Source organism: Physcomitrium patens, chromosome 10 (genome assembly GCF_059467195.1).
Source record: "Physcomitrium patens ecotype Gransden chromosome 10, ASM5946719v1, whole genome shotgun sequence".
NCBI lineage: Eukaryota > Viridiplantae > Streptophyta > Bryopsida > Funariales > Funariaceae > Physcomitrium > Physcomitrium patens.
This window is the reverse complement of record NC_143419.1, coordinates 7,565,263-7,636,672: the sequence shown is the minus strand read 5'-3', so window position 1 is coordinate 7,636,672 and position 71,410 is coordinate 7,565,263. Positions and strand designations below refer to the sequence as shown.

Here is a 71,410-nt window from a genome sequence, read left to right as displayed (position 1 = left end):
GCTGGAGCATTGGTAAGACTAAAGGGCATGACATTATACTCAAAATGGCCATACCTTGTATGGAACGCTGTCTTCCACTCATCTCCTTCCTTGATTCGTACGAGGTTGTAAGCTCCCCTTAGATCAATTTTTGTAAAGATCCTTGCATGTCGAAGTTGTTCTAAGAGACCAAAAATCAAGAGTAACAGATAACGATTCTTCTTTGTTATCTTGTTGAGGCCTCGATAGTCCACGCACATCCGCAACGAGCCATCTTTCTTCTTCATAAATAAGATTAGTTCTCCAGCTGACGATTTTGAATAACGGATGAAGTTCTTGGCTAGATTCTCGTCGATGTACTTCCACAACTTCACCAACTCCGTGTGCGATAGATTGTAGATTAGGCCAAAAGGCGGTTGTGCTCCTTCCTGCAAGTCTATGGCGCAATCATATAGTCGGTGTTCCGGTAGCATGTCAGCATTCTTCTTTTAAAATCCTTATATTGCTCAGGTATAATTGTTGTCGAGATCTTCTCCACGATAGTTGGAGCCGCATAAATGACAAATGGTGTGCCTTCCTTGGACGATCTTATAAACGCTCTTGCTCCAATAAATAAGGATTTCTCAATTCGGGGTTTTCTACTAGGCTTGCTCTTGGGTGGTTTTGTGGGAAAGGTCATCTTCCCCAACCTCCAATCTATGGATGGATTATGCTTTTCCAACCAAGAAAGACCAAGAATAACAAGATTTGATGGGGTTCTAATAATATTGAAAATAATATGACTACTATGGCCCTTAAACGTCACTTCTATAGGTTTTGATTCATGGGTGACACTACCAGACAATAAAGGTCACCCATCTATGACTTCAACGCGAACAGGTTTGGATTTTTGTACTTAAGGGATCTTATAACACTTCGCAAATTCTTCGTCTAAGAAACAAGCAGATGCTTCAAAATTTAATAATGTTAAGGTTCTCAGTTTCTGAGGGCCAATAAGCAAAGAAATTGTAAAACAAAGGGCAGGTTGAGCGAAAAGAAAGGAACTTGGTTGTTGTTGCGATGTTTCACTGTCCAGCCGCACGGTTCCTATTGTGGCTGGGCATCCTCGTTTTTCTAAACAAACATACCCCTAGTCTTGACAATACGTCGATTTTGCTTTTTGGGGCAGTTTCCAACTTTGTGGCCTTCTTCACCGCAATACAAGCATAGACCTTCTTCTATATACCGCTTTTTTTCTTCTAGGGTAAGGGATTTGACACGTACCACATCAATTTGCATGTCTTCTACCTCTGAATGTGAATTCACGCTGCTTGCCGACATAATTGGGGCGTGGAAAACCGTATGTTGTCTTGAATGTTGATCTTGGTGGTGTTGGAATAGGTGATTATCGCACTTCACAGCTTGGCTAATAGCTTTGTTGAGCATTTGTAAATCAGGAAGAGTTAACAGCAAATCCTTCACATCATCCCTTAAACCCCAATAGAATTGACTCATCAACGCTTCTTCATCCCAATTGATGTTGCATGCTAATTGCCTAAAGTTCGATGCATAGACTGATGTAGAGCACATCCCTTATCGTAGTGACCCGATCTTTGTTGTAGCCCATCGAACCTTGTCATGTTCACCAAATGCTTCCGCAAACGCCTCCAAAAAGATTTCAAAGTTGTTTAGTATGGACGATCGTTTCTCAAACAAAGGAACAAACCATGATAGAGCTTGCCCTGTAAGTAAGGTTCTAACAAGCCCAATATGTGACTCCTCTGTTGGATAGCGTTTGGGCTGTAAAACTGTTATCAACCTAATTTGATTGACGAATCCTCAAAACTTGGAACGCGTACCATCGAACTTGTCCGGAAGGCTAACTCGGGGCTCCTTATGTTGTAGAACAAGCGGTGCTTGTCGAACTTGAGGCAAAGTTGCTTCTCCAAGTGCAGAAGTTTGAGGTTGGTACAACGTAGATTATGCCATCCCACATGCTCCATCATTATGATGCCTTGCCACGACTCCTTCAATCTCTGCAATTTTTTGCGATAACGTAGCAAGGACATTCATGATAGCATCCAACTTGGACTCCAAACTTTCTGTCATACTAATGTCTTGGCCTCCGGCCATTCTAAGAGAAGGACAGAAATGATTCTAGAAGAAGAGAATATTGGTTTAGAGGAGGGTACTCCGCAACCTCTAAAATGCCTTAAGAGCTTCAAGAAAAGGAGTAATCCACTCTCTCCAAGAAGAATAAGACTCCAATATTGTAACAAAAGAAGTATCAGTTTACAGGAGGGTAATCCGCAACCTCTAAAATACTAGTATACTTCTAAGCAGAGGGGTAATCTGCACTCTAACGAGGAAGAAACTAACTCTGATATCTGAGGTGAGTGAAGTCTCGACAAACTGTCACGGACACAGAAATACAGACTCGAGATCTAACAAGAAGTTCAAGAAGAACTGGCAAGAACTAGATTAATCAGATGAATACAAGAACAACACCAGAGACGTGAGCTAGAGCTCCAAGAGATGTGTTTTCGAGACTCAAGAACTCTTCAGCCTCGATTCCAATATATACTCCTATTTAGGAAGCTTCTCAAGCAACTTCTATCAACTAGGAAGCTTCTAGAAGGTTCCAGAGACTTCTTTCTAGAAGGTTCTAGAAACTTATCTCTAAAAGGTTCTAAGGACTATGTCCCTAACATCTTCTACCAACTAAGAAGCTTCTAGAAGGTTCCAGAGACTTGCTTCTAGAAGGTTCTAGAAACTTATCTCTAGAAGGTTCTAAGGACTATGTCCCTAACAGACCTCCAAAAACGTATTGACTTTGCACAACACGTATTTTAACTTGCAAGGCAAGTTTTCTATGTGGACACCACATAGTTAGCTTATTCCACAAGCTATTAACATGTATGGCACGTGGTTAACTTGTTGACCAAGTTTCTAACCTACCAATCAAGTATAAACACATGTTAAATGAAAGCAGCATCTATAAAGCTTCTATGAAGCTTATCTAGAAGATATTATGAAATTAATCTACTTTTATCTACTTCTTCCTATTCATATCACCTAGGTAACATTTACAGTAAATATATGTATGTGACAGTTAATCATGCCATTTAAAGTTTTGCATATACATACAAAATTTAGATTTTTATGTTATAAAAAATATTAAAGTTTTAAATATTTTAATCTATAATCTGATGTCTAAATCTATTAAAAAGTTTTACAAAATCTTTTATAATTATATTCTTATTACTTTGAAAAATTTCTTTGCAATCATCTAGTATTGTATTTTTTTTTAATTCTAAAAAATTCATGTAAATTATACAAATCTATTTTTTGTAAAAAATAAAAATAATAAAATTATTATTTTTTAATATAAAATTTATTATTTAAATATTTTCTTAGAAAGAATATTATATTTTTACAAAATAAATAAATTTTTACAAATATTTTTTAAAAAATTAAATAATACATAAATTTCCTTTTCAAGAATATATTTTATAGTCAAGGTAAGCAAAAAAAACACAAAGTTTCTTAGAACATAAAATTTTAAATTTTTTTCTCTAAATTATAAAAATAACTTGTAATGATAGCTTTATTTGTCTATTCTTCTTTGTACTATCCATCCTTACATATTCCTTTATTTTATGCAAATACTAATGTAGTATTATTGAAACAACCAAATTTTATCTTATCTATTTTATATTGTAAATTTTTTCTAAATAGAAGCACAAAAAAAAAGTTGTATAGAAAAAAACAAAAAAAAATAAAAAGTATATATATATATATATATATATATATATAATTAAAGAATAAAAAATTAAAATAAGAATAATTTTCTTTAAAATTACAATAGAATTATGATTTGATTTATGTAATGATTTTTTTTACTATTTACTATTTTTAAAATTAATGAATTTTTATAAAAAAAATTACTAAATAGATACTTTTACAAAACTAAAAGAATATGAGTTCCATTCTTGTATCTTCTTAATTTTGGAGTGTATGGCTTAAATTTCATGGATTCATATATCTTCAAGAATTAAGAAAGATGCAATGAGACTTTAGAGAACTTGTCTACATTGGCACAAAAGACAACCAAGAGCTAGTAGGATTATATATTGTATCTTTATATGATTCTAATTATTCAATCATATTAGGAGTAGAAAGTAGTTACTTTTATGTTTTTAGTTATAGATTGGTAGAGAGACTAAGAAATTGACATGGTAAAACTATTTAAACTAGGATTTTAGGCTATAAGGTCAGCCTTCCGAAGCCAATACATACTTTCCAACTACATGCACATGCTTTCAAGTCAACAAATTTTGTAATCAACTTATGAAGTAAGTGGCTATTTGACGAATTTCATAACTAATTATTGAGAAGGAGTATAGACTTTTTGCAACCTCTTGTCTCCTCTCTTCTTTTGTCATTGACCACTAGTTTCTTTTGAATTCTCTACAATTAAAGATCACCTTCTTTTTATTACAACTTGACCATGGTGGATTGAATCAAAGATACCTTAGAATGTGCAAGACAAGGCAAGGCAGTCATCAAAAGATAGTTAGAGGACTCTTAAGAATGGTAATTGGACCAATAAAGACCTTCAGCATACTCTTAATGATATCAACAATAAAATTTCAATCAAAGTCATAAGAAAGAAGAATAATATCTTGCCCTCTTATTTATATGATTTGTACTATAATTTACAAAAAACCAAGCTTGTGATATAAAGAATGTATTAATGGTTGAAGAAATAGAACAACTAATTGACTACTTTACAAAGATGTATAATGCAGGATATGATCTTTTATCCTTCACTCTAAAACTCTAAATTTATGACATTATTAAATCTTGATGGACCCCATTTTATGATAAAATTTTGGATGGTAGATGGATGCAATGGTTTTATATTTATCATTTGGAGTTTACTATGAATATATCTAGTGCCTTGAAATCTATCAAAGTTCATATCTATTATAAGTAAAATGATACAACATTATATGACAATTTAAGAACTTTGTTCAACTTGCACCACTACTTACTTTATTGCATCTTGAACTAAAATAAAATGGACATTCAATCAAATAATTTACCACCTCTCACTTTATTTTGGTTATCCTTCAAGTTTATTTTTATTCATTTTTAATTTCTTTATAGTGATTTTTTTTATTGAATTTTAACATCTTTCATTTATTCTCAATTTTTTTTTCTTTTGATTTTGATTCTTTTTCTTTTGAATTTCCAAAAAATATTTTTTTTTATTTTTTTGTTTATTCATTTAATTTTTTTTCTTTATTTATAAGTTTTTGTTTCAAATTTTTTTGGCTTAGTATCTAATTTAAATTTATAATTTTATAATTAATATAATTTTTTATTTTTCAATTCAATTTTTTATTTTTTATTTTTAATTTAATTTAGTCTCTCTTCATAACACTATAATAAGTGATGAAGGATAAGGTGAAAGAAATAAAGCTAAAGAAGAGAATGAAGAGTCCATAATGTGACTATTGAAATTGCCTTACATTGCTGAGTTCAATTAACAACAATGTGATCTAATGGTGGATTTTTCAAAACCCATCATATCCACTTCACATAAATATAAAGATGTGGCAAATTCAATGAAAATTAGATACAAAGCTGTGCAAGTGGAGAAAGACCGTCAATGAATAAAAAATAAAAAACAAAAAATAAAAAGATCCAAAAATAAAAATGAGCAAAGCAAGTAGAAATTAGAGCACAATATACAATGGAACGAATAAATTAGATCCAATAATAAGGGTTGTAAGCTATAGAAAAGGCCATTTTTTTAAGTAATCCAAACTATTGAAAAAAAAATATAAAGCATATAAAAGAATTATATGCACAAGATGTTGCTGTGGTTCAAATTATAAAAGTAATCAAGTAAATTAGAGTTGTAGCATAGAAGTGTAAAAGTTATACAAAGACAGTGATAGAAAGCACATATAGATGCCAAATGATGTTGTCAAGGAATACAATATCTAATCAAGCACATGGAGAACTAAGCTATAGCCAATCCCATTTTTTGATTCCAACATTGCCATTTGGATTTTACATCCCATCAATTAATGGCCACTTGTTCTTCCCTTCTCACTCCAATCTCCTTTAATTTCTACTATTCAATATTTTAGCACACTACAACTCTTCGCTACCATATAATATATTATAGAATCATAATCTCTTTAATAATATCATCCTTGGTCGTATTCTAATTGATGCAATTATTCATTCAAAAAAACACAATCTTCTCTTTCTTAAATCCTCACTAAACCATGACTACTTGCATCCAATGAAAATGGCCATTGAGAAGTATAGAGTTACAACGGATTAATATTCTTCTATTATATATTCTTATAAATTACTATTTATAATTAAAACCAATTGTGCCAATCTAATATTGATAGTATATGTTTGATGTTGTTTGGATAATTAAGTATGAATTAGAGCCACTACATTGCTAGATTTTGAAGTTGATTGCTATTTTCTTATTAGTACTATCTTTACCTCAGATGGTTTATAGAATTAGACCTATTCACTTAATTGCAATTTATGATGGTCTAAATGCATAAGATCTAACTATTTTTGATATTGTGCTTATATGAAAGCCTTCTATGTACCTCCTTCTTATTCTAATAATTCAAATTTATTACAAGGCTCTACATAAAATAAGAATAAGCTATTTGCAATTGCATATGTATGGATATTACTTGAAATTTTAAGAATCCTAGTCCTATATTTTGCACTACTTATAAATATCAAAAGTTAGTGCTTAAGATCTCTTCCTAAAAATTTGAATAAATATATTTAATTTCTATAATCATGTCTTTTTATGCCCTTATAATGTGATTCCTCATTATTATCCCTACTTTACTTTGGCAACAAAGGATGATAAAATACTCTAAATTAGGATATCATTTTCTTCTTTAATATGATTGAAAGTGACTAAAGCAAAATTTAAGCATCATATAAAGATTAGATTCTATAAATTCTAATGTCTTGATAATCGAATTAAATAATAAAGCCATTATTGCATCTTCTAAATGTATCAAATTTATCCTTTGAGCTTCTTTATATTAACAACATTGAATCCAATTCACCTTCATATAGACTCTTTGAAAAGATCATGCTATAAGGTTGTTTCCTAAGATTACTTTGACTCTCATAATCTCTTATTTAGTACCTCTCTATATAAAAAAGAAGTAGAATATTGATGATAATAATACACTATTAATTATTGTACTTCTATCAATTGGATTGATTTTAGTAATACACTAATAGGTTAGTTTTTTATATATATATTTATGCAGGTAAGTATCAATATTTGTTGATTTTAAAGAAAGACCAAAAGAAGCACCCAACAACTTACTTATCTCTTCTTCATTAATCCATACTACCCTCAATTGTTTTGTCTATGATGGCCAAATAGGATCTTATTTATATTTCCAATGGCTACTTGATTTCTATTAATTTAAACTAGCTCAAATGCCAAGCAAAAAGTTTTAAGTGTATAAATTAAAGACCTTATTGAATCTTTTTCTTTTAATAATATAAGAGAAGTATCATCTATATATTATGCTAATACTTGCTGATGTTCCTCTATGGAAGTTGAAAACTTCAAATATTTTCATTAATGACCTCCTTTGCTATCATGATATATATATTGTTTTTGCTACAATTAAGAATAAATAGAGAGCTAGTAGATACTCTTGTCTTATCCCTCTTATAATTAGAAAATGATCTAAAAAGGCCCCATTTACTTTGATACAAGTTGAAGCATTTTTAAGTAGGAGTTTGACCATATCCAAAAACAAATTTGACAAATCTAGTCTTGATATAATTGAAAATAAGAAATCCTAATCTACCATATTATATGTTTTTGATATTCTTATTTAATGAATAATAAAAGTTGACTTGAATATTTTGATCATGCCATGGTTTCTTAAATGAATAACACGTTGTTTAAAAGAAATTGTAGAAATAAGAATGCAAATTGGTCCATATAAATGACATTCATAAAGATTAGCCACAATTATAATTGTAGTACTTTTGCATATAGTTTGTAGTCTAAATTCAACAATTTAATTGGATGCCAATGAATTAATAGGTTTTGATTACTACTCTTATATAATAAGGATATGATGTCCATAGTAATTTAAAGTGAAAGACTCTTTGAAAGAAAACTACAATGGATCATTTTTTTATATACTTTTAATCAATTAAATTTCAAAATATAAGATAAAATTCTAATATCACTCCATTTGCACATAGAGACTTGCCTTTAGCCATGACTTGGAAGACAGAGATTCTCTCTTGAAGCGTTAGTAGAGCTGTCAATCTATTTTAAATCTTTGTATTTACTATTGCTTTGATATATCACCTCATTTGATTTCTTGCTCCATGTAATACTATTGAACCAATGTTCATAATATAAAAGTGACAATAATATTCTATACAAATATTTTTCATAGCTGACTAATTGGAATGAATATGCTTATATGACTCCGTTAATTCTATAATAATTCACATTGTCAATTATTCTTGATTTTCTTTAAAGAAATCTCATGAATAATAGTCCCTTGCTTGTTTCTATCTAAGTCGGCTATATATCGTTTACCCTTCTACTATCCATTCTTTTACTGCTTTCAATTTATCAACACATGTGGCCATATTATTTTAAAGTTATAAATTCATGGAAACTCTTTATAATTTTTTAATTGTGTTTTTTAGATTCTATCAAAGAATGTATCTTTCTTATGTTGTTCACTTGTCTATTGGATATTCTAATTTTTATAGAACTTAATACACTATATAATTTTTTTTAAAAAATAGATTAACATGTATAATCCATAGCTACCAAATGTGGTCTTGGACAATCAAATCTATGAGGTAGTGTAGATTTATCATGTATCTTGATCTTTACTTAAATTTCAAAACAAGATTTACTTGCCTCTAAAGCAAGAAGTCATCAAAATAAGTATTGTCTTTTAATATGCAATATTTAGTACTTATAAGTTGAGTCTCTGGTGGCATAAATGAATAAACTTAATTAAGCCTTACCATGGCCTCTATATTAGTCTTTTATCAATTGTCTCAACTGAATCTTGTTTTTTTTGAAGTTGAAAAATCATTTGCAACTTGTAGTTCCTAAATAAGAGTGTTAAATAGTCCTCGTTTATGAGCAATTAGTGTGGATCCATGTATGTTTGATTTATCGCACTTATTTTCAATAAAATTTCAATCTCTTTATATTATCTAATAATAGTTTCATAATAGCATGTAGAATAATTTGATCTACAACTGACATTGTTTAGCCAAGGTGAAAAGAACTTAAATATTTAAGATAGTTGTATCAATATCATCTAGCCTTCACAATCATATCCATTGAATACATCTTGCTTTGGAATATCCATCTACTAGCACAAGTTGTATCAATTAGAATGCAACTTAAAGACACACTCCTTCACTCTCAACTCAATCAAGGTATGAATCATCAATATATGCTATGGCGGCTTTTTGTTTATAAGAGCTTGCTCCAAGAAAAATTCCATCTTTTAAAGTATTTAGTATATATTCTAATAATTTTTGTTCTTATAGACATAGAATATTCAAGGTTGCTAGGTATTTTCTTATGCAATTTTTAATAATTTTAATTTTTTTTAAGATATTAAGGCCTCATATATTTTAATATAAAATGATGATCTTTATATTAATATATTGGCAGATTAAACAAATCTATCTACTTATATACAACCTCAAGTATTATAATACAATCTACATTACAATGTAGACAAAGGTGAGCTATCTAGTTGGTCTTTGAATGATTCAATTGCTTGTTAAGGCAAGCCATCAGTTTCAATGAGAAATAATGTATTATTAAAGATCTTGGCAATGAATTTTTTAATCTTTGTTGATATAACCACTTATGGAAGAGTAGAGTGAGTTGAAAAGGTAATATCCATGTGTACCTTCTTTGATTTGAGGAATATAATCAAGTAAAGGGAGTATTCCTTTAAAGTAGGTTCTGACTAAAAATTCGACTACCTAAGTTGTATTTCTTATGGTTCTTGTAGTATGTGTTCCATTGAACAACAATCTAGCAAGTATTTTGTAATTCAAGTAAATATTAAGATAATATTGTGCATGTTGTAAGTCTTCTTATGTATGGCATAAAGATTCTATTCCTTGTTCTTTTTTTATTGATACACAAGCCAATTGAAGTAGTTCTATGTATAATCTAGTAGTTTCTTACTACTTGTTTTGATGATTCAATAGCTAATCAATCCATACCAATATTATCTACTATGACTTTTCCAATATTCCGCCTCTTAGTTGTTTGTAGGTATTCTTGGATTATGAATACATGATTTTGCATCGAAGTAGCTACTACTACTAAATTTTTAAGACTATCAAAATTTCTTTGAAGTTGTTCTGAGCTCCCACTATTAGTATGTTGTGTTGTTATGTCTTTCTTATATATTGCAACAATGGATCTCACTACATTCTTAAAGATTAAGACATTGTTGGGATGGATTAGAATTGTATTAGGAATCATAAAGCATATATTGTTATTCTTGTACTACTCATTTTTTGCCTCTAAAAATTCATGAATATTTGTAAATTTGTTCATATTTGGTAAAGAATTCCAATTGTACAAGCTTTTTTTATATCCTATTATATCCATTTCAATTCCTCATCTCTTTTTAAAAAAAAAAATGCCAATTCAAAATAGAGATGATTCTCTATATAAAGGTGTCTTTGTCCTAGGCTTAAAAAGTTATATGAATTAATAAAGGATCCATTTATAAATACAATATTAAATTGCTTATGTCCTATATTTGCTAATATAATTGGAATAGGATCCATTGTAATTTTTGACTATGCTTATCTCTTGAACTTAGAGTTATATGAGAATAAGATTTGAGGTGCACTTGCTGATCATCTATATTTATTATTGATAAGGGTTTGGACTGCCGAAGGCTATATAATGCTACATATTTCTTCTCAAGATAAGATGTGGATAAATAATAGCTACATTGAATTAATAAATTCTTATAATTTGCCTTCATTAGCTTAGTTTTATCTATAATTAGATTCATTATATTAAGTATTAAATTGAATGGAACTCCTATCTTGAATACAATGAATTTTTTTTATTTGAGTTATAGATGTTACCTTTGTATTTATCCACCACTGCTTTAAGATATTACATAAGTACTTATATACTACTCTAAAACTCATCAAAGACTATATTAAGCATGATCTAAATTGGCATCTTTGTTCTACCTACTTGGATCAGATTGAAGCTAGGGATCTAAGATTGAAATATGTAAGTACCTCAATAAGAGATGTGGAATATATGCATTGTGAACTAAAATAAATTTCTACTAGTTGGAAGTCTAATCCAATTGATAAAAAATTTAATTGTCGAATTTTTTTAATAAATACCTAATTAGTATTTAATTTATGTCTAATACTTTCAATAATTCTTTAATTATGAGTTAGATAAGACCTTCCAATAGGAAGTTTTCTCTAGCTCACAATCACTACTTATTTATGAATTAAATAGCTAAAAAATCCTCTTATTTCTTACTTAAAAATCATTAAGCTTCCTAATTGATCAAATGGCATATTTTCACATTTACTATATTATAATACAACTACTTAAAAAATTCAATAGACCTCACATTTGAAGAAAAAAATTATATGATTTTTATTTTTATTTTATATGATTTTTATTTTTATTCTATTTTGGTAATAATTATCATCCAAAATTAAAACTTCATCTAAAACAATTTCTCATCCATAAATGAGTTTACATCTAAGAATAATTTTTCATCCATAAATAAAAATTCATCTACTTAAAATAAATTTTCATTCATCAAAATTTATCTAATTTGACTAATTTTCATCCACATAATTTTTCATCTAATAAGATTCAATTTTATTATTAATTTCCATCTACATGATTAATCTATAATAGTTAATTAATAGACTTATAATATTATCTAAGTAAGAACCAAAGGTAATTGGTACTTTTAAACCTATTGATGCACCCACCTTTACAATTTAATATACAATAGCTCATTGCAAACTTCAAATTGAATCCAATTAGTCTTATTAGAAAGAAGACTTAAAGATGCATCTATTTTGTATATTTTGCCTTAAACTATACTTATATGACTCTAATATTGTCCTTCAAAATTGATGCTTGAATTCATCAAGGCAATAGATAGTCTCCTATCAAAATAAATGCCATGACTTGGTCCTTGATTACCTTTAAGTAAATCTAAGCTTTTTAAAATTTCAATTCCAAATAACACCTTCTCTCAAAATTTGAGCCTTCAAGCTACTTCAATCCTCCTCATTTTATCTTCCAAAGTTGTACCTTTATTTAGCCACTTGAATTTAAAAGAAGCATATCTTCTTCAAAAGAATCAATACTCCTACTATATTCTCGTGTATTCATGCTTAAAAATTCAAAAGGTATCTAGTTATAAAAGATAAGTAAAAATACAACAACAATTCTATTAAGTCTAATAGAACCTCAAATAAACTTCAAATAATCTTTAATAACTTAGTCAAACTTTAATCTATTGAAATAAATTTTAAAAGAAGTCACAAAAGAAATATAAAGAATCCTAATCAATTAATAAAAATAAAAATTCTAATACAAACTTAATTAAAATTCTAATTAAATTTTAACCAAATCCTAGGTCAAATCCTAATTGAAAATCTAATTGAATCTTAATCAATCCTTAGATCAAATCCTAATGAAATTCCAATGAAATCCTAAATCCTCAATAAATCTTAGACAAGTTCTAAACTAAATCCTAAGAAAATCGTAATTTTAATCAAATCCTAGATCAAATCCTAAACCAGATTCTAAACAAATCCTAGATCTTAAATAAACTCTTAACAAATCTTATAGCAAAATAGAACCTCAATAATTAATATTCAAACCATTCATATCAATTCAAAATTTTCATACTTCTTAATGTCTTAGTTAAAAAGAAGCACAAGAAAGATGATATTGATCGTACTTACCAATTAAAAGAAATGTAAGATAATCCAATCAAGTATTGAATAGCCTCATATACCAACCTAAATGCTAAACTTCCAGCACTAATACCTCCTTCTTGAACTATTGAATTGCTTTCAAATTTTACCTAAACATTTAAAATCAAGTCTAATATTTATATAAAAAAAAAATCTTTTTCAATCCAATTTGCAGATTGTTAAAGATCTTAGAAATACTTATTGTCCCTCAAAATCCAATTTCTAAGATCTCAACCGACAAAAACCTTCACACACTTTGATCTAATCATTTGATTGACTTCAAAATTTGTATACATGTTTATAAACAGTATACCAATATATTGTACAAAATTCATCTATATGAACACCATAGAACTCAAGAAACCTTCAAATTTACAAACATAATTTTATTACTCAAAATTTAAACCAATCAAGAATATTACTAACTTTGAAAATCCTTCAAAAAGTCAATATTGTTTAAATTGACATAAAACTAATATTCAAAAATCTCTTCTCAAGTCTGCTCTCAAATTCCACCCTTTGATCTACAAAAGAACCCTGGAGACACTATAGATGTGCAATTTTGTGTCCTTGGATTTGATTTCGATCCTAGTTGACAATTGGTCCTCTTCAAATATCAATTCTTGGCTTCTTGAGGTAAATTTTATTAAAATCTACTCTTAACTCTCTCCTATATATGCTTTTATTATTTGATTTTCCAATCTATTTTGTTTTGTCTTATTTATGGCCCTACAGTATCATAACATTCGCTCCAATATGATTGATTCTTAGCTTTTTAAAAACTATACTTCATCAATTTTCTAGTAAAAAACTCTTATTGCTTTATGGCTTGTGAACAATGAAGAAAAACTTTCTTAAATAGAGCTTCTAAACTTTCAAGGCAAAATACCACTCTTTATTAAATTAGAAGATTTTTCTTCATAAAAACTCTAAAGTTTAAAAAAAAACATGTCTAAAGAATTGCAATAAAAAGTACTACTTCTATCAAAAATTTGAAAAATTAATTATAAAAACTAAAAGAAAAAAACTGGAACAACTAAGCTACTTAAAAAATCTAGAGAAAAATTGGCATGGCTTTGCCTTTTAACAAAAGCAAGAAGAAGAATGAAGGCTCAACCATCCAACCATTTTATACAAGTGTTTGAAGCCCTAAGAATAGTAGCCACATCTCCATCATTGAGATTCCATGAATCTTAAGAAGGTATATAGTTTACAAGGCTCTCTAAATTTAAATCCGAATTTAAGGCTAGACACTCTAATAACTATCTAATATATATGTTTTTGATAAAACTATTGCTACCATTGTATTCAAAATACCTTTTATTCCAAGATCGCCTCCTCACTTACTCAAATCCATCTCAAAATGCAATACTTATGTAGTTTTAAAGAATTATGATTTAAAACTAATTAATTATTTAAATACCAAAAGTTAGTGACCAAATGGCATTACGATTTTATCAAAGAATTTGTGAAAGTTGTATCACCAAATTAAACTTGAAATTTTCTAAAAGATCATGGACTTTGAGAAATTATAATTCCTCTAATTTTAGAGATTCTAGTAATTCTAAGAAGTTAAAAGAATGTTAAAATTTAGTATTCTCTTTTGAAAATATAAACTTAAATCTATCCAATAGAAGAAGGAATTTTTTTAAAAAAATAATAGAAATAAATAAAATAATTAAGAACTAAAAATTAATACCAATGTAATTCTTCTTCCATGAGAAGGAATTTAACTTTAAGCCTTAGGGCTTATATGTTGTCTAGGTTATTATAATTGCCAATTTCTTGCATTAACACTGATTTTTCTTCATCTAGAAACCTCTACACTAACCTTCACCTAATAATTGCAATTTGGCACTCAAAATACATCTTTTTGTTCCAAAACAACCAATGAGTTGATTTAATGACTCATATGCATCAAAAGTTTTTGTATGGCCACCTCGTTCTTTCTGATCACCTGAAAAAACCATGTCCTAATTTACGACATATCTTAAATTCTACTGCAAGTTCTTTTATGACACTAGCCAACCACTCTTCTATTGATTTAATGAACTGCTTGCCTCCAACAAAGTAAACTGCCATGACTCTTTTCTATTAATATTCCATCTCTTGCTGCACCTTATTTGCATTTAGGTTCACATTAATAACCCATTTTGTTAGTAGAAAACCTTGACTGCTTCTAATGAGTCCCTCTAGGGGAATCTCACTTGAAGAAGCATGTAAAGAGTGAATGTCTGCATGCCTCCCCATCTGGATAGCTGTGGCGACAAGTTTAGGCTCTAAGCTCTCCTCTTGCTATGCTTGTTCCGCCTATCGATGTGCCTCCAAAGCAGTCTGTGAAACAGGAGCATGTGCTAGTCGACTCTTCAACGTTGCTGTGTAGACCGTTGACGTTGTCATCCTATTTCTTGTTCAGCATTAAACCCTAACCCTAATTGTCCCACTCTAGGTTGATACCTTACGTTTGCTTTCTGCAATATATAATGTTATCGTGTTCTTGCCTACCATGCAAGAGTGCAAAGAATTGGACTATCAATCATTCACAGACATGATGTGTGGTGTTTACACATCCTCGCTGAAAAACCTCACGTCCCTGCGGAGGAGCTTGCCGGAGCGTCATCGTGTCTTTTGATGACAAAATAAGATTGTTGTAGATGAGCAGGGATCCAAAATGGAGTCTTTTTCGTAGAAGCGAGCGGCACAATTGAAGCAAGAGAGAAGACTGTTGGCTCAGAATGCCCATAATTTGATTTCAAAAAGACGTTTAAATTTGTAACATCTTCCAAACATCAAAGACGACAACCAGGCGATATAAATGGCGAGGCAGTAATGGGCACTTATAGTCCCCCAATTAGACTCCGACTAGGTGGAAGACTTTGATTTAATGACGCATGTGTCAGACAGTAAAACACCCGAAAAGCACCGACGTGGAGTTTACTCACGAATCATCCTTGAAACTGGGGGGGAACCCGAAGTCAACAAGAAGTGTTTTCCATGACTACAGTTACGGACAAGGACAAACATTCTACATCTTTGTAAGATAAAACCCAAGCTCATATCCCACTATTACCTCCGTTGATTAATGAAAAATAAAAAATAAAAAACACCTCATTTCCATCCACGGTACATGCAACTTCATACTCATCAAGGTCCCACTTTTCCTAAAATATTTTCTGATTGAGAAGGTGGGTTCGAAAACTCATCATAGCTTGAGAGAGAGAGAGAGAGAGAGAGAGAGAGAGAGGGTGAAGAGCTTGAACAGAGGAACATCTCTTTTTTTACTTATTTTGGGTGGGGGGGGGGAGTACGAAATGAGATCTGGGTGAAGGGAGCTGAGGATCAGGATTGAGGAATCATATGGGCGTTGCCATTTCTAGCCTCCGTCTCCCCCATGATAGCAGTGCGTTTACAAATGATCACAGTGTGAAAGAAGGGGGAGGAATTGGGGTGCTGTATAAGTGACAGCAAAGGAAGAAGGACAAGGGAGCGCACACCCATGAGCTGTACTGAGAAGTTTTCTCAGTCCTCCAATCGCCGCCTTGTTCAGGCTCCTCGCGACGGCCCGCCCTAGAAACAGTTAATGAACCGGCTGGTAGCGTGAGCAGGGAATCGAACCCGCGACTGCCGCCCCGGCTTAATAAGGCTCCAAAATCCTGCCGCTGACGTGCTGGCGCGTCGAACGGTCACAAGCCCTCAATGGACGGCCACGATCGAAGTGAGGGCGTAGATTTCGAGACGATTATCCTCTCGAATTTGAACTCTCCAGGGCCCGGCGTGCGTGCATGTGTGCCGTCGAGGCCATGTCGATGATGCTTGTACTGTTTGTGATCGGTGACGAGTCTATTTTTGCTCACGGGCGAGGATTCGGTTGTCGCTTGACAAGGCGGTTGGCTCTGCAGGCGGCTCGAGTGCTTCAGGCAGTGAGTGAATGTACTGGTCAGCGTCCCCAGTTTGGATCATTTGAGCATGATTCCACATCCTGGGATCGTCGCGGAGGGTTGGTGAGCCGTCAGTGATTGTGGGTGTGCGTGGAGAGGGTGATGGGAATGAGTCTTCGGGTAGCACTGTAGCTCTGCGAGATGCGACGTTTTGGAGGTGGCGGGGAGTGCAAGGACGTGCGAGCTCGTGCTCTGCTCGTGTGTTGTAGTTTGCTGTAGTTTACGTTGTATGCCAGAGTTGCATTTTGGAGCTTGGAATTTATGTGCAGTTTGAGATGAGCGTGCTTTTTGGGGTTGTTGTTGTGTGGAATTCAGATATTTGGAGGCTGAGAGAGAGAAAGAGAGTGAGAGAGAGTAATTGTGAGTTCGTCTGGATGAGCTCGTCATTGTGAGTTCTTGGCATTCTTGGAATTTTATTTGTCTATTTCGATTCTTCATCAGGCGTCGGGGCACTTGACTCGAGGATTTTTATCGTAATTCCGTTTTCATTACTGGACGTTTGAGCGATTGCGGCTAGAGTGAGAAATTGTCCAAAAAGCATCGCGTATCGCTCACCTGGTGGTGGTGTCTGAGCAGGAGATGGAAACCTCGCTTTTCATTGGCATTGGAATCTAATCGTGAGAGAAAATTTGAGGGTTGTGAAGGGGGAGGTTTACTGGCCAGATTTTTCAGGCGTTACATAAGTACTGAACCAATCCCCTTCTCTTTCTCCGCTGCCTACATTGTTGTGATCGCTATAAAGTTTTGAGAAGTGATCAGACCCATGGCTATTTCTTTACTTGTTCCCCGCAACTCCAGGGGCTAGACGCGAGCTGCGTACGACGAATGACCTCAATTTAGTTTCTCTGAGTTCCTCCACAGTGCACCCTTAACTGTATCGTGCTCTACCTCAACATACAGCGCAGGATATTGCGAAGTTATCTTGACATTGTAATTGACAGGATGATGCCGTAGACTTGAGGAAATTTACATGGATGCCCTATCTTTCTTTTTGAGTTGATTTGATCCTCTGCGTCTGAGTAAGGAGCGATTGCTTCACGGAGAGTTGCGAAAGACGATTAATTATTTTTGCAGTCACCTCTTAGTAGCATTCAAATAGTTTTTTTCTGATCTTTGAGTGAAGCCTCAAGATTTCTTATGTGCGATGGTTGATGAATCCAACCAACACGCGAACAATTGCGGTAGTGTAAGGAATTCGTTTTCTGAGAGCGCGAAAATGATTAGTGGGTACATTTTAACCAATTGTAATACCAGCTGCCATCTTCAAGTATGCAATGACAGAATTTATCGGCGAGTATTGGAAAAACTGGGTATTTGATCACTGGTTGCGTAGTGTTCCTCTGATCAAGATGATGCAGTGTGCGGTGACTCGTCGAAGAATGACAAGTCGGAGGAAAGCTAACCTGGTTCATGACCCTCGAGCTCCCGGGTTGGCTACTCTCATCACTGTTGCAGACCAGCAGAAAGAGCTGTGTGAAGCCTCCCAATCAGAATCAATATGGTCTTCATCCCTTGATGCAAGTGTTTTCGGTAAAGTAACAGCGAATGTACCTGGGACCCGAGGGGATGGCCATGGAAAGGAGGGATACGGAGAAGGGTGCCTAAGTTCTGGCCCTCTGCAAATGGTGGGTCTTGTGAACAATTCGAGGCATCATCCCTATTCCAAAGTAGCTGAGATTAGAGAGGCCCGTCGAGCATCTACAGACCGAAACGTTGTCACTCGAAAGCACATTGCAGCCCCAGCCTCATTTACATTCTCGCCTTTTGGTAGGCAGCGAGTTGTCCCCGAGAAGCTGACCGCGGACGATGCAAGCGGCAAATTTGCGTACATTTCTTTGGACGGACGCCTTGTCAATGCGGAATTGGCTACCAGTGCGATCAACATTGGAGGAGACTTAGGAGCCGAGGAAGCCCAAGCTTGGGAGGATTTCGCACCCATGTACCGCGTTTTGATTGTCGCTTTGTCTGCGGCTGCCGCTTCAGCAGCCAAGGATAAGAACAGTGTAGAGATTCAAAGTTTGCTGAAGATGGTGACTGAGCAGGTGCCGCTCACACTTACTGGTCAATTATTTGGCACGTCCTGTTGTAGATAGATTACATCTAGTGATTGTATTTGACTTGTACTCCTCTGTAAGAATACTTGGTCCCACAAACAAGGGCTAGTTCTGTGTTATGCCGTAACGTTTCAGAATGGGTGTAAATGTTGTAATTGATCTATGTTGTGTGCAGGAGAAGGAACTCGTTATCCTTAGGCAGCAGCTTAGTGATCAGTTAAGCTTCCAATCCATTACAAATTGCAACAGTCTCCCTACTAAAATTGGAGAGACTTTTCAAGGCTTGAAGAAACTTGAGCATCCCGAAGTGGGTGACGAGGGGTGTTTGAAATTTGGTGACACAGACAAGAGTGTGAATGTGGAAATCATAGAACGAGCAGATGTGAACAATCCGATAGAATTGAGAATCAAGTTACGCACACAATTGGACCTGGGCCTAAAACTTGATATGGTATCAGAGGACAGTTATTCATCTAGAGGTGATGCTAAGAACAATAATTTGATAGTTGAGACTCCTTCTAGATATGAGCTGACCAACGAATACGATTTTCGTTCGGTGCATGGAAGTACTTCGTCACTCGAAAAATGTGCTGAGAGCGAGGCGAAATGGTATGTTAACCCTATGGTCGATGCAGCAGAGGACTACTACGACATGTGTACTCCTGAGAGAGTCAACTCGATATTCGCTGCATGTACTCCTCTTAGAGAGATTCGAGGGTCTTATGAATGGACGACCTTTCACTCATCACTCAAGGCCAGGAACTTGTTGAATTCAGACTTTAAAATGCCACCTCTAGCAGAAGTTACGCCTGCCTCGCCCTTGAAGGTATTGAATACGCATGGAACTCACTGAACTGAAATTCTCGTCCATGAGAAGTGTTAATTGGCATCTGGTTAGGTGGTTGATTTTCACCTTGTTGTTTTGGGACATCTTTATGCGGGCTTGCAGCGACTTACACTTGAGTTACGAATCTCTCTGGCTTTGGCTGTAGGTCATCCCATGCCGACTATCTAAGGAGTCCGTTACACCTGTTTCAGACAACACGTGTGTAGATGAGGAAGTGTCTGCATTGCGAGTAGAGTGCGCTGGTGCAATGCTCAAATTGAAGGTACCGCCATCGTTTACTTCATTCTTTATTCTGGAAGTCTACTGCTTGGAGTTCCATTAGCATCCATAATGAATGTGAACTTAGAATTGATTCCATGCCACTAGTATGCTCAAGGGATCATAGCTGCGCTTGTAGACTCGTAACTTACATGTTTTGGTGCAGACGAAAGTTATGACGACCTTGAAGAAGGAAGCAGCAAGATGCATATCAGAGCGAAGTGTTAGTTCAACCGAGGTAAAAATTATAGTTGCCGCGTTGCTATCCGCGGTTGCTGGATGTTGGCGAGATACGGTACCGCAAGCATTGGCGGCACTTGGTCTCTCTCCATCCGAATACAACAGTTGTCTCGTAAAGAATACACAGGTGCGTAGAAAGGTCTCAAATGATCTGCTTCTATTCATGCATTCGTAACATTGCCAAAGCTCCTGCAATTGATAAAGTTAATGACTGAATTTTTTTCCTTTACGATATGTGTTTGGCATTTTCCTTCAGCGAAAGAATCCAGCTGTGTCAGAATGTGCCGAAGACGCTCTCGGTTGGATACAGTTCTTGGAGGAGCATGATCTTAATGATCAAGATGCCGAACAACAATCTAATCGAGTAGCAGCATTGTGCTTATGTGCTTCTAATTTTGAGCAACTTAGTACGTGTAAGTCCTCTGAAGACAATGGGCAAGATGAATCACCCGAAGAGGAAGTCACTAGTCTCTATTCCTGTGCTCCCGAAGAATCCTCCAGTTCATTTGAAATTGCCGCAAAAGAGGTACAAGTCGCATTCGATAGACGGTGCAGTGATTTGCATTCAGAGAATTCGTCAGAGTCGTTCGATAAGTTCGTGAGTTGCTGGGAGAATCCCTCAGAGTGGTTGAAGAACGCATCAGCTCAAGTGCGTCTCCCGACTTGATTGCTTATAAATTCTTGAGTTGCGAAGCTTTGGTGTTGTCCTTGAAGCAGAATATTATCTGGCCGAATTGAATATTTCGTGAGAGAAAATGCTTTCACGTGCTAATTGACTGATAAAATTACTGCAGGTAGTAGACATGGAGATGCAACTGAAAAGGTTGCAGAATGATGTCGTCGGATATGAAACAGAGCGGGACGTGGAGAATCAGGTTATTTACTCGACATGTGACTAAGTTTAGGAAGTAGCGAATGCTTGCTCAGGGCACATCAGCAAGTCTATAGGAGCCCATCTTACTTCACTATTGGTGGAAGAATTATACTGACTGGTATACGACAACCTGCATTTCCAAGCGAGATTTCACTGAGAGCTCACAAGATATGTAGTAGACAGAAATTCCACTGGCACGCCATCAATCCATCTCAATAAGCTGATCAGCCTCGCAATGCATCTTAGGAGACCCTTTGGTCCTTTACAACATAATTATGAGCCACAAGTAATTTTTAAGGTCCATTCTAAAAAAATTGATAGTGAGATACTGACTTGGCCGTGTGCCCCTCTGTCACGTGCAGGCAAAACCTCCTTGCGAGGTCGTAGAGTTGGAAGCGCGACTGCAGCTGAATGAGTCTCCTGCTGACCAATTTACAGAGCCTCCTCAGTTTAACGTAGTCACATTCGCATTGGAGCAAACTAATGAGGTATGAAATCTGTAGTAAGATGTTTTTGTCATGGCTTTCTTAGTTATGCCACTGATCGTCAGTTCCATTGGTGCTAGGAGCTTTCAGCACCTGTATTCTGTGGCCTAGTTTCTTCTCCTGCTGAAGCCACTGTAGGGCACGTCTGAATTCTGATTGTATCGTGTTTACTAATTTTCTGCGCACATTGCCTAGGGTAATGCAGTGGATCTTGCCGAGCTGAGACAAGAACTTCAAAGGAAAGAATCAGTAATTGCAGAATTGACGAGTGAGGTAGAGTCGAAAGAGATTCTAATCGCCAGAATGGAGCGAAATCACTGGGTAACTCATCAGGCTTTGGTGAATTAACGTAGTTGCCAAACCATCGATGCCATGGATGTAGATTGGTGTTCATAGCTCACAGGTACAGTTTCATGTTTTCTACTTTCTGGACGAGAAAGAGTTAGGACCGCCTAGCTTAGATTTCATTACCCTCCGAACTTGATAAGTAACTAATGTTGAATAATTGGACAGGAGCATATCCAAGCTGAAATTGGGGAAATTACACGACAACTGAAGGCAAAAGAAAACAAAATAATAGAGTTGACTAATGATGCTAAGATGAAAGAACTTGAAGTCGCAGACCTAGAGCGAAATTTAAAGGTAGGCTTTTTTAACTTGGAGAGATGAGTGACATCACCGTATTCCCCAAGATGTCTGCCTGTACTTACATCATGTCGATCAAATTCTTTGATGAGGTTGTGTATTCTAAAACGGTTTAGAAACCAACTGGCACAGGGTTGAATTTGTTCTATTCTAGGCTGAACTAAGTAGCTGTGAAACAAATATTCTAATATGCAGGCCAAAATGCACTTGGATGTGGCGGAGATGACATCACACATTCAGTTAATAGAAGCTAAATTTTTGGAATTAACATCGAAGCTCCACTCGAAAGACGTCGAAATCGCGGACCTTGAGCAAAACCAGAAGGTATCGGAATCTCTGGGACGTATATTATGTGCTAATTCTCTGGTCTCTAAAAATCTTCTCATTCCAGCCTTATCCATTAAAAGCTAAGAAAACTACTGCATAGGTGCGATGGTATGAGTTATGCTGCTTTTAGTCTTCGGGAGCTCCTTGACGAGCGTGTCTTGAAGCTTGGCTGATTTGTGGTAATGGGGGTTGGCAGATCGTCCTCACAGCGAAAGATCAAGAGTTGTCTGCATTGCGTGAGGAATGCCTTCGTAGTGACGCTCATCTTGACGAAGTTATTTCCGCTGCACAGACAACCGAGCTTGAAAATTTAGATGTAAGCCAACAACTTCTGTGATGGGTCACGTTTTTTGTGCTTCTATACGATCCTCTGCCAAGCTGTATATATGTCCTTACGATATAAAAGTGAATGTAATGAACTTTATGTATATAGGTTGTCAGCTATCCCATCACATTACACGCCATCTCTAAGCCTTGATATGTAAATACTATGAGATTTCTATTCTAATTTACTGCCTACGCTGTTTTACGTTTTTCGTGGCTGACTAATCAGCAGTAGTCGTTTATGTTGTGTACACTAGTAATTGAGATATATCGCTCTATCTGGTATGCAGAGAATATCAAATTTAGAGGATCTGTGTAGGCTCAAGGACTACAAAATTTCTGAACTTAAACAGGAACTGCTTGCCCTCCAAGCTAAAGTAAGTTCCACTCTGCTTGCTGTTTCGGTTTCCCGGTCTCGAGTACCATTTTTTTATGCCAACCGCCTTCAGCTTCTAATGTTTGCTCAATACTAACAAATGAGCTGGATTTATAGATTAACGCATCCAATCCATTACAATCGCCAGCCATGCTTCGAGGCCCGCGAAGCTTCATGTACAATAGCTCCGCTCTCATTAATGAATGCGAGGTGGCCTCAAGTGACTCACATGAACAGGACCTTTCACCTCCGATTATGCATAGGCATGTCCTTCGGCATTTTGAGGATCTTCAGGTTACAACTTCTAGTAAAGCTGAACTTTCTCTACCTCATGTGGAGGTTTCAGATGATAACACGTTAGCCCATGAATTGTATCATGAACGACGTAGCACACCACCATCTCCATCAAGCGACGAAGAAGAAGACTCTACAGATGCTAAGGACTCTGGCCCAGATCTCTTAGATGACAAGGAGAATCAAATTCGGACTGACCAACGCAAGCTTTACGTTAGCAAGAGTTCGTTAAATTCAACGAACAGATTACAAACTCTAAAGCCGAGTAATTTCAACAATATGACTACGAAACCTAGAAGAGCAGGTAAAGTCTTTAGTACTTGAGACCTAGCATCATTATAGGATGGTTTCTCTCTTTATATCTTTGCCACCAGGGTGTGACTCGATGGTCCTAAATTGAGGTGTGCTAGACATACTTGGGGAATACTTGATAAATTGTTTCTGAGTCCACATGTGCTTTCTGGCTGTGCCAGACCCTAGCCGAACATCAACAGCAACTGGCGTTCAACCGGGTCCAAATCGAGTGCGAGCCAGTATGACCTTCACGTCTGCAACAAATTCGAAGGGTGGAATGAGACACTCGTCCAAGAGCGTTGATAACCCTGTACTGCTTAACAAGCCAACAAAACTTAGGAGAAAGGTAATTATCAGCCCACGAAGAGTTGCCCAAGTTGGCTTGAAGGTGGTCACTTCTATGCCATCCAACACTTATGTCAACAGCATGAAAGTCTCGACAGACCAGAGAAGTGACGTCAACCCTCTTGTTGGCAATGGAGTCGGCAGATCGAAAGAAAACTTTGCCATAAAACGTAGACGATGGGCAGCTTGAAACTCAACCACTGTAATGGTAGTAATGAGTGACCCATGAAATGTTTTAAAACCTCGTTATCGCTGCCCATTTAGAACGCCCATGTACACAACTGTTAAATTTTGATTCCATGGTAATGCATTACCGGCTATAATCTTGCAAGCATCATTACTGCACTTGCGTATCGACCAGATGATTGTCGCAAATGTATGTGTGACTTGTCCAGTAATCTCAAACAGATTCGGGAATTTCATTTTTCTTGAACTGTATTTCGAGGTAACCCGACTGCACACATTTGGTTGTTTACCTTGAAATACACTGTTGTTCCATGAGCATAATAATCCGTTCCGGTTAAGTACAGTTCAAACTATTTTCGATTACTTATCATGTTGAAAACACATATACGTACCGAAAATTTTGGCGGCGCTTAGATGTAGATAGGTCAGATTGGACCGGCTGCGTCAAACATTGGCAGCTTAAGAGAAGCGAGTGTAGTTTTACTGGCGCTCAATGACGTCTATTAGTCAGAGCAGATGTTTCATCTCCTGTACTTCTCTCAGGGTGAAGCATCGTATTTCCCAACCTTTTCGGACAAATTTTAGGTTTGAATTTTTTTTTCGGACGCATCCTAAGCCCATAAGCATCACCCCAGCTGCTTTAAGAAGAGAAAGTGACGTTGCGAGGGAGTTTCAAGAGAGCATGGGCTACTGGCTGCTGAAGACGGAGCCAGGAGAGTGGGGATGGGCAGATCAGGAAAAGAACGGGGGGATCTCGAATTGGGATGGCGTGCGCAATGCCCTGGCGCAGAAGCATCTTCGGAGCATGCAGCTAGGGGATCACGCCTTTTTCTATCACTCAGGTAAAGGTCCTTCCGTAGTTGGGGTGGTGGAGGTCGTGAAGGTCGCATACCCGGACAATACCGACGAGAGTGGCAAGAGCTGTATGGTGGATGTGCGTGCACTCGCTGCCTTGCCCAAGCCTGTTCCATTGTCTGCAATCAAGAATGTTGAAGAGTTGCGGGATTGGATATTGTTGCGCCAGTCACGCCTCTCGGTCATGCCTGTATCGCCGGATGAATGGCAGCGAGTGTGCGAATTGGGTAATCTTTCGCCACCCCCATGTCTTGTCTCTGGTGTCAACGGATCCGTTTCCAACACCCAGCCAGCAGAGCCCAAGAAAGCGAATCCAAAAAGGAGAAGCGGAGTCGAAGAGAAGGGAGATGCGGTAATGATGGCGAAGAAGAAAACAGGAAAAGTGAGCGCCGAGGTTGAGGCAGAGCCAAAGAAGAGAGCACGACGGCTTCCACCAAATTCAAGTAACGGCATCCCAACGCCGGTTGCTGTCGATTTGGAGAGTGTGAAGTCGAAGGATCAACCGAGTCAACTCGAACTTTCCCCTGTTGCAGAACTGAAGACCTATCGGCGGTCCTCTCGGTCCAATGTTGAAACTACCACCAGTGCGCCAACCCTTCCTAAACCAATTCAGGAGCTGCCGAGAGGTAGGAAAAAGCTTCCTCGAGATAAAATTACAGAGTAGTGGTTTTGTTTTGTTTTGTTTTTTTTTTTTTTTTTCCTTCTTCTTTTTGCGAAATTGAACGCGGCTAAATGCTCCATACCTTCGTCACCCTTCTCGAAATCCACGGCTTGATCCTTGGATTACACTTAAGATTTGTTCGATTATTAGCAAGACTTTCATCTTTGGCATGCATTCAGAACGGAATCTGGTGTTAGGGCTAAGATTTTAGTATCGTGGTGAACGTCATCAGCGGCCCCACAGATTTTTGTTCATCTTGAGAAGATTCTTGTTACACAACGCGCTTTATAACGTCTGCTCTGTAATGGAGACGGGCAATGTGAACAAATTTGGATGAGAGCATGTAATAATGAAATTAGGCTCAGAATCGTTCTTCTACCTTGTAGTCCTTGTGCTCGGCAACAACTTAATTTTCATCAATTGCAAAGGTTGTGTTTGACTGTGATCCTTCTGAATACCAACAACAGATGAGGGAAATGTAGGTCAGCTTTCGGGCATTTTTCACACTTTCGGATCTGTCATGGGTGTGTGTGATTGAAGAAATATTCCCTAGATCTGTCACAAACTCAGCTGTAAGGAAGCCTCTTCTAGGAATGATATCATGCAGGCACCCCAGCCACCATCATCTCCTCTCTGCAGCAAGGCTGCAAGGAAAAAGGCTCTTCTAAAACCACGATCTATGTGTAGCACAGTTCGATTCGAATCCATGGTAAGTTCCATGGAGGCTCGTCTATCCACCTGCTCCCAGAGCGAAATCAATCAAGTTTGATTCTGTGTATGGGCACACCACTCAAATGTGAACTAAACCATGTATTTTGGAATCTGTGTGCTGCATTCCGGTGGTGAAAGATGCCGTCATTGTCCCAAATGCTGCAAGCTTCAAGCCCAAAAGTGCAGGCAAGATAGAACTCCACATTCACTATGCCACGGAAAGTACACAGAAAACCATAGACGGCAATCTAAAGATGGCAGAAGCTTCAATCTGCACACGCAACTGCCGTGTCATCAGCACCTTTGTCAATTCTCTAGCTAGAATGGAGATCCACCGACACGATTGGATGAATGGTGTAGATTATTCATCCATCATGAAAACTGTTCATCCTCACCTCGCCCTTTGGCCACATGGAGAGCTTCAACCTTCAAAAATATGCTATACTCAATGTATGCACTTATATGTGTTTGTATATGTTTGTGTGTGTGTATGAGTGTGTTTTTTTTTTTTTTTTTTTTTTTTCTCTCCATATAAATATATATATATATATATATATAAAAACTAATCTCTTTATCATTTGTTTCTTCACTGAAACCAGTGCTTCTTCTTATAAAAAAGATGTGAATTGAAGTGAACTATGGTTCACTTCATCTATTTTAGAAACTGAAAAATTATACATAATTAAGATTTTTGAGAATGCAAATAATTTAAGAACAAAAATATTGAAATGCTTAGCATGTCGTGGCTAAGAAATAAGTGGCTAATTCATTAAGTAAAGTTTCCCAAAAAAGGGGTGATAAATGCAAGGTCTTTAATGATTGTGACCAATACTAGTTTCAGACCAAATCAATCGTGAAACATAGTATTGCCTATCTTTAACGTTCAAAGTGTAGAAATATAGTGCACATTGGTATGGTAGTATTGAAGATCGTTCTGCAACAGATGATAGAATTAAACTTTCAAAGAATTCGTTTGATGTATTTAATGAAAAGATGGAGAACATTGGTTCCGTTGCCTTGGAGATAAAACCGACAATGTTCTCCAGGGATAGAATGTAAGACTTGCACACGACCAGCGTATCTATACTAGAACTGCACAAAGACTATGGAATTGCAAGGTGATGTATTTCATCAAAGCTCCATCAACACTAGAGAATTGCTCAAGGAATGTACTTTGCTATCATAGTAATAAATAACAGATGTATTGCATTGCAGTACAAGCTTTCATGTTCCGCATGATACGCAAGGCACAACAATTCTCGTCAATATAGACCTCATCAAAGATCGAACATGAACGTTTTCAAATATTCACTGAACTACATTTGGGCAAATCTTACGTTTGTCTCCAGCAGATTCTACAAGGATTGCATTCTAATGCAAATTACATGTTTAGCCAAACAGTGGCAGGAACATCGTCTACAACCTATCCAAAGGTGCATCTAAGTATGTGCCACAGGTGCCTGCATTTTAACTGGATTCTTGTGCATTTTAATCGGGTTCAAGCTCTCAAGTGTTTCAGAAATTGTCTGGCTCCAGACAATGCTGAAATTAATGTCAGCACACGCCAATTGTTTATCACTCTCATCCACAAACTGAAGCTTTATTTTATAGCTCCCCTGCAAAAAAAATGAAGATAAACACAGCGTAAGAAGATCCTGGTTTGCTAACTCAGGTTATTACTAAACTATTCCCGGAACAATCTTACACGTTGCTCACACACTGTTGAACAAGAACGTCTATCTAATTACTGACGATGAAATAAGACTCCTTCAATAAGAATCCAAGCACTGATGTAAGGTTGTTCGCTAATATCTACCCGCTGCATCGCAGCAAAGGATTGGAAGACACGCAATTGAAATTCACAATGAATTCAATGCTGAGAGCGTCAGACTAAAATGACATTCTTCGAAACATCATAATACTTACCGGTGGTGTGAAGCCCGGAAGAATTTCAGTGTTTTCCAACACGAACTCTCCGGGTGGAATTGGGCAACGCGCCTTGCTGCAGATGTCGCTCCTTTCCGTGTGAACAGTAATGCCATGAAATGAGACACTCACAACCACACTTCCCTTGGTTATGTCCTTCTCTGCAAGTTTCAGAAATTCACCACAGAAGGTAAGAATATTTCCGCAGATAATTGAGAGAGAGCACTAACACGGGAGAAAAGAAAGGTTCAACATTGTATAACACGGAATAAAATACCTAAGCTAAGAAGATATCCAAGGCACTTCAAATAAATTAAGTAGAGCATTCACAAAGAATTACTTACTCGTGTATGCAGGGACGATGAAAGTAACATCTTCTCCACTGATAACAGGGTCAGGACTAACCGAGACATTTTTCAACACTACGTCATAATTAGCATGGGAATCTGCACACCAAAATTCCCCAATCAAACGATAGTCAGCTTAAGAAAATTGAACCGCAATACACAAGGCGAACAGATGAGGTACACGTAATGTGACGACGTAAAAGGGTGTGCGAAAATGAAGAGTTGCAAAGAAAGACGATAATAACCATAACCAATATTTGTCTACGTCCTCAGTACAAAACTTAATCACAATATGTGTCGTACGCCACTGAACTCACATTTCATGAATATATTTAGAAATTAAAGACGATTCCAGCAACACGAAGAACCTATCAATGAAGCCATCATAAACATGTTCATCAATTGACCCTTGCGAGACAGAACAACAAACAGCAATATGGCGGAACCAACATCACTCATTACAGCACAGAAATGAGACACAGGAACCTTCAGAAAATTGTACACCGCCACGTTCACCAAACCAAGCAATGATCTTTAAATCAACTAATCACACAACCATGTACATAATTGAGCCCAAACAGCCACCTCAAAGAACCACATTCAGTAAACCCATAATTTTTTCAACAGATAAATGCACATTGCTATCTCTATCCTCGTCAGTTACTTCCCACCAGTTAGTACCTCATCAATCTCTCCAATAGAGACCAAGTAACACACATTTGAAAGCAGCAAACACAACAATTTAGTGTCAAACATACATGGAACTTCTTTACACATTCTGGGAAAAGCAAGTAAAACGAAACGTGGCCGTTAGAAAACAGGAAGCCACAAAATAAAAAAACGCCCTAAATTCTACCAATTCAGCTACGACAAACTCACCGATTCATCTCTCCTCGACACACAGAATCACTTCCACAACCACGTCCAAACACACAGCCCCAAACCACTCCAAAACGAGAACCCACCACAGAAAGGACCAGTAAATTACATTGACTTCTAACCCTGTCAACCAACCCCTCGGAGGAGGTCAAATCCGGTAGACCCAACACCACTGTGAGAGAGCTCTAAAAACTCACCACAAAGCTTCCAATCGCTAGGTCTTGGAGGGGCAGCGCTAGCCACCACCGCCAAAGAGACAACCAACAGTAGCACCACGCCCATGGACTTCACAAACTGAGCCATCGCCACGAACTTCAAACCTCCCGAATCGATTCCGCTCCAATCTGGCCACACAACAGTTCCCTCGCATCCTCCTCCTCTTCTTCTTCTTGTACACTCGCCGGGCCAAAAATGACGGTGGCGTGATTGAGTCACTAATCGCGAGCTCCATCACGGAGAATTAGTTACAATACTCACTAAAACGGAGAAAAGTACGCATTAGTGAGGGGTTAAAACCGCATTTACTGACGTGGGTGAGAGTAATAAAGTGGAGAACGGGGTTAGCGCGTTGGTTTGCTGTACTTGTCCATTGGCTTGGGAAAGAAGTTTCTTACAGTACAATGGTTGAGTGCCACCTGTCAGTTTAATTACCGGAAAACGTAGGTCGTGATTGGATGCTGCCAGATGGCTTGCCACGTCGTCCAACCGGATTAAGCGGTCGGGGTAATAAGTCACGTCCCCGTGGCTGTAGGGGAAATTACTGCTCACTTCCCATTTCTCGTGGCCACCTGCTTTATACCTTTTAGTTGTACAGTGACAAACAAAACCGAGTACAAAATCTGAAGTGCCAACTTTCAAGAGCAATTACAGAAATTTCAATGATTGCTTTATAAATCTGAAAGTTACATGGAATAATACACATAGTCTTGTACACATGTACAAAGTTGCACATCAAATTGATAACTAAACATCCTTCTACAAAGTCAAATCAACAACTATGTCTTGTACTCAGTATTGTTCAAAGAAAATCTTCAAACTTCAATATTTAGTCCAATAACCTTTTGCTTCCAAAACAGCTGAAATCCTTCTTGGCATACTTTTGTATAGTTTCTCACAATCTTTTGCATCAAAACTAGGGTAAATACTACAAACATTCTCCCACAATTCTTGAACACCTCTTGGCCTTGGAGTGACTTGGCTTAAACGTTGTTTGAGAAGGGCCCAAAAATGTTCCATTGGATTCAAATTTGGAGATTGAGCTGGCCATCGAAGGAGCTGAAATGGCTGTGAAGAGAGCCAAAACTGAACACTTTTTGCCGTATGTTTGGGATCATTATCATGTTGAAAAACCACCTTAGTAGGATCTAAGTTGTAATTCTGTGTGGTACTTTGCAAGTAGGTTTCTAAAATTTTTTTGTACAAGTGTTGCTCCATTCTACCTTCAATTTGATACCAAGCACTCGGCCCAAAAGCAGTCATACAACCCCAAATCATAATTGAACCACCACCATGTTTGACAGTTTGACTAACATATTTAGCTCCAGGTCGTTCTCCTTCTCTCAACCAACACCAAGACCTACCATCTGAGTTGATTAGGTTAATCTTTGTCTCATCACTGAAAATAACCCGTCTCCAATCATCAACAGTCCAATTTTTGTATTTATGAACAAAACTCAACCTTGCAAGAACATGTCTTTCGGCAAGTAGAGGCTTCTTTTGTTGCACACAAGCACCCAAACCAGCTTCTCTCAAACCACGCCTCAAGGTGATGTCTGAGAAGTGTTTACCTGTTTTTTCTCGAAGTTGTTTTGCAACTGCACTTGCCGTTTTGAGACAACCAGCAGTGATAAGGTGCACACCAAGTCGCTTCTCTTGCTCTCCTAAAACCTTTGGACGTCCTCCTCTTTGCTTTTCTATTTCACCACTAATCTCCCTCCTCAGATGAGCTACTAAAGACTAACTCATTCCAAGTGAGTCTGTAACTTTTCTTGTAGAAACACCACTCCTAAGCTGCACCAATGCTTGGTGCTTCAATGATTCACACAACTGAGGCATAGAGATACAATTGACAAATCAACTTTCATTATAGATAGTACACAACAAGAGCAACACAACAAACAAAAAATGCCCTCAAATCTTGCAACAAGGAGTGTACATTGAAATTTCGAAATTCAGCAAGAAAAAGCAACCAAAACTGAGTACGCACATCTGTGTGCTTCTACAACACTTTTCTCATAAACCCTACCTCAAATGATAATGAGATTTTTCATCCATGTAGAGGACTGAATGAATACACACAATAAAAAAGTAATTCTATCAATTGACTTATGTGTCAGTTGGAAGGATCAATGAACTATGAGTGTTCAGATTTTGTACTCGGTTTTGTTTGTCACTGTATATGAATATTGTCTCAAGGAAAAGCACCCCATTTGAATGAGGGTTTCATCAAAAAGCAAATTGTATGCATTTTTTTTATTTCTACAACAAATTTTACAATTGCACTATAAGTAATGTAATTGGCCTATGACAAATATAAAACCAGCCAATCTGAGTATTTATTTTTTCTCTAAAATTTTTCATTGTTAACATCATTGGGATTGGAAAATTTTCACGTTCTGTATATTGTATGATTAAAGGCTTTTTTCTATGCGATTTTGTTTATGTAACGAGGTGCTTTCAACACACTTGCAATTATAAATTATAGCCTCGAAAGTACATTATAAATCTAGTCATATTGCAACCAAATTAATTATACACTCCTAATTTTAAAAAATATTAAAAAATAAAATAAATGAGCCTTCAAGGGGTCTTTATACCTAAAAGTCCACTTTGAAAAGCCATGAAATTTCAAAGTGGACTATAGCAAAAGAGAAGCACATGAAGATAAATAAACAAATGAATACTTTATTTAGAAATGTGGAAGTCTGTACCTTTTTTGTAATTTTTTAAAACTCCAACTGCATATATGCCACTTACTAATGTCTTTTAGGTGACTTGCTGCTGCTGAACCATGAGTGTGTTATGTACAGTGTTTGGTGTTTTTCTCTAGATGTTAGGTATTATATATTAATCAATGCTGCATCTTGTAGTTGATAACAAGAATAATTTGAAAAAAAACACATACAAATTATATTTTAATTTAAAAAAACATATAAACTAATAATTATTCAGAAGTTGAGAATAAAATATTACAACAGGATTCTATCAGATTAAGATAAAACATTGTACTTATCCAAAATATTCCTTGTTAGATGAACTAATTCATCAACATATTTTATAAAATTATAAAATTTTCTACAATACCAATTAAGAAAGAACATATATGTATATAATTGAAATATTGTAAAAATGTGGACACACACATACACACACATACACACATATATATATATAGAGTGATACATAGATATGAATATGCACACACATACATAATGAAATGTGACTTTCAATTCCCAATCCAACACTAATTGATGAAAAAAAAAAAATAAACAAAATTCTAAAATATCTTACACTAATATGTTTTTCATAACTAAAGGATTATAATTGCAAGAACTAATATTACTTAAATCCAAAATTGTTGTTTTTAAGTTTTCACAAACATGCACGCTATTGTATTATGTGAAAATTAATCTAGCAATGCATTGGACATGATCTTACCTTGAAGTTGGATTTACAATCGAAAAAAAACAATGCATAAGGTGTTTAGAAATACCTAGACAATCTTAAACAACTTAAACAACTTAAACAATCTTATCACATTGTATTCAACTCAAATGAACATTAAAAAATACCAAAAAAAAAATCATAATTAAATCTTAAAGGAATAAAAATCTAAAAAATCTAAAAAAAATCACAACAAATAGTAAAAATATTATTCAAAAATCCTAAAGAAATTACCAGAAACTCTAACTAAATCATAACCAAAATCTAATAGAATTCTAATCAAGTCATATTTAAAGCTTTATAGAATTCTAAAAAAACTCTAAAAATCATAATAAAACCTTAAGTAAACTCTAACAAATCCTAGTAAAATCTTAAATAAACACCAAAGTAAATTTAAAACTTCAATAACTATTACATTAATTATTGATCTTTTTTCAATTTTTTCACACAATTCAATTTTATAATTGAAAACAAGCAGACAAAGTTTAAAGAAGATCTAACTTATATATTGAAAGAAAATGCTCATAGTCCACTTGGGTGTTGGCTATCTCTCTTTTCTATCTCAAAGCAAAACTTTTAGTTTCAATATTTTGTTCTTAAATTGTTAATTTTGTTTTAAGATTTGCAAGAGTTTAAATAAATTAGTTATATATTTGTTTGTAGATAAGATAAAGTTATTCCAATAATACTTGCACATTGCTCATAATCTAAAAATCCTCATTGACCTTCAAAATCTAATTTTTGAAATCCTAGCTCACTTAGATCTTACTTATGTTTGATCCAACTACCCAATTGAGCTCAAATTTACAACATATAATTAATACAAATATATTTACAAATCCACCAAATTTCATCCATATAATTATTTTCAAACGTGCATAATTTACCAAAGTATATATATATATATATATATATAAAACACAAAACAAAGTCATCCAAAACTATTCTAACTTTGCAAAGCTTTCACAAAGTCAATATGCACTAAAATCCCTTAAAACCAATTCTCATAGAAATCTTATCAAGTTTGTTATCATAATCCACACTCCAATGAGCAAAAGAGAGTCCCATCTATTGTAGGTATGCAGTTTTGTGCCTCAAGGTCTGGTTTTGTTCTTGATTCATAACTAGCCCTCCATACAAATCAATATAAGATTTATCTAAATAATGTTCTCGAATTGCTACTCTTTACTTCTACATGGGTAGACAAGAATCCTCAAAGGAACGCTTTCATCGAACACACTGCATACACCTTTTTCTTCCTTCACACACTTTTTCCACGCCTACTTCGTTTACTTCTTTTTTCTGTCGTAGATACCTTATCTTTTTCTTTTTCTTTTTAAATTTGCATGTTTCGGTATGATATTACAGAATAATTTGCAGAGGGAGGTCACCATCACGCAGTTAAATGATCAGCAAGTGTCTCTTTCAGTTGTCTATTATTAGATTACCATTTTTTGATTTAAAAATAGGCGGCGGCCCGCCATGTCGGAGGCGGTCTCGAGAGCCGGACCCCCCAGGCGACGCTGACCCAACTGCCCCGGTCTTCAGCGTCTGCATAGTGCCGCCTCCGACACTGCTCTCTCTCACTGCCACTGCCCAATTCGCCTTCACTAGTACTTTAATTTCATCTCCTTCCCCTTTGTGTGCGATGCGCTTCAATTCAAGCCCCTGATCTTGAGAATCCGTGGCGAATTGTCATTGTTGTGTTGATTCGGGGGAGGCCTGTAGCTGATCGGTGCGTCTCTTGGTTTATGAGGAATCGTTTGGTCAAATGCGACCACTGTAGTTGTGGCACGATCGATCATGAGGGATTACTTCACCAGGAGTGTTGTAGAGCAATGCGTCTTGGGAATTAGTCCTAGGGGTGTGTCACTTTGTTGTTAATTGCTGGTAGGGATCATAGGGGCAAGAATTGTGCGGTTCGGGGGGGAAGTGGGATAAGCTTTGAGGCTGTGGAAGGACTGTTGGCAGCGTGTGGGGATGGGAGGCGGGCTAGCGTCGCCGGCGAGGCGAGACGAGGTGGTGCTCATCACGGGCTGTTCTGATGAGGGGATTGGCGCTGCGCTTGCGTTTGAGTTCTGGGACATGGGATTTACTGTGGTTGCCACGTCGAGATCGCTAAACACCATGACATCGTTCGCGGGTCATCAGCGTATTGAAACGGTGGCGCTTGATCTCCTTTCGAAGAACAGTATCGAGGAGGCGGTGAAATTCGTCATGGCTACGTATGGTCGAATCGATATCCTCATCAACAATGCTGCAATGCCTTGCACGGCTCCTCTGGCTGAGGTTCCTACAGAAATTTTGGACAAAGTTTACAGAACCAACTTCCTTGGTAGAATTGCCCCCTCCAATTGTCTGTGTGTCTCTCAGATTGAGGTGTGCTTTTGAAGTGGAGTTTTTCTTCAGGTCTGCAGGTCTGGAATTTTAAGGCAATTGCGGAGAAAATTTGAATGATGAATGTGGGTTTGAGAGGATTCGTTTCAAACTTTTGGAATCGTGACTGGAAATTTGGAGATGTAAATTTTTTAGTAGTACCACAGTCTTTCGTGTCCTTTTTGTTCATAGGTGAGAGGACTCAGGTTTGATCCGGCATGCAGAAGTTTCTACGTCTTACGGACTGGCAATTGCCTTTTGAACTTTACATGCTTTGCAAGCGATTACAACTAGTGTGGATCCACAATTCCAACGTGTGTTCTTTCTTACCATGGCTTTTTGTAAAAATCGATTACCTCTATTTGTACAGGTCCTGTTATGCTGATTCAATCTGTTGTACCACACATGGTGAAAAAAGGGAAGGGCAAGATTGTGAATGTAGGCAGCATTGTCAGTTTTGCAGCTGGTCCTTTCACTGGACCTTACAGCGCTTCGAAGGCGGCTTTACAATGCAGTACTGATGCTCTGAGGTACGAAATGGAATGAAATAGATTGAAGAATGGATGAAATAGAACGAAAAAATCGTGAAGCTGCGATGGAAAGCTGTCCACAGTACAGATTGCTGTGGGATTCAAATGAACCCTGTGCAGCATGGCATGCAATGCAGAAAACATTGTGGCATATATAGACTGCTGAAAGGTTGTGCAGCTTCCTTTGAGCTGAACCTCTTCATTGTATTAAGGTTGGAGTTCTTATGAATGTCTTTGTATTTGCAGGTTGGAGTTGAAACCATTTAACATTGACGTCATGCTTCTTGTTCCTGGGGCGGTCCACACTGGTATTGGACCTAAAGGAGCAGAAGTTGTGAGGAGCTATTCAAGTGAATTGCAAATATTCAAACCTTACGAAGCCTATTTGCTAGAAAGGACAAAACTTGCTCATCATCCGAAGTCAACCCCAGCTCCTCTTTTCGCAAAAAAGGCAGCAGCAGCTATTCTAGCAAGACCTTCCCCCATGTGTTATACCTACGGCTACCTGTCTCGCATTTACCGCATCCTTTACTACTGCCCATATTGGATTCGGAATTGGTGGTTTACGTCTAAAATGCCAAAGTGGATGGTGTAAAATACCAATGTGTGTGGGCACTGACTGCCAGGGTGTAAGTCTTTGAATCTCATAGATATTTCAAAGTATTCTTACCTCAATATCAGACTATTGTTTCTTAGAATGAAAGTGAGAATTAGGTCCTTTGATGTTCTTAAGATGTGGTCTCATCAACACGTGAATATGAATATAGGTAATCTACTACTGTGTATATATGAAATCATTGGAGACTGGTGCCCAGTTTCTAACCTATATAGCCCTTAATATTACAGAGACTATAGCAAGTTTGCAGTCTCTAGTTATTCTTAAGCTGTATTTAATACTGTACGTACTAACAGTTAAAGCACCTTAAGATATTTGGACTCTTTTAGGAGTTCCAAAACCGTTGATTTTAGTGTACTTTCTAAAGAATCATACATTGTAACCAGGTGTATTTCTGAAGTGATATTTTTTGGGGGACCTACCGAAATTTCAGAACGATATTCACTTTTCTTCTTTTCCTGGTGATGCACGCACTTGTTACAAGAGCATTGACAGGCAGTTGGGGTTCAGAATCAGTTGTATCTGGAAAGTGCTTCGCTTTCAAGCTGTAAGATGAGGGTGTTGTTTTACCACACATGATTTAAAATTCAGGAGGCCGACGAATCAGTCTCTTGCAAATTTTTCCAAGTCCGTTCCCGAGATATGCTGGGAGGGGATTTAAAGATGCATGAATTATAAACTGGGGGTAACATAATCTATCGATTTGAAGTCTGACAGCGAAGGTGTTGGAAGATTACTGCGCAGGGTGGACCTGGTGCGAGTCGGTTAACATTTTAGTTTACTGGTAACGTGCCGTTAAACTCCCATACAATGATTTGTGAACAGGATAATCCCATAATGCCAGAACGAAACATGTCAATGGCTTGTCAGTGGCCAGTGTTTGCCATCCAACAAGCAAGCTGAGAGTAAGATCACAGTAACCTAACAGTTGAAATGAATTTTTGCGTGTGCTTCTTCAGCCATTCTTCCTCTCCAGACCTTTAGAATGCAGCTATCCAAATTCACATGGCAGTCCTTTCCTAAAATTCTCAGACACTGTAGACTCTGAACTTGGTAACCAATGGGGAGATATAATTGACGAGGTCCAGGAAGTGGGGGGGCGTCAATCTCCAAAGCCCTAAAAGGAGTGTTGGCCCCAAAATGAGCCTCATTCGTACTGAGATTTTTACGCGTCTTCCATTTTCTACTTGGTCGCCACAATTTTCTATGCATTGAAGTTTTTGGGAGCAAATGCACATTACCTCCATCTGTCTTGGCTTCTCGACATTGATGCAGAAACAACACATCATGACGTTTTGAGGTCTAGCGTAGGCTCAAGTAGGTGAAACCTGGAGGTTTAGTGTGGAATTTTGGATTTGCCTGTGGGATTTTGGATTTGATTCCTCTGGATTTCAGACAAACCATCCGAACTCGCTCACAAACGTAAATCAAAAGTTGCGCTAAAACTACACGCTGCTGGAATTTTGAGGTGGAAATTGTATTTACAAAATTCATCTGGTCTGAACATTCATCTAAATTCATTGCTAACACCACTAGGAACACGTGAACGAAGATGTGTTGCAAGTTCCTATTCCAACTCCTATTTACTCATCGCCTCTAACTCAGTAAGAAGCAAATGTCCCACTATTGTTGCAATTTTTGCAGGTGTTAAAATCTATGTTTTTTGCAAAAATCGCACGACACTCTCCGGCATACTGGGCTATCAAAGCTGTGCCCAATCACGCTCACCCAGAAGAAACAAGGCCTGCTACCTCTGAAAAGTCTGAATAGAAACTAACACATTCAGTTGCAAAATGATGCATTGTGGATGAGAGTTCCTCAACACGCACAAGACTACCCTAGATAAATGATCTCATTGAAGATCGTGAGCACTTGGCAAAGGGGCATAACATCATTAGTTTGTAATAATAATTGCTGATATTGGTTATTGACACTGCCAAAGGACATGGTCTTCGCCAACCCAGCTTCTGCAGCCCATGCAGGCGTATTCCTAACAAAAACGCATGCGCACGGACGGAATTTACAACAATTTTCCTAGCAGCGAACCCTGCAATGAACTCCACAGCAGGAAGAATATATATATATATATATATATATATTACAGCATAGGGTGTCAAAAGACGAAAAATCAGTTCAGTCGAAGGCATGGGCACGGAAGCAAGAAGTCGCAAGCTACATGAAATCTTCAATGGCGAGCAAGTGAGCTCGCCATCTAGCTGCATGTTCAGATGCGAAATCCCAGAATAACCACCTCAATTCAAAGCAATTCAGAATCACCCTCGAACCTGAAAGCATACTTCTAATCTTGGATCACAATTCAAGTGACTGACAATCCAACTCTATCCCACAAGATGCGTAAGAGAAAACATCATTTTGCTGATTTTAGCTTCGTCAATGATTACAGGAAGCCAGGCGAGCTATGGACAAAATTGGGTTACTAATTGTTCACACGCACAATGCGAGCCCCAGCTACGACCTATCCTGCAGCTGCGACGTGGGTGTAAATCATGTTAATGAAACATTCTGCATCCTACTCTATGAATAGACGCTCGAGCAAGAGATCGAGAGTAGGTTGTAATTCATAATTACAAGTATTTGTATCTAGATTTAAAAAAGGATTCTCTAGAAATGAGACAAAACGGGATCTCACGAATTTTACTCGACACATGAGAAGTAAGTACATTAGAGTAAGATACCAAGCCTTCTCCTGACTCAGGAGGTGTGTACCAAAGTCATATAAATTGAGTAACATTAAACAAGTGCAATTCAGAAAGGTGTGTATTACAGGGAAAAGCAAGACTAACCAATACATTGAAATGTTCTCGGGGAGAACCATAAATGCTTCTACAATATAGAAACGCTCAGAAAAGAAAGCAGTGCAGTGCAGTGTCACCGCCTTCTCAACATCTGCTAATCAGGAGATAGACAGTTTTCTAAACAAGTAGATCAACCCTACGGATCTAAACGGGGAAAATTTTCACCCCCTCAAGGTGTTAACCTTGCCTTGGAACTAACCATGTTCCTTAATCCCTCAAATACCTCTTACAAGGGAGGAAATAGATTACACTGGCATTGCTCTTTTCCTGAGTATATCTATAAGACCCCTACTTGTCTGTAAGACACTATATGTGCAAAGAAAGCACTAGAGACTTCTTCAAACCTCCTCTATGAAACACGACGATGCAATATACAGATTGAACACCCGTCCCGTGTTCTTCAATAATCTTCTCTAGCATCCACCTAGGTCCAGCTTAGCTCAAATATAAGCTCTTTAATAAGCTAATCCAAGAAACCTTCACTCACTTGTTAGAGGTCGGTTCAAGCAAAGACAACGGAATCGAGCACGCCCAACTTTGGTTAATAATTCATTCTGAGCTTGCTCCAGCATCTTAACTACCTGCGCAAAGCTAGGACGGACATCAGGATTGGCATCCCAACACCGACTCATGATCTCAGCAATATTTGGAGGACAAGTATCAGGTATTGGGGGTCTGACACCGCGATTAACCACTGCAAAAGCAGCTTGCACTGCAGACATATTTTGAAAGGGCAACAGGCCTGTCACAAGCTCCCATAAGACCACACCAAAGCTGTAGACGTCCACTTTGTGATTGTAAGGTTTGTGCTGGATCATCTCCCTGCAGTTCCAAGGTCCAACTTAGCTCTCACTAATATGCAATGAATCGAACATTTGAACCTGAACCTCTAAAGATGCCCAAAACACAACACCTGAATCAGCTGTTTGACAGTGAACCATATCTATGCCAATTCAACTACAAAAAGCTAGTGTACTGAAGTAGATGACAAACACACACCGTCGATGCGATAACAAGATGCAAATAAATTGTCGTTTAACCTTGAATAGAGCAAAAAGGAGCTGTACGTAGAGACCAAACATTTTGAGATAGAAGGGAATGGCAGGTAGATTGATATGATCATTCACACAGAAAAAAAAACATGTACCAGCGTGAGGGAAAACAAAAAAGAATACAAAACACAAACGTCAACAGTTAGATACTCACGGAGCCATCCATCGATAGGTTCCCGTTTCTGGAGTCATGCCCTCAACTTGCACTTCTATCCTAGCAGCACCAAAATCTGCAATCTTAATTGATTTGTCCGTTGCGATGAGCAGATTGTCCGACTTCAAATCTCTGTGAATGATCTCGAGACTATGCAAGTACTCCATGCCCCTGGCGACATCCAGAGCTTGTTTCACTGCGAGCTTTAGAGGCACTGCTCGTGATTGCCGTTTACTCAAAAATGAGCGCACTGATCCTCCTCTTGCATACTCTGTGACTATGCACCATACCATGGGTTTACGACAAGCTCCGATGAACCGTACCACATTCTGATGCTTCACAGCTGCGAGCATGGTCACCTCCTTAGCAAATGCAGACTCCATCATCATCATTTTCTCGACATTGTTCTCCGGTCTCTCCAATATTTTGACGGCCACGTCTTCTCCATTGTAGGTTCCTTTGTACAGTCGACCAAAGGCACCTTGTGCAAAAGGAGGGCCCATTTGCAGTCGCCTCAAATCAATAGTCCAATCATCGTATCCTTCCAGACCTTCTGTTTGATACCTGTTGCAATATGATTAACCATTAGGAAAAACCATGGCCTTTACTGTTCTATCGAGACCAATGATTCTCTCATTGAATCCTGAGCTCATTGAGCATTTAAAAGGGGGTGAAATGCAGCTGCTACATTAAGCTTGACGCAAGTTGGAAAAATCAGTGGATACCTGTGCAAGCCTTGTACATCACTAATATTTTTTTAAACGGGAAGGTCAAAATACGAAGAGCGGAAGACCTGAACAAACCTTGGGTCCATGAGAGCAGCAGCTAGCACGTCTTCCCCAACAGTATGTGAAACAATGTCTGGCATGACCACACTATTCTCCACAGAAGCATTTCCCTTCGGCGGCCGAGGGTGAAGATCACGATGCATTAGCCGTGTGTGCAGTGAGATACCGCCGTTGGATCCCACGCTACTATCCGCTTGCGACATCATTGACACCGAGTTTCCACCATTGCTCATACTCATCGGTACGCTTCCAGTACTTGACACAGACATGTCAGAGGCTTCCTGCAACCTTCGGTAATCCAGAAAGGCATCTTGAAACATGAAGAATTCTTGTGCCGCCATGATCGCATGCCTTTTCCTAAATCCCACTAAGATTTCACCCGTCCTCGGTGGACCCGCTTCAACCACTGTATGCTCAAAACCCACACCCTACCAGTGCCATCTCCGAGTCCAACTTGGATCCTACCAGCATCCCGTAACAGCCACGAAAGATCAGCCGCGTAATACCTACTGGTCAGGGAAGAGCTCTACTCTCACCGGCCCTCTTCAATTGATTGCCCTAACCCCTTCTCCTACCCCAAAAGCGCACTCAATCTACCGCCGAAGCTCGACGGCCCGCAACATCTTCCAACAACCTCATCCAACAATCTCCTCCTCTGCCAACCCAACCAAACACCACATTCTCACTTCACATTCACACCGCAGCAGCACCTCTAACTCCCACGCTTCACACCCTCACATACAACCATTCTCCAACAACACCTCCTTCCCAGCCACCACCGCCTTCCCTCTCCCTCTCCCTCTCCGACATCCCATCCTCCTAAACTCACCCTAACCACCTCAAAGAGAAAACCAACCAACCCTCACACCTCCTCCCCTACACCAATAACCACACCTTAACCCAAAAAAAAAAAAAAAAAAAAAAAAAAAAAAATGTCACTACTTCATCAGCGCACATCAAATTCTCATCACCTCTCTCTTCTAACCACAACACCCGCCAGTTCCTCTCTCACCGCCTCATACACCCCCGAGATCGGACTCTCACTGCACCATTGCAACCTGCTATACCAACACGCACCGAGAATTTATTCTAAACAGTTCCTGAGATAGTAGTGAACACTCGAACAGTGCGCGGGTCAGCAAAGCAAAGCCAAATGAGACCGACCGCAAGCAACCAATCAATAAAGACGCAAATACTCTCACAAACAGAGAAAGAGAGGAGAGTGTGTGTGTGTGTGTAAGTGAGAAAGCCTAGAAAGATACACACAAGCAGCAAAACAGAGAAGCGACGCAAAGCTCGCAGCAGTCAGAAAACGCGGAGGGGCAGTGTGAAGCTGGCTGCCAGGCGGCAACTCCATGTGTTCCCATTTAGCTTGACTTCCCCCAGAGAGTCTACGAACGCCGTAGATATGCCAATACAGCCGCGTTGGAAACCCATCCTTGACTATAATATCACAGTCCAGTACCCTCCATATCTCATCCTTGCCGTAGATTTAGGGCCCATATCTACGGCTTGGTTGTGCCCTGGGGTTGGGAAGGTGGAGCCACCGGGTGGACCGGTCGTTACCAATTTCTATTAAGACAAAGTCCATTTGTCATTCGCGGAGGCACGTTCACACCGCTGCACCGACGATCCGGAGTAGGCCGCTTTTGTCGTTTTCTGTAGCGCCCCCTCGGATAGGGGCGTGGCCTACAGTGGGCTCCCATTGGTGTTGGTTTTTTTTGTATAGGAGTGAGCTACAACAACTCCATTGGAGGTTTGAAAAAGGAGGTTCGGAACTTAGGGTTAGTGTTGGAAAATCTCGCAAGAAACACTGCTTGTCAAATAAATACCTATTTACTTTCTCGTCTTCTTTATGTATAATAGGGGAATGTTAAATAGGCCCAAGTTCTTACTAAATTGACCCACTTATCCTAACCATTATGAAAATAAGAAAGATTCATTTCCCACTATTGAATCTGCAACCAATAAAAACCAGCCACATTCATCATGATTATCACATTCTTTGTAAGGATGGGTCTATTTAACATTCAACAAGTATATATCTATATATATATATATAATGTGTTGGGAGGGATATGTATCAGTAGTGTTTGTGTTGTTGTGTTTCTTTTGCGAAATGCTTCGAATGTGTGTGGCAGGAAGCTGAACACTCCTTGTTTATGGAGGGCTATTACGTGGCGTAATGGAGTGGATGAGGTGGAAGCGATATTATTATGTGAGGAAAACAATTAATGGGCGTATGAAAAAAAATTGTGTGAAAAATTGCTCATACGGTGGTGAGTTCGCAGAGCTCCACGTCTGGGCTTCGGCGAAGGGGACAAGCCGAGATGCATCCATCGCTTATGCCATTTCATTTTGTCGTTTCTACTTTGCCTGCTTCGGTGCGATTGTGTGTTGGGGTGTGTGCTGCCTCGATTAGGGTTTTTGAAGATCGGGAGAATTGAGACGTGAAGAGAAAAGGGCTGGGTGGGATTTAGCGGGTTGTGAGAGGGTGAAGATGTTGCCGCCTCAGGAGAAGGTAGTGAATGGGACCAGCCAGGTTGCAGCTCATGGGGAAGCGCCGCTCGTGCAGGAAGCTGCGTCAGCTGCTGAGCGCGCAGCCGGGTGGAAGACCCCTCCCTCACGGATGCAGGAGATTTTGTGGAGTGGAAGCAAGCGTCATGTGTTCTTAGGCATGTTGGGCATCAGCGCCATCGCCGCCATTCCGTGGTTGCTTCTCACCTCAGGTATTTTGGATTCTCTGTACCATTGTCTAGAACGGGAATGTGGGAGGTTTGTATTTCGATTGGGGTTTGTGCTGCGAGGGTTTATGTTTATTTCCAGTTACTTAAATTTGAAAACCTCTTTGTAGCAGTTCATTCGATCTCACTAATTGCATACCTGTTTGGGTTAAAACATGTGGTTCATGTAAGCATCTTCGCTTTTCGTGTCTTTTTTCATTGCAAATTAGTCTAGTATGCAGCAAGTTCTCTCTAGCCCGTTGAATGACTTAGCACTTTTGCAATCAGAGTTCATTGATGAATTGCGTTCGATGTTCCTCATCACGATGCTATGTAGTGATTGGCGATAGCTGTACTATGTATTGGAGATCCAATTCGAAGTTTACTTAACATTCTCAAATTAGTGGGCAAATCTGTGCACTCTGGCAAGGGTAGATTCAGATTAGTGTCGAAAGTAATCGTTCTTAACGTTCCAATGTCCAGAATGGGTGTCATCAAGTCGTGCTCCAGGTTTTATCTTGTTTATTTTCTGGGAGAAAACATTAGATCCTTGACTAGCTTTCTGAGTTCATGCCAAAACCTAAATTCCTTCCGATTTTTGTGTTTTTTTAATGTTTTTTTGGTCAATCAGTGAACACCAAGCTTTCATGCTTAAATCTCTCGACCTTTTCGTGTCCTCCATCAAGGCTTGTTTCTGACTGTAGTGTCTGTGTACAGGTACGAAGCATGATTCACATGCTGACTACATGGATAGGGCTGAAGGAGCACGTCGGTCGCGATTGTCCAATGCACAGGCTGCGGTAGCCCCTCCCACGTCATCTTAATCTTGTTTGCTCAAGTACTTAGGAATGGTGCTTGGACACCGTACAAGCTAGCTTTTACTCTACAGCATATTGTGCAAATCGTTGGGTAAGCAATGCAACAATTTTTCCTTGGAGAAGCCCGTTTAGGTTTAGTTGCGATAGATTCTTAGAAAGTGTTGCACAGAAGTGGAACCTTCTGCGGTTGCAGATCAACTGTGAATGTTATGAATTATCAGATATCATTAATGCACAGAATATGTGTAGCTTAAGGTGGGGAAAAGTTACACTTCCTTGTGACTATCTATCTTGAATGGTTGTTATATGTATATGATCAAGTTAGGGTGAAGTTCGATCTTCATGGATTTCTGGTGATGATATAGAAGCATTGAATCAAAGTCTAGTTTCTATCATTTATCAAGAATAAGACGATGATTTTGTAAGAGAAACTGAACTAATTGTTTTTTATTCAATTCTGCCTGAAAGTTTCGTAATTGATTGTATTTAAAATAGCATAGTAATGATATGTTTTTTCGCAATTTTAGATGAAGGGATTAGAAAAGAGTCTTGAATCATGTAAAACCAATATCAAATTAGTAAAATGAATTCATTTTATATTGTTTTCTTTGACAAATCTTTTCACTGTTAATATTTCATACTTCGATGCGATTGTACTGGATGTACTGAAAAATAAAATAACAATAAACAAACTTATATTTTAAATGTGGAAGTTATACTTCTTTGTACGTGTTCTACAGTCATTAGGTAACAGACACTGTTCTTTGAGAATGTAACCAATTTTTTAGAATGTATTTTTTCGTTAAAAATTTACTGGATACAGTGAATACATATTTCGCAGTAATTGCACCTGATTATCAGGTGGACCGTTAATATTTGACATAAATTGTAAACGATCAATTTTTAAAAGAGCCTCTTTTTTAAATTATTCTCAAATTAACTTTGTATTTCTACAACCTGTTTTTCAAAATACTAATTCATGTACTAATTTTATTATTATCTGATTTAAATCACAAAACATACTATGAATGGGTTCTGCAAAAGTTTCAAAAGCAAATTGTGATACTATCAGTTATTTGAAATGTTAAATCTAAGGTTTTATCAACTTTCAAAATCAATCGCATGGCGCCTGTATTTCTGCTAAATTAAACATGATAAAATTTAAAATTGAATATCATGAAAGACTGTAGTATTGTTTTGTTATATACATATCATAAGATTTCTGTACCAATAGATAAACCAAGATAAATTTTGGTTCAAGTGTAATATCAAAGCAAGTACTGTTTTTATAAAAACACACAGCTTTACAAAGAAAATATTAAATTCCTAAAATTTTACATCAGGGCAACACTACGGATTGCCAAACGGAATTGTAAGTTTCAAGTTTTTTTATGTGTAAAATTTATGCATATTGGCGAAAATCCCTTATTTTATTTTATTTTATTTTTCTTTCCTCTCTCTCTTTTTTATCTGAAGTTCAATAAAAGATAATGTACCATTCAAGTTACTCTTTTATCAGATGTTAATTGTGATGATTGCTTTGCACAAAGATCTATTCCAAACTTGAATGTTTGAACTGTATCAGATATTCAACCATTCAAAATCTGGTTTAGAATTTTTGTGCAGTGTTGAAGAGAATGTTTCTCTTCATAAAATCCCTCTGGAAATTCTTCATTCAACTGCCACCCAACATCAGAGAAAATATCTCAACACTAGCCAAAGTTTGCAAAGGATTGTTTGCATCATCACTTCTATTCATTAACACTGTTGTTTTCTCATCTATAAACAACACGATTCCATTCGCATAAAAATCACATTTGATTTGTCAACTCTTATAATTCATGATTCAATAAAAACACCTCTCATATTCTCTATGGCTACAATACCAACATCAAATCCCGAATGACAAAGCCCACGCAATAAAATCTCAACACAAAACCCCGAACCTGTTTCACATTGTGGGGTGCAATATTGAATCTGTGCAACACATGGAATATGCCAAAGGGAGAGAAGCAGAGGAATGGACGAATGAATAGAAGGCGTCATCCTTATCGTGGATAAATGAGAATATCATCTATGAGGCAAAAGAGAGTATACCAGATGAGGTGTTGAATCATACTCATTGGCACATGCCCACACAAGGACCTCCTCTTTTTTCACCCCCCCCCCCCAAACCCTAAAACCTACATTTTTATTCTTATCTTTTTGTTTTTGTTTTTGTTGTGTTTTTTTGTCCAATCCACATGTCATGGCTGGGATCTTCCTTGCCCCCACCTCAAATATCTCTCCCCCTACCAATGCAAGCTTTGCCATGCTGTGTCTTGTTGTTGTGGGTTGAATTGCCAACTGACAGAAGCTTCCAACTGGGAAAGACAAAAATGTAGGATGAATGAACACACCCATAATGCACAACAAGAGTCTTATTTTACTTTTTTTATTTTATTTTTTATTATTGATGAAGTTTTGTGGGTAAGTTCAGTGAAGCAATTTTGCTGAATGGGTTTTGGGCAGAAACCATGAACAAAATGTACCCAATGGATGGATCCTTTGACTCAACTTTGAATGTGGATATGATTTTGTATTCATGCCATTCTTTGCCAAGTCAGATGCGAGCTGGGGTGGGACACTAGGGGAAGAAGAAGCCATAGTCCATGGTGGCAAGCAAACCTCACAATCAAATAACACCCCCACAAAATCATACAACCCTATTGAATCTGATTGTATGGCTGGCTGTACCCTAATGCCACCTCAGCCATTTCCACTGCTGACTCATCCATGCTTGGTGGGGGGGGGAAGGGGGGGGGTTTTGATGAGGAATTTGATGTGGCCATTAAAAGGGTGTGGCATGTGGGTATCTCACTTGCAGCCTAACCCAATCCCAATTTTTCTTCTTTTGTGGAGTCTCTTACAAAAAAAAAAAATAGAAGAGCAATTTGTAAGTGGATGTGCTTCTACAAGCAAATGACATGTTGTGATGCCTCTGTGGTGGTTGTGTGCTTGGTTTGAGTGGTTGGTTTAGTTTAATGTACTGGTGTGTTGATTGTTTGCATTCTTTATATATATATATATATATATAGATTCATATGCACATCTAGTGTTAATTATCCTATTTGAATGGGTGCATGAAAGGATATATATATTTTTATTTTGATGACATAATTTATTTTGATATTTTAATATCATAATTAGCTTGTTGAAGGTGTACCAAAATTGCAAGTTGCTACTTTAATGAAAAATATATGTTTAGTTGTAGAAATCAACACATTATCATGTGAATGGATTCAATTCATTAGTAGTGCAAGAACATTGATAATTTGAACACCTTCAGGGTAAAAGTACACTGTCCTTAAATTAAAATATGTGAAGCAGAAGAGCTTTTGTATACAGACTTGTGTATGATATATGAAGCATTCTGTATTGATATATTTACTGAGATCATTTGATGCATCATTTTGTGTGTACAATTAAAAACCTTTGTATTGCTGGCTATGAATTTGTAGAAGTATTGTGTAATGAGCATCAAACCTTTTTATATCATTTTCATTTCTTATGTAATTTATTTTCATTTCCATTGCACGTATCAGTGGAATAGTTTTAAAGACTAGGTAGAATAAATGTATAGAAACTTCTATACATGTAAGAAAAAAGAATATTTAAATATTAGATATTATTGTTAAAGTAATATAATTTACTATTTATATATAATACCATGTTACAATATAGGTATAAGATTTCAATTATTTTGTAAATGTCTGATTTTGTAATTTTTACCATTAATAAACTACTTAGTCTCATTTGAAGGCCTTATGGTACATTTGAGTTTTCTATAAATTTTATTGTGTAAAACATATCTGAATTTATTAGAACAGAACATACTGTAACGTGAAAAAACAAACTATAGATTGATTTAAATATTACAATTATTTTTTTTGCAAAAACTATCCAAAGAACCTGTACTGAAAAATTAAAATTAAAATCCATTCTGTATATCACTTCTAATTTTACCTTTTTAAAAATTTCATGCTACAATTTTCTTGGATTGATTCAAGGTCAGATTTTAATGCTGGGGACACTGTATAAAAGAAGATGAAGAATGTGAAGCTCTTTTCTCAATAACTTTTACGTATTTGTGAGTTGATTGGATTGGTTGTTGTCTTTGAACAGAATTGGACTTTAATCAATAATGAATTATGCTAGTGAGAAATGTTCACACCTTGCCACTGAAGGTGATTAGGAAATAATATGTTGTGGCACAGTAGAGTAGTTTTAGAAACAGGTAATTTTTTTGCATCTACTTTCAAGTATGCTATCATTAGAAAGTTGAAACTTAAATCTATGTTCAACAATGGTCAATGAAATTGTAGTCTTAATTGACATTACTATGAAATATGTGTGAAACATGAAAATTTCTAAAACCTGAAAACATAATCAGCAAGAATTACAACACACACACACACACACACACTTATATATATATATATATATATCTATATACATATATTACAAATCTTAACATATTTTACCATATTAACAGTTCATGATTCATACAAAGATGTTAAAGAAAACATAAATAAACCCAACAACACGAAATATTAACTTCCCAATACTTTGCACATCAATATCAACATCTCAATAAGAAGAAGAGGGCCGAAAACCAGAAACGTGTAACGGTAAATGTGCTGACAAACTCCTACAACAGAAACACCAAACTGATGCAAATCAGTGCAAACAAGCACACACTGACACGCACTTGACACGGAGATCAATCAAGGCATTCCACCTGCATTAAACAAACAAACAAACAAACAAAAAACAAAACGCAATAACACACACGAACAGAGTGTCAGAAACCACCCATGATCACAAGACACACACAAACAAAGCAGGGGAAAAAGGGGAAGAAAATGGGGTGTCCAAATATGGGCGAGGTTGAAGGCAAAAAAGAAAATCTGCACCCAGAAGGGCTGCAACAACTCCATTAGGCACGAAGGAAGGAAGGAGGAGGGTAATGGCGGTGGCTCAAGCAAAGAAGGCCCACCAAGTGGGTGGTGGCACAGGAGCAGCCCTACACCCCATCTCTCTCACTCTCTATATGGCGTGAGGTTTGGCTTATTGGAGTGGGTGGGTTTTGGCTGGCTGACTGCCTGGTTCGCTGCTTTGTGGGGTTGGTAGGTTACGTAGTAGCCTAGCTAGTGTAGCTATGGGAGTGGCGAGAGAGGTGATGCTGCTGATCCTGCTGCGCAATCCGCAGCAGCAAGTGAGGTGCAAGATGGGATTTAGGGGAGGCCTATGAGCGAGATGACTTTCCCGGTGGGCACCCACAGTGGAAAGGAGGAGGAGAGGGGTAGCAGCGAGACGATATCCTTTTGGGCTGTGTGGCCATAAAGGTCTCACTGCTCACACGTCTCGTGAGCTGTGTACTTGAGTATTGTTGCCTCTCCTTCCTGTTATCTCTCTCTGTCTCTCTGTGAGTGTGTCTTGCCCTTAGGACTGGTCGGTTGCGACGCTCAGGAGTGGACTGGACGAGTCAGAGATTGAGATTGTGATTGTGATTGATTGAGTTGAGTTGGATTAGTGGTGAGGGGATTCGTTGCGGAGGAGCTTGTTTGGCTGATTGATTGATTGATTTCTTGATTGATCAAGCCGGATGGGTATTCGAAAGGCGATGTTTTGATTGATTCCGTGGTAGTTTCGAAGAGTGTGTGTGTGTGTGTGGTAGTGTGCGTGGTGAAGGATTTGTAGCTGCCTGGGCTTCGTTGCAGCATGTCGTTGTTTCGTACGCTGCGGTTGCAGGACAGGCCCGTTCGATCGTTTGGAGCGTCAACGTCGGGAGGGCAGTTATTGCTGCATGCGGAGGTGATCGGGGTGTCGTCTTCATTCCGAGTGGGCTCCGATAAGCTTGACGGAGGCGGAAATTTTAGCTCTGTGTGTGTGAGTGGTTTAGACGAATTATCGCGTGGGTCGTCCTCGGGGAGTGGGGTGCAATTCCGAGGGGCGTTGAGCAGAAATGGGGGTAGGAATGGCCTGGTGGGATTGGCTCCTCTCACGCGGAGCTCCCGATTGCGGAGACTGGAGCCAGGATTTGTGTCAAGAATAAAACTGATGGGCCTGAATGACGCAACAGGACAACGCGGGTCAGTGTCGCCCGCCAGGGCGCTTGGCGGAGGAGGACAGGATATGGTGGATAAGGCTAAGGATATGTCCAAGTCGGGCGACATGCAAGCGCTTGACGCCAACTGGAATGTTGATCTCAGGCAATCTAACCAATCTAGCGAAACCGAGGCGAGCTGGGAACAGATAGGCATGATTTTCAGAATTGTATACTCGCTGGCCATGTACGGCGGCCTAGCATTTGTTGGGAATGTCATTTGCGGCTTCACCGGCGTGGATCTCTGGGGTGGATTTGACATTTCCCCGCAGGTGATCACCACGGGATTCGGATACGCCGTTCCTCCGATGATGATGCTGTTGTTCATCCTGGAGGACGAGGTTGTGAAGTCGTGGGCTCCTGCTCGGGCCATTCGAGACGTCGAGGACGAGGAGCTTATGGATTTCTTTGTGGGAATGTCACCATGGCAGTTCCCCTTTGTCGTCGCCGCGGGCGCTGTGGCAGAAGAGCTTTTCTTCCGAGTCGCGATACAAGGTGGACTCACGCATGCGCTTCAAATTAGTGATAAGGGCGTCACAGACTCCACAGTTGGTCTTGCGGCTCTAACTGGAGTGATTCCTCTCTTCGTTCCCTTTGCACAATTTTTTGCGACTGCCCTTACGGCGGCATTGACCGGCTCCATGTACTACGTGATCTCATCGCCCAAGGATCCTAAGTACGTGGTCGCGCCCGTGGTGCGAGGTCGCAATAACCGAGGCGACATCAAAGAGCGTGTCTCGGCGTGGTATGAGCGGCGCCAACAGAAGAAAATCTACTCTCCGCTCATGGAGGGCCTCCTTGCGATGTACCTAGGTTTTGAATGGATGCACACGGGTAATATCCTTGCGCCCATCATCACACACACTCTGTACTCGCTGGTCATCGTTGGCAATGGCCTTCGCCGCATTCACGACAACAGGGAGAAGCTACGGCAGAGAGTGAACAAGATCTCTGGGGGGAGGCTAGCGAGGATCGGTGTCGGCGAGAAGAGGTCCGAGAGAGCCCAGTAAACGGCTTAACAGTTTTGTGATTTGTACAATCCTACGTAATTTTTGTTTATGAATGATCGATCCCTTATACTTCAACAAAGTTAGATTAGTTAGGATACACTGGATGGCATGTGACTATGCCAGCGGCCCTTTTAGATGCTAAAACCAAAGGATTAGTGTGGGGACAAGGCTCTTGCTTCCTGGTTTGTAATATTGTTGACGACCTTGTACAGTATCTAAACAACGAGATGTGCGACCCTCTACATTTTTGTGTCGGCTCGCATCCTTGACCCGCGAATGACCCAGATGATGAACCCTTCTTTTTTGTTTTGTTTTGAGTGCTTGTTTGGAGTATGCATTCTCGTCTGGGCTGCGCACATGGATTTTCGTGCTGATGGCGCTCGTGCTGTTTTCTGATTTCTGCACATACAATCCACAGTTGCGAGGACCTGACTACTGCATCCTACTTTTTCACAACATGTTCTGAGTGTTTATAAATGATTTTTCTATACACATCTGGATTGTTGCAGCTAGATCATATTTGATGTCATTTCAGGAAAACATAAAAATATATACTAGGGAGTTATTAAAGCCACACACCCTTGCAATCTCATGATTTTTAGTGCCTCTCTCACATCCCCTATCTATATGTATGTCATGAGTTAATACTATATATAAAAATTTAATATTTAGATTGGAAAATATAACACACATTTGAGATTTTCGCATAAATTTTTTGTCAGTAGTAAACCCTATGACCAGAAGGAAAAAAACTGATCTACCAAGGAGTTGAAAATTTAATCAAAATTGGTTTAACCAAAAACTTGAGAAGAAGGTATTTAATATAGAGCTTCAAAAGTTTCGTCTAATCAAATCACAGTTTTCCAATCTAAATATTAAAATTTTATATACAGTATTAACTCATAAAATAAATATAAATAATCTAATGTCTTTTGTTCTTTTATTGAGAGTTGCTTCAATAAAATTGAGAACAATAATGAAGATTCATTATATAAGTTTTCAATGGACTAACCTACTTAAGCTGTTCTTCAAAACAATTAACATTTCAAAGGTTCATTTAATTTTTTTGTTTTGAAATGTAAAACAAATGGATTTTATGTTAAAATTAAGATTGTGCTTAATTTATTTCTTGGTAAAATTAATATTATTATCATCATTTCTAACTCTATTATCTTTCCATTGTTGTTTTTATTACAAACATTATTAATGGACAATAATATTTTTGGTATATTGCACAACTCATTCATCATTTTATTTACTCAAAAAACTATAAACTTAAGACAAGGGGGTTGGGATGGGATGACATGAGATGGGAGTTGGGACAAGATGAGATGAGAAGAGACAACGGCTGCAAATGAGGATGGAGGTACAAGGACATAGGACAGGAATTGAACGAGTCATGAGATGGCAAGAGAGGGTGTGACATAAACAAAATTGGGGTTGGTTTTAGCAAGTATATATATATATATATATATATAAAACCACATGGTAGTAATTTTTTGAGAATAACTGTATATTCTATATCAGTTTGGAAAGAACTCCTTCAATTGCAGCTTGTTGAATGTGCTGAACATGAGCCAGCTCTGAAACTATTATCCTTCCTCCATACTAGAAAGGGGATAATGTGAAGTTTTGAGTGGCTATGCTGGCAAAGTTTGTTTGATGTTGGTGATGTTCCAGATCTGTGAGTAAACAGAAGTGTGTGTTTAGTTAACAATCTGCAGCACACAATGCAAGAATTTTGCAGCAAAGAATGCTCCACAACAGTATTTTGAACACATAATCCATGCATGCTCACAACCCTCATCAGTGTGAGATTTGGTGTATTGATTTTTGTCAAACTTATCCACTGTTTTTTAATGTAAAGATATAGTGATAAATATATATATATATATATATATATATACACATACACGTTTGGCTTTTTCAGTGAGGTATGGTTATTAGATTATTTTCACTTGAACAAACTGTCAATTTTGTCTTTGCATGGAATATTTTGTTACTAATTCCTGATATTTTATTATTTTATGAATGTTACTAACATTAAATGATTGAAATCTACTTTCAAGAGGTTTATTTTATGTTGAAGTTGAGTTATTTTTGATTACCTGAAGTTTGATTTTAGTGTTTTAATGCTTTTATGAGGTTCAGTAATGTGTTAGTTTAAAATGAGTACTCACTTTAGATACAATGTCTAAATTTGTTGAAATGTGCTTTCTAAAATACATTGATTTTTTTTCATATTTTTGTTATTGGCCAAAAATCATACTGGTAATAAGATTTAACTTCAGAACCAAAGAAGTTGTCTCAAATTACAACAGCTGTCACTCTAAAAGATACATGCTTTTATATATACTACTTATCTACCAATATACATATGTGTAAAAATGAATAAAATAAATAGATAAAGAGCTGTTAAGGTGTATTACAATTGATTATTTTCAGCATTAAGTTTTAATATTTCAATTTCAATGTGATATATGTATATATATATATATATATATATATTTATACATATGTTTCATGAAAAGTCATATATATATATATATATATATATGAATACACACATCAATACATTTTTCCATATTTGCATTAAAATGCATAAATCTCTGGAGTTGTACAAAACCCATTTAAACAAGTATAATGGAGAAACATGCATTACAGTTCTCATTGAAGTACCCAAACTTCATTGATGAAACCATGCACTGATTTAAACACATTGACCTGGAGGATGATTTATCTTGTGTGTGACTGGGGTGCACCACAGAGTATTTCCCAGTAGAATTGAAGTTCTTGTGTGGGAGAGGAGAAAGTTTACCTTTGATTCAAGAGAAAATATGAGTTGGCATTGTGGGTGGGTAGGAATCATATTGGCTCCACCTCCTCCTCTTCTATTTAGTATAAAAAGAAATGGCCATTGATAAAAGTTGGGAGAAGTTGCTCATTACTTCGATGAGGGATGTCAAAATGGAAAAAATAAAATAAAATAAAATACATAACAATTCACCATACTTTGCTTGGTCAGTTACACTATTCTTAAAACATAATCATCCAACTTTGAACATGGTAGATTCCCACAATTGTTTACAACTTGCAAATCCATATACTATTACATTGAGTTGAACTCATACAATGTTGCATCATTGAGCAGTATTATATCAGGCACTGACAAACAAAGTCCACACTTGTATCAACCTGACAGCCAATTGACCTTGATTGAGGTTATACTTATTTAATGGCTGTTGAGTGTAGGGAAATAGACATGTATTATTCAAACTGAATGTGTTTTGTTTGTTTGTTTTTGAGTGTTTGATAGATCAATTTTTAAAATATTAAAAAATATTAAAAATGATCTAGAATATGCTGAAGCTTCACATTTAGTTCAAAATATCTCAATAATTCTGAACCTCATAGACAATGACAAATTTACATCTAAGGTAGACAATCCATTTCTTATAATTTAAGCATTTTAATAAATTTGCAGTAAGTGTAAAAATAAAAAAATCTCCATACAAGAAAATAGAAATCAAAAGGATTCTAAGTATTTTCACACAATTTGGTCCAAAAACAAAATTTATACAAATGTTTCAGCTAAAGTTTATCTTCAACCCATTTCCAACATATAATCCAACCTAATTCTGACCAATGGTGGATTATAAAACCAAGAATCTAACTTTTACAAAACTAAGAAGTGTGGCACCTAATTATGCTATTATTCTATCCCAACCAATCACCAAGTGCCACCAATGTTGATAGTTCATGCATATAATATAATGAATTTATTTATTACTCATGGCATAACATCATTTTAACCAGCCCTTGACCTATTTCTAATCAAAGGAGGTCAAACTTGGTCAACAATAGGTTGTTGGACTCACTAAAATACTCTACCCTACAGGTTGGAATTAGAAGGTAGTTGACAATGAGTTGACTACTTTAGTGAATACTTGTCACGGACATACTCATGTAAGCTAGTAATTACATATACAAATAGGTGGAAGTAAGTAAAAGTAGGTAAAAGTAAGTTAATTCTATAGTATTTAATATGGAAGCTTCTTAGAAGCTTCATAGACATTGCTTTGACTTCATAGGTGTCTTTAATTGACTTTTTGGATTAGAAATGTGGTCAATAAGTTGGCCAAGTGCCTCACATGTTGTTAGCTTGAAGATCAAACTAACTATGTGGCCCACACGTAGAAAAACTTACCTTGTAAGTCAAGGCATGTCTTCTACAAAGTCAACACATATTGAAGGTCCTATAGAACATCGCCATATAGTCCTTAGTTAGATAATATATATAGAGACAAGAGTGAAGCCTTCTTCATTGTTGTCAACTCCTTTCTTGCTTCTAGTTTAGTTTCAAGGGTCTCTAGTTTTCTTGTCTTTTGGGCAATAGCCATTCGAGTTTCTCTTTCAATATACATACTTATTTATTTATATTATGTTACCTTTCTTTGAGTGAAGGCTCACTTGTCTGAATTGCTTTTTCATCGAGTTCTTGTCCTTGACAGATTGACAAGAGTACACCTACAATATCAGAGCTTTGTCTAATCTTGATTAAGAGTGGATTATACCTTTTTCTTGATAAAATATAAGCATATTAGAAGTTACGGATTACCCTCTTCTAAACTGATATTGTCCTTAGTATTTTCTTTAATTTTAAGTCCTCTCTTCTATTTGTCTTGAGCAATATTAGACATCTTCCCTTTTCTAAGTGTTATCATGGCAGAACTTGTTGAAATGAAGAGTGCAATGGTACAAATGCAAGAGCAATTGAGGGAGTTAATGCTTACAATACATCAACTCAATTTACCACCACAAGGAGCAACAAGATTGGCATGAAGTGAAGATATAGAAATGGTTGGAGCTGCTTCAACATATGCACCAAACCATGTCCTTTTTCATATGGTGGAACGCCCTTCTAGTGTTAGAAAACCAAGAATTGTCCTACTCGAGAAGTTTGATGGCACCAGATCCAAATTTCGAGGATTTATCAATGAAGTATAACTTGTGATTGAACTTCAACCCCAAAGCTATCCAACTCCAGGATTGCAAGTTAGATTCATTGGTATGCTTCTTTCAGGTTCAACATTATCGTGGTTTTCATCTTTTCTTGAATAACGAGATCCAATATTGAATAATCTAGAGGCTCTTCTGACAGAATTTCGATCCATGTATGAAAAACATGATGCAATTCGTGTTGCAACTAATAAGATCCATATTTTACGACAAGGCAATCGATCAGTAACATTGTACACTTCACAATTTTGATAACTTGCAACTGATATCAAGTGGGATGATGCTGCACTTATTAGCCAATTTCTCTACGGATTACAATATGAGGTAAAAAAATTAATGCTCAACTTACCTGATCCTCAAACATTGAGTCAAATAATTGACTTTGTTGTGAAGTGCGACAATCGCGTTTTTAAATTTTGATCTGAGAACCATACAAGTGGACCTCAACGCTACAATAATTCAATGGCATACAATAATACACCAATAATACAATAATACACCAACACCTCTTCAACACATACATTCGGAAATAGAAGATATGCAAATTGATGTAGTACGTTTCAAATATCTTACTGAGCAAGAAAAGACTCGTCATCGTCAAGAAAGATTATGTTTATATTATGGTGAACCAAAGCACACTGTTCAACATTGTCCAAAGAAATGACGCAATCACAAAATGAGGAGTATGGCTGTGAAAAAAGACAATATGTCAGAAAACGAGTTTGTCCAGCTACAATAGGGACCGTGCGGCTGAAACCTTGTACAACATGTAGTAAAGGTCCTATTCTCTCTTCAGAGCCCTCTCCTTGTTTTACATTAAATGTTATTTTAGGACCTAAATATTACAAAGCCTTTGCCTTGTTAGATTTAGGAGCCTTGGCTTATTTCTTAGATGAAGAATTTACTAAAAGACATAACATATCTTTAGTAAAGAAAACTAAATTTGTTCATGTAGAAGTCATAGATGGTCGTCCATTGTCTTTTGGAGATATTACTCATGAAACCCTTCCTATAGAAGTAATAATCAATGGTCATAATAGCTTTGTAGTATTTAATATCATTAGATCTTCCTCTAATCCAGTCATTTTAGGTTTATCGTGGTTACAAAAATATAACCCTCAAATAGATTGGATTTTCCGAACTCTTACTTCCTCTAAAAATATAACTAACAATGTAATTAATCAAGTAGAGAGTCATAAGTCTAGTTCAATTAAACCCGTATTTGTAGGTGCAAAAACTTTCTTGCATGCTGCTATGAAAGAATCACCATATATTATTTATGCCACACCTGTTTCTACTGGTGGAAAGACTTCAAGTGGCATTCCAAGCCAATATCAAGAATTTCAAGATATATTCGAAAAAAAGAATGCGGATACACTCTCGGAACATCGTCCTTATGATTGCTCAATTGACCTTCAAGAAGGAGCACAACCGCCATTTGGACCAATCTACAGTTTATCACAAAATAAGTTGACTGAACTCAAGGAGTATATTGAAGAAAATCTAGCCAAGAATTTCATACGCCATTCTAAATCTCCGGTAGGAGCTCCAATTCTATTTATGAAGAAAAAAGATGGATCATTGCGGATGTGTATTGATTATTGAGGACTCAACAAGATTACCATCAAGAACAAGTATTCACTACCTTTAATATCTAGACTTCTTGATCAACTGAATCAAGCTAAGATCTATACTAAAATAGATCTCTAGGGAGCATACAATCTAGTACGCATCAAAGAAGGAGATGAATGGAAGACTGCGTTTCGAACTAGGTATGGACATTTTGAATACAACGTCATGCCTTTTGGACTTATAAATACACCAGCAGCTTTTCAACACCTAATGAATGATGTTTTTCAAGAGTTTTTGGACGATTTTGTGGTCTGTTATCTAGACGATATCTTGATCTATTCTAAGAATCCAAAAGAACATGAACTTCATGTTCGTCGTGTGTTACAAAAAATAAGAGATGCAGGGCTCTATGCCAAGATAGAAAAGTGTGTATTCCACATTCTTCAAGTCGATTTCTTAGGTTATATCATTTCAAATGATGGACTTATGATGGATCCTAAGAAAGTTCAAACTATAATAAATTGGAAGATCCCAAAAATGGTAAGAGATGTCCAATATTTTTTGGAATTTATCAATTACTATCGGATCTTCATCAAGGACTTCTCTCGAGTTGTAGCTCTACTTACACATTTGATTTGTTAAGACAAACTTCAATGGAATCAAGAAGCGGAAGTTGCTTTTGAGTCTTTGAAGACAGTGTTTATTTCTGCACCAATCTTGTATCATGTTGATTTTTTCAAAGCATTCTTTATGGAAATAGATGCATCAGACTTTGCTCTAGGTGTGGTTTTATCATAAATGGGAACAGATGACAAACTTCATCCAGTAGCTTTTCATTCAAGAAAATTCTCAGCAGCAAAAATCAATTATGAAATCCATGACAAAGAACTTCTTGCAATTGTGGATTCTTTTCAAGAATGGCGTCATTATCTAGAAGGCACTTCCAATCCAATTACCGTGTATACGGATCTTAAGAACCTCGAGTATTTTATGTCAACACATGTATTAAATCGTCGTCAAGCTCGTTGGAGCATGTCTTTATCAAGATTCGAATTCATCATCACTTATCGGCCAGGAAAACAACAAGGTTTGTCCGATGCCTTGTCTAGACGTTCTTATCTTGCACCAAAAGAAGGAGATGCAGCTTTTGAGCAACAAAGAATGGTTCTCTTGAAGCCGAAGTAATTTCATCTTCGAGCAATAAAATCAACATTGATTGTTGACTTAACTTTTCTTAAGCAAGTCCAGTTAATTATGTCTTCAGACCCTCTTGTTCATGATATCAAGAATAATTCTTCTAAATCTCATGATCTCTCTAAATTTGAATTCAAGAACAACCTACCCTATTTCGAAGGATGCCTATATGTTCCAGAAGGAGAAGCACGTTTACGTATTCTTCAAGCTCGTCACGACTTCCCAACAGCAGGACATTTTGAATACAATAAGACTTTGGAACTAACATCTAGGGATTTTTAGTGGCCTCAAATGTAGAAGGCAGTCAAAGATTTTGTACAATCATGTGATGTTTGCTCAAGATCAAAAACTCCTCGTCATCGACCTTTTGGACTTCTTCAGCCATTACCTATTCCAGAACAATCATGGTCTTATGTTTCTATGGACTTCATGACGGATCTTCCAATCTCAGGTTCTTATGACTCTATATTTGTGATAGTAGATTGTTTTACCAAGATGGCACATTTTGTACCATGTACAAAATCTATCACAAGTGAAGAAACAGCTAAGCTCTTTCTTGACAATATCTATCGCTATCATGGATTACCCAAGGATATTATATCAGATAGGGGAACTCAATTTGTATCAAGATTTTGGCGGACTCTTTTTAAGATTCTAAAAGTGGATATAAAACTATCTTCGACATTCCATCCTTAAACTGATGGATAAACGGAGCGTGTTAATCAAGTTTTCGAGCAATATTTAAGATGTACCATTAACTACGAACAAGATAATTGGACAACTCTTTTGCCATTGGTAGAGTTTGCTTACAATAACACGGTACATTCTTCTATAAAATAAACACCTTTCTTTGCTATTTATGGTTATCATCCACAACTTGATACTTTTGACTTTTTAAAAGTTGATAATCCTACTGCGAAAGATTTGGCGATTCATTTATCAGAGCTACATGCAACGATGAAGGCGCAGTTAAAAGAGACTCAAGAACAATAAAAGATCAATGCGGATGTCTATCAAAAGGAACAACCACTATTTCTCTTAGGTGATAAGGTACGGCTACTTTGTCACAATATCAAGACCACTCATCCTTGTGACAAATTGGACTATCGAAGGCTTAGACCATTTTCTATTTCTGCACAAATCAATCCAGTTGCATATCGTTTACATCTACCAGAGTCAATGAAAATCCATCGAGTATTCCACGTGTCTCTTCTTGAACCATACAAGACAGTGGACATACCAAGAAGACGACAAGCTCCACCTCCTCCTATAGAAGTGGACAATGATGAAGAGTTTGAAGTAGAAGAAGTTTTAGATTCAAGGCGGTGTCGAAATAAATTGGAATATCTTGTCCATTGGCGCGGATATGATATTAGTGAATGTACATGGGAGCCAATAAAGAATCTTGTAAATGTAGCAAAGGCGGTGGAAGCTTTTTCTCGACGACATCCATCAAAATCAAGATGAAAATCTTCTTTATAAAAAAAACAACATCTAGGCAAAATAACATTCTACTTTCAATCCTTGTTTGTAGCTTCTTTGTAGTTGTGATGCTCAGGAGGTGGAGAACCAACAACTAGCTGATTTGACATAAGAGCCTTCATTTGCTGACCTGCTGAATGAGACATTACGATTGTCACAACCTTCAAGATGACGCAATCGAGATGAAGATCTTCAAGAACGACATGTTCTTCGTCAAATAGATGGCGAGATACAATGCGTTTGGTATCACGATTTGGTATCACGTCTTTAATTGACTTTTTGGATTAGAAATGTGGTCAACAAGTTGGCCATGTGCCACACATGTTGTTAGCTTAAAGATCAAGCTAACTATGTGGCCTACATGTAGAAAAACTTATCTTGTAAGTCAAGGCATGTATCCTACAAAGTCAACACATATTGGAGGTCCTATAGAATGTCGCCATGTAGCCCTTAGTTAGATAATATATATAGAGACAAGAGTGAAGCCTTCTTCATTGTTGCCAATTCCTTTCTTGCTTCTAGTCTACTTTCAAGGGTCTCTAGTTTTCTTGTCTTTTGGGCAATAGCCATTTGAGTTTCTCTTTCAATATACATACTTATTTATTTATATATTTTTACCTTTCTTTGAGTGAAGGCTCACTTGTTTGAGTTGCTTTTTCATCGAGTTCTTGTCCTTTACAATACTACACATGAACTCTTGTATTGAAAAATCTAATAAGTTATGGTTGAAGTGCCTAAAGCAATGAATGTTCTATGCTACAATGCTTTTGCTTACATATATTCATATTAGCTTAATTGTTGTATTGGAAGCATGACATGTGTTTTGGTTGTTGGATGCATGAATTGGTTGATCACAAGGTTTTAAAATCTAATATGAAGTATCAACCATTTTGTATTAAAATTTATTAAAATTTATTGTATTGAAAGAATTAGAATGATGTTGATGACCATGTATTCATAACTGAAGCTTTCATGTTAGACTTTATTTTAGGAAAATTTAATTTATCATTTTTCTTCATTTATGAATTTTTTTTACTTCGTAGGTATTTAGTAATTTACCTATTTATCTAAGGTCAATCAATGGATTGTATTATCAATATCAAGTATTTTCTATCAAACCTTTGTTCAATATTTCTTTTTTCCAATTTGTCTTTTTTCAATAAGAACATATATTAATAACATTCTATTCTTCTTATCCATGACAACAACGACTTTGGAGAGAAAAATAAATGAATTCATATATAAGAAGACATATGCAGATTTAAACTCATGAAGCTATATTATAGCATCTTTAAAATTTAATTATATTATACCTTTGACCCATATGTATCAAATTTTTTTTGGAAGTATATAGTTTTTGAATTTGGCTTAGTTTTTTTGTTAAAAAAAAACCATTATGATCTTATTTAGATAGTTGTGTTTTTGTTCAAATTTCACTAGTAATGTATAATGCATCAAATATAAATCAAGTTTCAATATCAAACCAAGGTAGAAAAATATTTTTCGTCAAGTAAATATATGAAAGTACAAAAAATTCATTTTGTATAAAACCTGATTTTAATTTTTTTATTTGTGTATATATTTAGCTTTAAAATTTAAAAACTTCAAAATAGGCATTAACACATATCTGTTGCTTTTCAAAAAAAAAATTATAAATAAATAATCAACTTTGTATTCATTTAATCCAATATTATCAAAATTACATCTTCTTTTGTACGTATATTAATATTTCATCTATAAGATTTCACTAGTTAATAGAAATAACAATACTACTACAAATGTATATGAAAAACTTCATACTGAAAAGAATGTTGTGAATCATATTCTATCAAATACATTTAAATATGTGCGATTAACTTAGTAGTTACAATTCAATCCTAGATCAAATGTACTTTATTAAACAAAGCCCTGTGAGTTTCCAAACACCTGCATAACAAAAGCTTACGATCATGAAGCACAAAATAAGGCATGCAAAGTTCCTTGCACTGTCCACTACAATTGACTCTCTGTAGCTGCTGGAATCGTCACCACAATCTCAACCAGAAACTGCACCTAAATTCACCATTCATGCAGTAAATTTGAAGAGAGATACCACAACTCACACACCTCATTCTAGTCTCTCTTATGTTTTAAAGCACCATGCTTGCCTACGAAGAGAAACTTTGCACAATCTGCGGGAATGCTTACTGTAGTTATAGACAATGACTGATATACTACAATTCCCATACTGGCCTTGAGAAGTGTTGCTGCAATGAGCAACAACCATGATTTTTGTAGAGTTGGGTTTTGCAGCAAAAAGTGTTAGTGGCTTGAGTTATGACTGTAGAAATGCGTTCAACCTAAATTTTGGACGAGACCTTCCATGGGAATAGTTGGTACAAGAATCTATGGACTTTAGTTGAGTGAGATAATTCACCACAAGTTCACATACAGCACTCTGGATGTGATTAAGCGCATTTTGTTGGAGTGAAACCATAGAGCACTCTCTTTTGTGTGTAAATCGTGCTGTGACCAATTCGCTTCTACATTGAACTCGCACAGTTTTTGTAGCACCCAAATCTATCAATCCACTGCATATCCATCTTTCTCAGGTTTTGTACCTCCGCCTTAAAATTGAATGTACCAAAATTGGCAGTCATATTCACGTATCTGCTGCTGGAGATCAATCTAGTCACTGGGGTCCTACGCATTCTGTGATGGAGAGGATGTACTGAGGGTGTGCAAGATACGAGTGGATCTAGCTCTTCGTGCCACTGATTGTGATGGAACACTTTCCTGCATACTGCGGAGGTGGAAAGGATCAGTGAAGTTGGAAAGTAGTAAAAAAATAAAAATGCTTCGCCGTGAGTTGTGGGCTCTTGGACGTAACTCAACCTGTCTGATGTGATCGGTTTCATGTAAATAACTCACAATATCAAGGTAAGAAATGCTGAAAAGTATCCATTTCTGCATTCGAAATGTATGCACAAGCACATGAGGAAAGAAATATTTTGAACTGAGAGTATGGCTAACTCTTTGAACTACACTGCTTTGCCCTGCCCTGGTGACATCTGGAGGATCAAAAATTAAGTCATCCACAGATGTCACTATTATTGAAAAGCACACAAACTTAAAGATGTATCCTAATAATACAAAAGACTAGATACCCCTCACTCAAAACCTGTCCAGAATTCCATTTCCAATTTCCCATCTCTTCATTCACGTGAAGCTCAGCAATGTAGATTAACAGAGAATAATACACTTAAGCGAGCAAAACTCAACTAGAACTATATGGCTACTATGCCTCATATATTATGCTGGTATGTATCACTAGCTTAACCCTATACTGATAATCTATACAAAATTACTTTGTGGGTGAAATGATGAGGGATAAGTACTGTGGATGAAGTGATTTACTGCAGATGAAATTGATATGAGACAAGTGTTGTGGACAAGGTGATGTGGATCATTTGAAGAGATGTTACTCTTATGAGATGTTTGGGAATTTCATCAACAACCTCTCTCAATCCAATACCTTGTTGTGTTACAAATGGTTTAACATCAATTAGCATAAATAGAAATTGTGGAGCATCTGAGAGATTTTATTAGGAAACTTTCAATAGTAGAATACTATTCTTGATTTTATTTTTTTAATTTCCAATTATAAAGTAATTGTCTAATTTGTGGATATTCTTTAATGCAAATGGAGTTGATACTTCTCATTTTATGGTTTTTATTTGTAATTCTTCATCAAGCTTATGACTTGTTGTCCTTGAAGACCTTCACCTACTTCATGGACTCTCCATAGATTAAAGTGAATTACGAGTAGAGAATAACAACATTAAAAGAACCAAAGAGGTTGCAATAAAATATAAATACACTTCTAGCCTTTAATTGAAGCAACTACTTAATGAGAGTACATTCCTTTGCCTTTGATCAAAGCAACTATATCATAAGATGTTATGGGGAGTAGTAATACATCATTGCATTGGGAGTTTTGCTTTGATTTTGTAACTTTGTCTTTTGGGGAATTAAAGAAGTTCTATGCAGTTTGTCAAGATAGGATCCTCAAGCTCTATATATATTAGTCAAATTTTTGTAAGTAAGTGGCTAGTTTTAATCGAGCAAAGTACAAGAATTTCAAAATTTTGTAAGAAGATAAGATTTTTTTTTTAGCTTAAACAAGTAAATTTAGTAAATAGAACTCTATGTTTTAATTTTAATTTTAATTTCTCTCGTAGAATTATAGTTCTATACAATACTACTTTAACTTGGCATTTTTGTTAATCTAATTAGTGCTTGCTTGTAAATAAATTAAAGATTAGATAGCAGTTTAGTAAATATATTTGCAAGTTGATACTTGGTAGAGATGTAAGTTACTATGATGCTTCAATCTTTGAATTATTCTTTTTATGTAATGGCATTTTAAGTCTATACATTTAATTTTGTTATGTATTATTAGATTTCTTATCAATTTGATGTTACTCATGATATCACATAATAAAAAAATTGGTGCTATATCACTAATTTGTAATTTCCTTAGTAATCTATAAAATTATGTTATCTTTCTAACAACATCATAAAGCATTCTATATTTAATTTTTATAAAAGATAATAACAAGGTAGATTATAAGTTATTTGACTACATTATTTTGTGGCATAATTTTTAATTTAGAAATATACTAGGTACCTAGCTATAGAGAATTTAGCTTTAATTTATTGTTGAAACTCCAAAAAGTGATTTATTCTTTATATAGAAGATAAATAAATGTAGTAATATAGAAAGATATCCTACTAGTAAAATCTTTTATATTTAAGAAGGTTTATATATAAGACTTTCTAGAATATCTAGAAATTCCTTAACTTCTTTTGCTATACCAAATCTTAACTAATTATTTGCTTGTAAGTTTGATTTTCAATAATCTCAAAGAAAATCCATAATCTCCTTCAAAAATTCATCTTTGTATCATAATTTTATCATAGCTTTACATCTTCATCTTTAACATATATATGAAGTCTTAGCTTCCAAAAACCTCTTTATTTTGCATAAAATACTCAAATTGTAGTAAAATCCTTTCATTTTTTTATTTTATTTTTTTCAAATTTTAAAATTTCATATCTTTTGATCTAATAGTTTAATTTTTATTTTTTTAAAATTTCTAAATAATATAGAATTTATCCATAAGCTTTATGATAAAAATGAATTATAAATTTATTGTCAATTATCTATCATCTTAGAAAATCCTAGGAAATGCTCTAAATTCTAATTTACAAGTACATAAGTACTATTTTCTTCATATTTTAAAAATCCAAAATTCAAATATTATAAAATTTAGTATGTAACTTTAAAACATAATAATATAAATTTAAAATTTTTTTTAGCTAAATATTCTTCCAAATATCCAAGATATGGCTAGATCCACACTCCTCATGAAATTGGTTCACTGACAAATCTCAATTTGAAAGATTTATCTTCAAGTAGTTGTTGCTCCTCTAAATCAACTACAAATATGTTTTTTTTTTATGCAAAATTTATTTTTTTAAACCAAATTTTCAATCACATAATTCAATCTTCAAAAGCCTTTTATACATATGTGCTATGCTCCAAAGAAAGACAATAGGTACAAAATTGATACCTTGACTTTGAGCACCTATATCTCCTTCATAAAAACTCCAAATTATACAAAAGTTTTACCAAAACCATACCTAAAATCCTAAACTTGATGATCCTTGTCTCTAATGTTCAAATATCCTCAAAAGAATAATAATAATTCCTAATAAGGCCTTGGGAAGCCTCCTTGAAGTCCATTGGGCATGACTTTTGGCCAACAAGAATGGAGATTTTTATCATTCAACTCCATTCATCCATATGGATGGCCTAACTACCATTTTTATACAAGAATCCTTCTCTAATCATTTTTTTAATAAGTTTTATATAATATGTGTCCTAAACACTAAATAAAAAAACAAAACAAGATTTCAAGAGTCACTAGTATCTAATAAAGATGGTTCTAAATATATAAAAATCAACCTCAATAATAGCTATTTTAAGTCAACTACTTCAAAGTAGTAATCTAACCACATTTTGTAACCAATCAAAATCTAATAATATGACTTTTATTATATTTTATAATAAATTATATATTAAATATATATGTATAATATTTTCATATGGTAGCTAAATCACACCACAACAACGTAATATGATTGGATTTAAGCTTGTAGAAGATATCCAAAGTTGACTTATAGTTGTTATTTTCTCTGATTTAGTCTATATTAGAAAACATAAGTATTTATTTTTATTTTTATTTTTATTTTTTTATCTTTTGATAGATATAATATTACATAATTAAAACTTTTCTTCAAATATTATATAATGAGATAAGCTTATTGTGAATGATGAGATATTAAGAAAAATAATCTACTACATATTGAATGTTTTATCTATTGATTATTATATACAATAGGTTATCGATAAGATTTTAATAATTGTGTTTATCAAATTGCATGATATTGGAATATCTTGATGTCAAGACTTTAATAAGTATATTTATCAATGTTATAAGAATAATAATACTACAAATAATGGTCCTCCTTACAACTAATACAAAGATTTCAAGGAAGTCAATGCCTTCTTCTTACTAAAAGCTTTGGGCCACAATTCTTTCTTTTAATATCTTTATATTGCCACTTGATCCTATTTTGGCCTTTAAGATCTACTTTGAAGAGATAAGTGTTTTTTCTTCTAGTAAGTCTACAAGTCTCTATATCTAATTTTTCTCAATTGATTCTATTTCTTGCTTAATCATCTCCCTTCATCCATTATACTCCATAGCTTGGTCAATTATTTTTGGTTCCATCTCTTGTTCTCTTTCTACATTCATTAAGTAGTTAGCATAAAATCTAAGATTGAGTCTTTACTCTTATATATGATAACTTAATTGAAGATTTTGAATTGATTTTTGACCAATTGGTGAAGTTGTTATATGAGAAACTTTATTTGACAATTCCTAAATAGTTGTATATTCTATCATTTCTTATGGTTATTGAATTTCTATTGTATCTTTTTGGAATGAATTGAATAAGCCTTTGAGAACAAGATTGTTTCTTCAAGAAGTACTTTCTTTGCTTTTTCAAGATCATATTCCACTTGGTCTTTATCAATGACTATATCTTTGCTAATGTATATTCTATGAGTGATTAGATCAAATATTTGATAAGCCTTAGTTTGATTATTGTAGCCTAAAAAAAATAGTTCAAAGATTTATTACCCAATTTTGATCTTTTTTTCTTTGAAATATGTAAAAGGCTATTGGCTCAAGTATTAAAAGATAATCTATTATCAAATTTTTCTTACTTTATTTCTCTTTTGATATTATTTCTTAATTTTTTCAGGTTAGACTAAGATTGACAAAATAATTTTTTGTATTTATAATTAGAGTCTAGAGATAGCCCAGGAATTTTTTGTTTAAGATATAGATTTAGCTCGTTCTACCAATATTCTAATCTTTTTCTTAATTACTCCATTTTATTGAAACATAATTGCTATTATAAATTATTTTTTAATATTATCATCTATCAAAAAATTATTAAATGTGTGACTTAGATATTTTCTTCTTCTATCTATAAATATAATTAAATTTTTATTTCCTATTTCTATTTTGAATTTAGCCTTAAATTTTTGAAACTTATCAAATATTTTATCTTTGCTCCTCATAAAGTAGACAAAAATTTTTCTAAAAAAATCATCTATAAATACAAAAAAAATACTTGAATCTTCTTAATAATGGAATATAAATGGATCTTATAAGATTTAATTGTAATCATTCTTTTACTTATGTGGATTTATTGTGTAATTGTTTCAAAAATCTTTTTTGATGTTAGTATCAAGTAAGGCAATTGGTACAAATTTTCTTAGTTTTTCCAAAATTAAGTAGTCTATTTATTCTTTTTACTCTTAATAAATGATGTCAGCCATCACAATAGAAATACCAATATCTTCTATACTATAGGTTTATGTTCTTATTTTTTGAGATTAAGTTTATTTTTGTTGATTGTGGTTTATGGATAAATTTATATATTCCATTTGAATGATCTTTGGTATCCATTGATCATATATTTTTGATTATTTTGTCATCTAAGATGATGTTTTTTTTATTAATAAAAACTATATTTCTTTCTTCATTTGTTAAAGAGCCAACTGATACAAGACTGCATTTTAACATGGACACATAAAAAACTGTGTTTAAGTTTATTTTTCTAAAAATAGTATTTATTTTTGAAGAATAAATTATCTCAACTTAGTAAATTCTATTGTTTGTAGTTTGCATGTTTCAACCAAAGCACCCTTCTTTCACAATATGTAATTTTTTCCTTTATCTAGACATGATTTGATGCATAAGAATCCATATATCAATGTTGATTTAGATATTCTGCCAAGTTTGCATCTACCAATCATTCTAGTGCTTCCTTGTAATTATTTTTATAGTGATCTTCTTTAACATAGTTTGTTTTTATTGGGTGGTGTCTTTGATCTAAACATTCTTTAGAAATATGCCCATGTCTCTTACAACTATGATGTTCTTACCTCAAAGTTGTCTTATTTTAACTAAGTAGGTTATTAAAGGAGTGTTTGTGATTGCATTTGGTACTGGTCTCTTGAATTGGATGTTAAAAGTTTTTTGGTGGAAGACTATGCTTTTAATGTTGGTAGCTTCTATAAAATTGAGATCGACTTTGTTTGAATACTCATCCTTTGCAACCTCCGCAAAAGTAGTTGTTTTTTCCTAGAGCTCCTTTTCATCTATGCAAACCTCTATGAAATTATATAAAAAGTGCTACTTCTTATTATATTTTTTTCTCTTGAATTGCCTTACAATATATTTAAATGAATAACTTTCCATAACTTCTTTAAATTTTGGATTAGTCATATATGTGATGCCTTGTATGTCTATCTTGTAGCTTTACAATAGCTCATTGAACAATATATTATTTAGAGTTTTGTCTATTGTTATTTCACCAAATGCTTGGAACTAATTCTTTATGTCCATGGCAAATGTCAAATAAGTATTAATATTGCTTCTTGCTCTCATTGACATGCTATAGAGATTATTTGTGAGCATCATTTTTTTTTATTGGTCATTAGAATGAAATATGATCTTCAACAAGGTCCATGAATTCTTTGGGTCTTTGTATATTGCTATTGACTCTATCATATTATCTACGATATACATAATAATATCCAACTAAACTCTCTACTTTGCTTCCTTCATTTTGACTTATGTATAGGATGTTTCTACTATAAATATTGAACACAATGCTAGTGCTTGTTTTTCTTTTATTAATGGCCAAATTCTATTTTTTTTTCAAGACTATTGTCAATTTGATTTTCCAAATATTGTAATTTAAAGCTCCTATGAATATGTTTAAATATCCTACCTCAAAATTTAAAGATTTAATGTTTTTGACCATCATAACAATTTTTCTTCCAATCTACTTTGGCATTGTCTAAACTTTCTTCTAGAATATATAGGAATAGTATTCACCAAGGTTTAATT

At 36.1% G+C, this 71,410-nt stretch overlaps 7 protein-coding genes and 1 long non-coding RNA gene across 10 annotated transcripts; 5 read left to right on the top strand and 3 right to left on the bottom strand.

Moving 5' to 3' along the window:
- The first annotated feature begins 18,121 nt into the window (after positions 1-18,121).
- LOC112287328 (uncharacterized) lies at positions 18,122-24,693 on the top strand. 2 transcript variants are annotated; one of them, XM_024530229.2, is made up of 14 exons: positions 18,122-19,027; positions 19,215-19,865; positions 20,032-20,148; positions 20,311-20,511; positions 20,641-20,910; positions 21,179-21,259; positions 21,621-21,746; positions 21,939-22,064; positions 22,257-22,385; positions 22,584-22,712; positions 22,912-23,031; positions 23,330-23,416; positions 23,533-24,013; positions 24,183-24,693. In XM_024530229.2, exons 1-14 carry the CDS (start codon positions 18,260-18,262, stop codon positions 24,536-24,538), a joined length of 3,642 nt encoding a protein of 1,213 aa, XP_024385997.1. In that variant the 5' UTR covers positions 18,122-18,259; the 3' UTR covers positions 24,539-24,693. The 2 variants fall into 2 exon arrangements, with proteins under 2 accessions (XP_024385997.1, XP_024385996.1); XM_024530228.2 differs by having other exon boundaries at positions 20,641-21,033.
- Positions 24,694-24,894: 201 nt separating this feature from the next.
- On the top strand, positions 24,895-26,428 carry LOC112287329 (uncharacterized). Its single transcript, XM_024530230.3, has one exon. The coding sequence runs from the start codon at positions 25,028-25,030 to the stop codon at positions 26,051-26,053; it is 1,026 nt and encodes a 341-aa protein (XP_024385998.1). The 5' UTR covers positions 24,895-25,027; the 3' UTR covers positions 26,054-26,428.
- Positions 26,429-27,917: 1,489 nt separating this feature from the next.
- On the bottom strand, positions 27,918-30,263 carry LOC112287215 (uncharacterized). The gene is made up of 4 exons (XM_024529997.3): positions 30,111-30,263; positions 29,032-29,133; positions 28,688-28,848; positions 27,918-28,377 (listed from the first exon to the last, which is right to left on the bottom strand). Exons 1-4 carry the CDS (start codon positions 30,214-30,216, stop codon positions 28,201-28,203), a joined length of 546 nt encoding a protein of 181 aa, XP_024385765.3. The 5' UTR covers positions 30,217-30,263; the 3' UTR covers positions 27,918-28,200.
- A 519-nt stretch (positions 30,264-30,782) lies between these two features.
- Positions 30,783-33,943, bottom strand: LOC149988247 (uncharacterized). The gene is made up of 2 exons (XR_016505095.1): positions 31,701-33,943; positions 30,783-31,496 (listed from the first exon to the last, which is right to left on the bottom strand). It is a non-coding gene; the product is annotated as an uncharacterized LOC149988247 (long non-coding RNA).
- A 1,096-nt stretch (positions 33,944-35,039) lies between these two features.
- Positions 35,040-39,858, top strand: LOC112287834 (NADPH-dependent 1-acyldihydroxyacetone phosphate reductase). 2 transcript variants are annotated; one of them, XM_073536892.2, is made up of 4 exons: positions 35,040-35,911; positions 36,323-36,482; positions 36,729-37,111; positions 37,485-39,858. In XM_073536892.2, exons 1-3 carry the CDS (start codon positions 35,557-35,559, stop codon positions 37,075-37,077), a joined length of 864 nt encoding a protein of 287 aa, XP_073392993.1. In that variant the 5' UTR covers positions 35,040-35,556; the 3' UTR covers positions 37,078-37,111; positions 37,485-39,858. The 2 variants fall into 2 exon arrangements, with proteins under 2 accessions (XP_073392993.1, XP_024387113.1); XM_024531345.3 differs by lacking the exon at positions 37,485-39,858 and having other exon boundaries at positions 36,729-37,450.
- On the bottom strand, positions 39,850-43,276 carry LOC112287833 (serine/threonine-protein kinase STY13). The gene is made up of 3 exons (XM_024531344.3): positions 41,924-43,276; positions 41,121-41,684; positions 39,850-40,736 (listed from the first exon to the last, which is right to left on the bottom strand). The coding sequence occupies exons 1-3, from the start codon at positions 42,247-42,249 to the stop codon at positions 40,394-40,396; spliced, it is 1,233 nt and encodes a 410-aa protein (XP_024387112.1). The 5' UTR covers positions 42,250-43,276; the 3' UTR covers positions 39,850-40,393.
- A 1,130-nt stretch (positions 43,277-44,406) lies between these two features.
- On the top strand, positions 44,407-45,732 carry LOC112287402 (uncharacterized). The gene is made up of 2 exons (XM_024530339.3): positions 44,407-44,637; positions 45,349-45,732. The coding sequence occupies exons 1-2, from the start codon at positions 44,409-44,411 to the stop codon at positions 45,453-45,455; spliced, it is 336 nt and encodes a 111-aa protein (XP_024386107.1). The 5' UTR covers positions 44,407-44,408; the 3' UTR covers positions 45,456-45,732.
- Positions 45,733-50,583: 4,851 nt separating this feature from the next.
- On the top strand, positions 50,584-52,849 carry LOC112287682 (uncharacterized). The gene has a single exon (XM_024530951.3). The coding sequence runs from the start codon at positions 51,213-51,215 to the stop codon at positions 52,605-52,607; it is 1,395 nt and encodes a 464-aa protein (XP_024386719.1). The 5' UTR covers positions 50,584-51,212; the 3' UTR covers positions 52,608-52,849.
- The last annotated feature ends 18,561 nt before the right edge of the window (positions 52,850-71,410 follow it).

Bases quoted from the DNA above. Each gene is read 5' to 3' on its own strand.
- LOC112287328 (XM_024530228.2), top strand. From the start codon at position 18,260: ATGACAGAATTTATCGGCGAGTATTGGAAAAACTGGGTATTTGATCAC. The intron at 21,034-21,178 runs GTGCGTCTCCCG...AAATTACTGCAG, and splicing joins TGAAGAACGCATCAGCTCAA to GTAGTAGACATGGAGATGCA. The intron at 22,065-22,256 runs GTAACTCATCAG...ATAATTGGACAG, and splicing joins GAATGGAGCGAAATCACTGG to GAGCATATCCAAGCTGAAAT.
- LOC112287329 (XM_024530230.3), top strand. From the start codon at position 25,028: ATGACGTCTATTAGTCAGAGCAGATGTTTCATCTCCTGTACTTCTCTC.
- LOC112287215 (XM_024529997.3), bottom strand. From the start codon at position 30,216: ATGGCTCAGTTTGTGAAGTCCATGGGCGTGGTGCTACTGTTGGTTGTC. The intron at 29,134-30,110 runs GTGAGTTTTTAG...TTTGGTGTGCAG, and splicing joins TAGCGATTGGAAGCTTTGTG to ATTCCCATGCTAATTATGAC. The intron at 28,378-28,687 runs GTAAGTATTATG...TTTTTTTTGCAG, and splicing joins TTCCGGGCTTCACACCACCG to GGGAGCTATAAAATAAAGCT.
- LOC112287834 (XM_073536892.2), top strand. From the start codon at position 35,557: ATGGGAGGCGGGCTAGCGTCGCCGGCGAGGCGAGACGAGGTGGTGCTC. The intron at 35,912-36,322 runs GTAGAATTGCCC...CTATTTGTACAG, and splicing joins TTACAGAACCAACTTCCTTG to GTCCTGTTATGCTGATTCAA. The intron at 36,483-36,728 runs GTACGAAATGGA...TTGTATTTGCAG, and splicing joins TGCAGTACTGATGCTCTGAG to GTTGGAGTTGAAACCATTTA.
- LOC112287833 (XM_024531344.3), bottom strand. From the start codon at position 42,249: ATGGCGGCACAAGAATTCTTCATGTTTCAAGATGCCTTTCTGGATTAC. The intron at 41,685-41,923 runs GTTTGTTCAGGT...ATATTGCAACAG, and splicing joins GCTGCTCTCATGGACCCAAG to GTATCAAACAGAAGGTCTGG. The intron at 40,737-41,120 runs GTGAGTATCTAA...TTGGAACTGCAG, and splicing joins ACCTATCGATGGATGGCTCC to GGAGATGATCCAGCACAAAC.
- LOC112287402 (XM_024530339.3), top strand. From the start codon at position 44,409: ATGTTGCCGCCTCAGGAGAAGGTAGTGAATGGGACCAGCCAGGTTGCA. The intron at 44,638-45,348 runs GTATTTTGGATT...GTCTGTGTACAG, and splicing joins GTGGTTGCTTCTCACCTCAG to GTACGAAGCATGATTCACAT.
- LOC112287682 (XM_024530951.3), top strand. From the start codon at position 51,213: ATGTCGTTGTTTCGTACGCTGCGGTTGCAGGACAGGCCCGTTCGATCG.